The sequence below is a fragment of the Callospermophilus lateralis genome, unplaced genomic scaffold (genome assembly GCF_048772815.1).
Source record: "Callospermophilus lateralis isolate mCalLat2 unplaced genomic scaffold, mCalLat2.hap1 Scaffold_1661, whole genome shotgun sequence".
In the NCBI taxonomy this organism is placed as follows: Eukaryota; Metazoa; Chordata; class Mammalia; order Rodentia; family Sciuridae; genus Callospermophilus; species Callospermophilus lateralis.
The window spans coordinates 31,080-103,168 of record NW_027512745.1 but is presented as its reverse complement, the minus strand read 5'-3'; the positions used below and the strand labels follow the sequence as shown (position 1 = coordinate 103,168).

At 33.5% G+C, this 72,089-nt stretch overlaps 2 pseudogenes; one reads left to right on the top strand and one right to left on the bottom strand.

Annotated features, from left to right (window-relative positions):
• The first annotated feature begins 8,247 nt into the window (after positions 1-8,247).
• On the top strand, positions 8,248-8,397 carry LOC143640291 (U2 spliceosomal RNA; annotated as a pseudogene).
• Positions 8,398-46,667: 38,270 nt separating this feature from the next.
• On the bottom strand, positions 46,668-47,531 carry LOC143640288 (core-binding factor subunit beta pseudogene; annotated as a pseudogene).
• Positions 47,532-72,089: the final 24,558 nt, after the last annotated feature.

The window sequence follows — 72,089 nt, the reverse complement described above, 5'->3', positions numbered from 1 at the left end:
ACTTGATCTTTAAGGATATGATTGCATAGAATAGAACTCCTATCTAGTACTTGTTTTTTTTGGAACTGTGATGAACTTCTTCTTTAATTGCCTTTTCTACCTAGCACTTGCTGTCATTCCTACTCCCAGACCTCAACCAGAATAGCAATCTTATTTTCAAAATCTTTTGCTAGCTTTTTTTTTTGCATTTTTTTAGCACATACCATAAAACTCACTATTTTAACGTGTACAGTGAAGTGGTCTTTAATGTATTCACAACGTGTTATAACCATCACTATTGTAATTCCTAAAAATTTCTCCCACTCCAAGAAGAAACTTCATACCTGTTATCAGTCATTCTAAATTTCTCCATATCCTGGAAACCACTCATCTGCTTTCTTTCTCTATGAATTTACCTTTCCTGGACATTTCATGTAAATGGAATCATATAACATGACCATTTACATCTGACTTCTTTTTATATAGCATAATCTTTTGAAGTTCATTCATAACTGTAGCTAGCATATTATCTGAGTTTCATTCCTATTTATGACTGAATAATATTCTACTGAATATATGTACCACGTTTTGTTGATGGACATTTTGGTTTTATGACTTATTGATTATTACAAATAATGATGCTGTAAACATTTGTGTTCATGTGCTTTGTGTGAACATTTATTTTTAGTTCTTTTGGATATATCCATCTAGGAGTTTGATGGAGCATACAGTTCCTCTGTATTTAACTATATTAAACTTTTCCACAACGGCTGGCACCAATTTACATTCCTATCAGCAATGCTTGGGGGTTCCAGTTTTTTTTCGTACTCTCCCTACGCCTATTATTTTCTTCATCTCTTTAAATTATATCCATCTGCATGGGTGCTAAGTAATTATTTTATGATTCTGATATGCATTTCCCTGATGTCTAATGATACTAAATATCTTTTCATGTGTTTATTGACCATTTTTATAACTTGTTTAGAAACATGTCTAATCAAATACTGTGTCTAAAATTGGTCTTTTTTCCCTCTCTTTCTTCATAAGAGTAAGTCTTTGCCTTTTGCTGTCTCAGAAATAGCTTTGGATCTTCACCATTGAGCTTGGACTAGCATCATAAATTCATCCTGGAAAACTCACTCAAGGCCTACCTGCCATTTTTAGATATGATGATAACTGGGCAAGCAGTATTTTCTGTTTTTGATTGGTAGACGGCTTTTCTTTATTTTCCATTAAAAAATGTTTCAAAAGCATATTTTGATGGAGTTATTGTCATGGCTGTAATTTGGATTTGGGCAAATCTTATTGGGAAGTTAATAATGATAGAATGATAATGTATCTATGGTTGATACTATTATTGGTGCTCACTGGAAGTGTTAAAGTAGAATCTGGACAACTATTTGTTGGTTGTTTATAGAAGAAATTAGTGCATAGTAAAGAAAGTTGAATTATGTGCTTTTTGAGATTCTTTGCAGCTCTAAGATTCTGAAATTTGTCCCAGTGAAATGGTATAAAAAGTATCAATATGTAAATCAATTGTTGTGCAAATGATGTGATTCTGCAATCTGTATATGGGGTAAAAATGGGAGCGCATATCCCACTTGAATCAAAGTGTGAAATATGATATATCAAGAACTATGTAATGTTTTGAACAACCTACAATAAAAATTAATTAAAAAAAAGTATCTTATTTCATCATTATTTTGTACAAACTTTTTTTTTTGTAAAAAGTTTGATTCTCAGGGTAATGTAGATTCGCCTTGAAAATGTGGAATTATTTCAAAAACATAGCAAAGTATTATGCACTTTATTGTTTTTAAGAGACTTAATTTGTTTTACTTTGTTGCAGTTGAGATAGTTTGCTTTCAGTTCTAAAATAAAAGTTTTCTTCTTACAGATTAGCAAGACATCTAAAAAAAGAGGCCCAAGCTCAACACAACAATTCTGAATTCACAGAAGAGCAAAAGGTACCATCAAATAATATCTAAATATATTCAATTCCAAATGAAATTGCTCTTGAGTCCATTAAGCAGAAAAATAAACATGCATTCAGCATAATTTGGTCAACCTCATTCTTCTGTTCTTCCCCTTTCCCATCTCTCTACACTTCCCCTAAACGTCTCTTCTCTATTACAATGATATCCCTTCCATTTTCTGGTGTCCCCCCTTTTCTAAATTCTCTTGTTTTGCCATAACTTCTGCATATTAGAGAAAACATTAGACTTTTGACTTCTCAGAATACATTCTTAAAATATAAGTAGGATTTATCTCAGGTATCCAAGGCTGATTTGAAATTCAGCATATATAAATGTAAATCATTATATTCAAATTAAAGAAAGTATAATTATCTTAAGGAGAGCAAAAAAATATTTGATGCAATTGGACACTCGTATTTTTATGTTATATAATATTAGTTTTGTTTTATTTTTACAGCACTGGGGAAAATCCAGGGGTACTGTACCAGTAAACAACAGCCCTTTTTATTTTTATTTTTTAAAAACTTGAGGTGTGACTTGCTAAGTTGCCCAGGCTGGCCTCAAACTTGATCTTCTTGCCTCAGCCTGCAGAGTTCCTGGGATTAAAGGCACTTACCACCACCTGTGGTGACACTAGCATTTTTAAGTAGAAAGCAAACCATTTTAGTTCAACAGAATTACAGAGAAATTTTCTTATCTTAATGAGTGATATATGCATATACCAGCCTCACATCTAATGATGAATAAAAGTTTTCCCACTAACTGTTTATTTAGTTTGAAATAACTTAAATGCTTTTTCCTTCAGTTTTTCCCCTTTCCTTTAAATTATGTATGCATTGCATACCTGTATCACAACAGCCAAGGGGTTTTTTGTTTGTTTTTTAGAAAGAATCTCACTGTGTTGCCCACACAGGCCTTAAACTTTTAGGCTCCTGCCTTAGCCTTCCCAGTAGATGCAATATTAGAACTTTATAACTGTATCCTCCCAATTCTTCCCTCCAATCTGTTGTTCTATTTTTTATATATTTCACCATTACATGTATTGTAAACCCAAAACACAACACCTATTTTTGTTTTAAACAACCAATGATCTTTTAGAAGAATTAAAATAAGGGGAAAATTTCTTTTATGTTTCATTTCTTTGTGTGGATCCAGATTTTTGACACTGGTTCCTTCTTTTTGAAGAAATGTCAGATCTGGAGATAATGAATTATCTTTGTTTAATTTCGTCTGAAAGCCTTTATTTCTTCTTCATATAGTTCCATGAAATATAAAATTCTGGTCTGACAAAGTTTTTTTTTTCTTTCAGCACTTTAAATATTTCATTCTATTGTTTCTAGCTTGGATAATTTCTGATGAATAGTCTCATTTTTATTGTTGTATATAACATGTGTTTTTACAACTGGCAGTCTTTAAAACTATCCTTTTATCTTTAATTTTTAGTCATTTGAATAAGATGTATTTAGTCATTTATCCATTTTCCTTTAACCGCTTTGCTTGGCACATTGATCTGTATAATTAATTAAATTTGCCCAAAACTTGTATAATTTGCTTAATTTGAGGGGTAAAGCCCTATGCATGTACTTGCCAATGACAAGAATTTTTAAAACATTTTTTATTTGGTTTCTACATACTGAAAGATACCTCAGAATTTTATAATTCTCTCATATTTTAAACTAGTTGAAACTACAAGTCTTAATACTTTGTTGGAAAGAGGTTGAGAAGAAAATGACATATAGAAGGCCCTGGCCTCAAAAGAGAACTGTGTTAAACATGAGATTGTGGCAACTGGTACCAAAATAATGGTCTGTAGAATAATAAGACAAGTATAGTCAATTAACATATCTCAAGATAACTAGAGGAGAAAAGTTTGAAGGTTCTCAACACATAGATATGGTAATATTCAAGGAGATGGAAATGCTAACATACAGATTACAGAGATTACAGTTTACAGGTAGGTGCTGTTTTGAATACCACCAAGAGTAACAAATACGTACTCTCATGGGTTTATTTAAACCTAACTTTAAAATACACCCTTTTATTACCCATAGTTTTCTTCACATTCAGAACATTCTGAAGGAGCAGTTACGTAACAAAACAGAGATTAATGGGAACATAGAAAACACTTACTTTAAGTCTCTGTCCCTTCTGTCTTGCTTTGCTATTTAACTGCTTCATCTCGTGTTTTGTACCTGAGATCAAGAGGCATAAAATACTATTTCAAAATTTGTGTGTCCTTTCTATTTATTCCATTTGAACTCCTAGTAGCTACAAAAACTATACCTTATTCCCCTTCAAAAATAAAACATTAGCAAATAAACAATCTGGAGAAAATACCTATGCTATATTAAAGGTATCCTAAGCTTAATTACCTGTGAATACTGACAAATAAGGGACAATAAAAGCAATTTTTATTCATATGATTAGATTTTCCCACTTGTAAATAAATTTTATTTATCAAAATCAAATAATCTGATATTTGTTTAAATTACCATAACTAACTTGCCACAGTCTTAAAAAAAATGGAAGTTTAATTCAGGTATCCTCTTTCTGTGGGAGTAGTGAATCTAAATGATTTTATATCTTTCCCAGTCACCTAGTATGTGTGTGTGTGGGGGGCAACTTTCATTTTCCTACTTTGTGAAATTTTTCTGCTTTCTATTCCTTTATAATCTGGCTCCCATCATCCTAATCTAAGTTTAGTTCAACACAAATGGATTTATGTAATTAACCTTTCTGCATTGTCCTATAATTTGTCATTCTTTTATTTTGCATCCATGCTTCATTCATTCATTCCCTGAATAAAAGTCTATTTTTAATTAGCTACCTACTCCCTGAAGGATAGGCCAATTTCTTTTAGAGAAAGGCTACCAATCTCATAACATTGATGGACAGAATGAGTTGACTTACTCTATACTGAGGTTAGTCACTGGAGGCCTTTGTCTTTGAGTCCCTCTTATTGTACCTTTTCAGAAAGTTGTCTTTCTTTCCCCTCTATTCACCCAAATGTCCACTGTCTTATCTAGTAACTCTTTTCTGACAACTCAAAGTACTCTCTCCCCCGCCTCAAATACCAATGACATTATTTTGGTAATTCATTATTCGCTACATATAATAGCTCTTCCATTGCTGTCTTAGAAGAATTTAAGCTTTAAAGTGTAACTCCTTAGGTAAATATGACTTTTTTTCTAAGCATATTTCCTGAATTCCAAAATATGTATGTATTTCTTTACCTTTAATATTTCAAAAACTGAATACATTTAATAATCTCAGAATCTTAAAATTGGGGAAGCAAAAATTTCTTTAAAGCAGACACTTATTAATATCCTTATTTGTAAGGGAGATTCTCATACTACTGTGCTCCAATGGGAGATGAAAACATATTCCTTCTGCCCTAGAAATTCCGATGGCCTCTGCTGTCAAATGTAAATGAACTACTCAACTGGTCAATCCAAAATTCCAGCCAGTATAATCCTTCTGAGGTCAGAATGACCTCTGTATGTTTTATAGATAGCATATGAAGGAAGCCAAGGCTCTATTATCCCGTATCTAGCTCTCTATCTACAAACTATGGAGTGGCTCTTGGCAAAGCTCTTGCACATGATGAAAAGATATTGAATAACTGCTAAGAAAGGAAGGAGCACTAAGCAAAATTAAAGTTCCCTTTAGCCACATGTGGCAGAAATGTCCAGGAACTGCAAGACAAACAACATTCATCTCATCCAGATAACCTTACACACTTAATTTTAGTTTCCACAGAATCTGAAAACAAAAAATAAAAACTAAAGTAAGAATATAGTTTTCTTCATCCCAAGTTCCCAATGCATGGCTTTATATACAAAATTTAGAATACTGGATCAACTCCAAAGTCTTTCTAACCTCACATTTTCATTTTCTACCTGATCTGGTCTATCAGGTTGCCGTCCATGTGTGTTCCTGATAAATGTTCTGTGAAGCGAACGTGGCTGGTGCTGTCTAAATAAGCTGAACCCTGGCATCCTTTCATTGCTGAAGGTAGCAGAAGTCACAGCAAGTATTAAAATGAAAGGCCTCAAAATATATCTACTTATTTAAAATCCTTTTGTGCTGAGTCATATACATCAGCTAAATGAAGTATTTTAAAGCCAATTCATTACCATGTCACTGGCAATTTCTCCTTCTTCGCTAACAGGCATAAGTCCAGAATTGTAGTGAAATAATTAGTATCCATGATATTTCTATCAATGGATAGGCATGGGGTGGGGGTGGGGCATTTGGCTAAACAGAAATAACTTGGTCAGAGCCAAAAAGGGAAGAATTAGGAATACCAGAAATAGACATTGATTCTCCATCAATCAGCTGGGTCAATTTTAACGCTTAGTCTTTAAATTTTATTTTACCCCACAATACACTATACTTGTTAGGAAAATTTTTCTATCATATCATTCCCCATATCCTCTTTCACCAGCAGCAGATCCTCTTCTTTTTTTCACCTTTCTCCTCTCCCACTCCTTCAGAATATGGCAGAATATTTAGGCCAGTTCTTTGACTTGGGAGCTACTAAGGTAAAAAGATTAAAATACACTAGCATAATATTCAGTGTCTGACTTCTAAGTCAGAGGCTGTCATTAAATAGTCATACAGCTATCCAGATCTCATGTATTCTGTGGAACTAGCACAAATCTCAAACTCTCCAAGTCTTGGTTTCCTCATCTATGATATAAAGGGACTGAGTATAAACAGATAACTAACATCCTTTCATCTTTGAAAACTCTATAATACTGCAAAATGCACAGGGAAGAAAGAGCAAAAATATAAATGACTTTTAATCTGCAAACCTTATCACAAAAAGAAAATGAATGTCAATTCCTGATCCCTGATGGCACCTATAAATATAATCCCTGAGTACTTTACTACCAGCAAACTGAAGGTTACCTTTTAAATGAAGGAATGAAAAACTTGATATTTTAGAAAAGAATAACAACAGAAAACTCCTCTTTCTTTAGAGCTTGATCTAGATTAATGGTAACATTGCTAAGAGGGCAGAGAAACTAAGACAACACAGTCCCTTGAAATGTCCATTGACTTAAAAGATCAAACATATCAGGAAATATAGCCATAAAAATGTACATTAAATTATTAGATATTTGTTGATAACAGTGGTAATATTAATAATAAGCAGCTTCCATTTAGTATCAATAAGTGAAATATTTAATAGCTATTATTATATTTCACCTTCACTAAAACTGTACAAGATATGTGTAAAATTATCATAATTTTAGAGATAAAAAATTGAAACCCAGAGAGGTAAAGTAACTTCTCTAAGATCACATAAAAGTATTCATTACCTTTGATCTTAAATGAAATTCTTTTCTAAGTAGAATCACCATAGGGACAACAATGCATAAACTCGGACAAATGTCTTACTACCATCAATATTACTATCATCTACATCAAACTTCATCATCTTAAGTCAATTTTAAAGTTTTCCTTCCTTAATCTCCAAATCCAATTACCCTAGTAAATATAATCATTATTCCCCAATTTGATTATATTCAGCAAACACATATACAGCTCACATTATGTATAAAACATCATATCAGGCAGATACAAAAACTTTTATATCAAAGTTGAATAGCAAGAAGTTTTTGCTTCCCCCCCAAAAAGAAGTGAGCAATTGTATGGGAAGAAAAATTGATTTTATTTATGTCCTTTATAGATCTAAAGAAATTAAAGTATATTAAGTAAGACTAATTGAGCAAATAATTCTCAGTCATTACACTTAAAATATAGTATATCTGCAAATGTACTCATTTCATTTACATTTATGTAATTGTTACATATAGATCTAACAAATTTTGAGAAACAGTTTTAAAACCAACACTCACATAGCACTATGTACCAGACACTGATCTAAGCACTTTATGTATATTGTTTCATTTAATACTCAAAACAACCCTATGAAGTAGGTATCATTATGTCATTTCACAGATAAATATACTAAGGTACAGTGGACTTAAATAACTTGTCACAATCACCCTGGTATCAAGAGGGAGAAAAATCTGAATCTAGAATAAATCATCATTTCTTTGTAGTAAAAAAAAAGAAAGAAAGAAAGAAAGAAAGAAAGAAAGAAAAATTATGCTATATTTGGCTTTTATACCTGGTACAATAGCAAATATAGAAAGCATTTCTTTGCACTAAAGGAAAAGAAAGGGAGGGAACAAACTCATCAAATAAACTTCTTTTTGCCCTGTCTATACTACCTTAGACTTAAATCCTTTATTTTCTCTGATGCTTTACCTTGATCATGATTGCTTCTCGGCCTTTTGGCTAAGATCAAGTGTACCTTGGTCATGACTTTTATAAAATTTCTAAAAATTGAAAGTATCTTTCACATTATGATGCTTTTTTCTTCTTTTTATGTGTGTATTTTTATTCTGCACAAGTAAGCAGGCATTTAAAAGTACAGAAACCAAGACTCAAGGGTAGAAAGATCTAAGGGTAAAATGCAGTGCTCTTTTCCTCTGACTGCCTCAAACATGTCCTGTTTCAAATCCATATTTCCCAAGAAAGCTGAATATGTCTATTATTTCTTCTAAAAACACTTTATATTTCTTGTCTACCTCATAAAATCTCTTCACTAAATGGTTCTGTGTGGATATTTCTAATGGCCAGAAATTTAACTACCTCTACATCTACACTGTGAGGCTATTTCTGGTGCATTTGGTAAAAAGAGGGATAGCCACAGCTAACTGGAGAGCTGCTTAAGTGACTTTTCCATGCTCAGAGAAGGGATGTAAAACTAATATACTAAATAAAAATCTGTGCCTCTTCACTACTTGACTTTTCTGGAGCTCATGTGCACAAGTCTACTATTCTAGAAAAATACCTTAGAATCAGACTTAAATTTAGTATCTATATGGTAAATTTAGGACCCATGTATGGTGCACACAAAGATTTCCTTTGAAAAGTTGTTAAATAAATATTAAATTCAACCTACATGATTTTGTATAGCCCCTTCTATACAACTATGTATATGACATACAGTATTAATAGGGCTCAGGTGCCAAATACAGTTTTACATTACTGCAAAAAAAAATCATTCTTTTTCTCTTATAGCATTGAATTGGGCCAAAAAGGGGGGAAAACAGCAGCTTATATAGTTTAACCCATGTAAATCAAAAGCGAGTGTTTCATAACTCCATCCAAGTACTCTGTAGTTTTTTCAGTATTATTTTTGTATACCAGGCCCTTCAAATTTTATGAAAACTAAAATAACAAAATTTTCTATTTAGTGATGTTAATGAAAATCGAATCAATTTTGAACTTTCTGTAATGGAATGTACAGTCAATACAATATAATGAAATCTAAATTAATTTTTTCACATGATTTTTACAAAAGTATTTGTAATTTTGTTAAAGTTTACATTGAGTTAACTATTTTACTAGTAGCATATCAAAATTTGTTTTTAGCCAACATCTAATATTTATTTCTGAATTTAAAAACCCCAATGTACTAAAATATAAAACAGGAATTTAAAAACCTCAACATGATAAAATAGGCAGAAGAATGAATCACTTTGTACAAATTAGAGTTTTATTAACATGATTATAACCATTTATTCTTAAAATTATGAAAAACATGGTGAAGACAGTAAACAGTATCTAATGATGAAACACTAAAAGTTGATAATCTTCCTATAAAAATTAGTCCTGAGGGAAGCTTCAAAAGTAACCATGAGTATCTCTCTGAGGGAGAAGAGTTAAAGGGGAAAGAAAGTTTAAAATTGGATTCAGAAAACAAAAACAAGCAAACAAACAACGTGGCTTTTTCATTAGCTCACTAAATCACACATTCAGTTTTACTTCTATTTAAACCAATTCACTTCAAGGGCTAAGAACTGATAAATTTTATGCCTGTTTATCTTCTCTTGGTTAATTCTGAGAGAAATAAAACAAGCAAACAAACAACGTGGCTTTTTCTTTAGCTCACTAGATCATTTTAGGGTCAGACTATGACCACAATAAAAGAAGGGAAATTGGTGGAAAAGTGGATTTCAGTAGGAACAAAAATAAAGAAGGATAGCACTGGATCATCATCCTATTTGATCACTCAAATAAACAAGGTGAAATACAAATAAGGTTGTACAGTAGGCTGGGAATACCTAGAGACTAATCTTTTTTTTTTTATAGAAAACTACTTCACTATATAATCAATTCTAACATTGCACTGCAAATAACCTATACTCAAAAAAATAAAGTAGGAATATAAGACAGCATTACACATCTAACCTATAAATCAAATAGCAATAAGAAAGGCAGAGTTTTCTCTGGATCCCATCTCTGAAGCCAAACTTAATTCCAGGATCACAAGTTACATAAATGTTTAGATACATTATTATGTTCTTTTAAAATCCTATATAGTGCTCAGTAGGAAAACAAAAAACTTTGAGAAGGAAATGAATATCAAATACAAATGCACCATTTAAAGCACTCTAAGAAATAACCTATTATTACATAGTAACTCAAGCCTTTAAAAAAAACTATTCTAATATTAATAAATAGCATATTGTCAATTCCCCACCAAATAAAGCTGTTATTTCCAAAATCTAAATATAATAATATTATTCACAATAGTATTCAAAGTATCATAAACTTTTAAAGGTGGAAAGAAATGTGTATATCTATCTGGTTAACAATCCCCAATAATAATAATGTGTCCAAGATTAAATTTTGGTTAGTTAATAGTGATGTCAACAGTAAAATCCAAGTCTTCAGATAGGCAGCACAGGACTCTTTACACTGCAGTGTAGATTTCTCAGCCACTGATTCCCAAAGGAAAAACTTAAAATCCTATGTTTTGCGGTCTCTAAGATTCCACATAACTAATCCAGTTCTTCACAAAGTATTTAAATAAACATACTATGACCAAATACAACAGCAAAACCTCATTATTTTAAGAAGTACTTTAACAGAGCATTTTCAATGCAAAAGGCTATAATCCATTCTGAGACTATGAACTAAAATCACACATTCAGTTTTACTTCTATTTAACCAATTCACTTCAAGGGCTAAGAACTGATAAATTTTATGCCTGTTTATCTTCTCTTGGTTAATTCTGAGAGAAATAAGAAATAGTTCATTATTCATTTAAATATGGCCTTTTGGGAAATTATCTCTTAAACTCACCAGTTTACAAGTGAGTCTGGGAACATAGTGCATAATTTCATTGCAATTCTTTGATCTAATTTTTCATTTTCCTTTTTTTTGAGATTTCTGTTTGTTTCTGTAAAAAAGGTTCTAATCTTTGAACTTTCTGTATGTAGAACAGTATTAGCTTGGTCTTATTTTCTCTTAATTGTCAACCAAAAAATGTTGTCTCTGTTTTGATATCTTTCTAAGAAATGGGGCTGTATAGTTCCTCACAGAAATAGCTGGTGGCAAGTAGAATAAGACTAAAAGAGGAGAGGCTGAAAGCCTGTGCTCTGAAAGCTAATGTCATTTCTCAAATCAAATTAGCACAAAGAAACATGACTATATAAATATAATGAGGCACTCTGAGCTCCTCTAGATTTCATGAGGAGTACTGCAGGCAAGTTCAAATACAGAAATAACACAAAACACAATAAATCCACAAAGTATGACAGTTTTTAATAAGAATTAAGTCTATAGTGAAGTGACTGAGTAGCCTATCTTCATGAAAATAAATTATCTTCATTTATCTAAGAGTTCACATAGCAAAGAAATTAGTTATTCAAATTATATTTACCCTTCTATTCAAGAATTAATAAGAGCCAGCCTGGTAGTGCATGCCTGTAATCCCAGATAATAAGGAGGCTGAGGCAGGAGAACCACAAGATCAAGGTCATCCTCAGCAATTTACTGAAACCACGTCTCAAAATTAAAAAAACAAAAAACAAACAATCAAACAAACAAAAAAAACTAGGGATACAGTTCAGTGAACTAGTGCTTGCCTAAGCACCTACAAGCCTCTGGGTGTTCAAACCCCAGTAATGCCCCCAAAAAAGAGTCAATAAGAAAACTTACTCTAGATGAGTCATAGGAGGGGCTTGGTTGACCACCTGTTCCCCAAGATGTTGTACCTCCACGTTCATCCATACCTAAGGAAAGAAAAAAGTAAAATATATAAATAAAAAAAAATTTTGGTGGATGTTTTTTGTATGGTATAGCAGAGAATAATTCACATTCAGTAAGTATACTTGCATTTTTATGGAACTAGCTGAATATCAATTCTTGCCCTAGGAATCTGAAGAAGATGCTACTTCAGAGTTCCTTCATCACTATTCCAGTATTCTCTAAGCAACACCCTATGTAATTATGGAATTTCAGAACTAAAATATTTCTTTGGATATTTTAACATTCTAGACTTCTCCATTTCTGTTCCCATCCACTCATACTCCTATGAGTAGATTCTAAACTTCTCCTAGCTTAGTACTGCCTACATGAAAATATGAAACTTTATCTCCTAAACCACAAAATATGAACGAAGCAAGTCAAACAAATATCAATTTTATAAAATTGATTTCTATCAGATCAGTGATCAGATATTCCTTACTAGAGATATCAAATTAAGGCAAACTATATCAAACCATATCAAATCAACATTAGTTATATCAAAACTAATCAAAACATGACAACTTACCCTAGTAATTTTGTTGGTAACACTTTAATGTTCTCTAAAATTACACACAATCTAATTCCAAATAAGCAGAACCACTTTGTGAGAAAGGATCAGTGACCATCACTAAAAAAACAATTCTTTGTTTCTAAATGCACCTTCTGAAGCTTGGGTTCCATTATTTTACCTCCCCATCAGTCCCCAGATGAAGTTGGAGGAATTGAAGATCTCCTAACTTGACACTTCTGCCTTTTCTTTTTTGATAATTCTAGTCTTTCATATCCAGTCTTTCATATCTTTGATTTCTAGGAGGGTATATTCCCTAATCCCAAATTGAGCTTTTTACTAAGATAAATATAAAACACTGGCTTTGCTTCATTTGTGCATGTGAAAATCAAGATGTTACAATGACAATACTCTAGTAAATTTATTTAGGCCCTCTTTCTCTTTCAGAACATTCCTGGAAAGTCTCTGCAATTTAGGTGAAATTGTGGTGTATGGTAAATAAAATGCCACAATCTCTCTGGTAACTTGCCATGGTTCCCAAAGTTCTTTTATAGGACAGAATTATCAAATGAAGGGATGGGTAACAAAGTTGTGGCTCTGCGGTAGAGCGCACGCCTAACACATGTGAGGCGCTGGGTTCAATCCTCAGTACCACATAAAAATAAATAAATGAATAAATGAATGAATAGAAATAAAGATATTGCATCCAACTACAACATTAAAAAATGAAATAAAATAAAAATAACAGGGAAAGGGAGTGAGAGTTTCCAAAGAAGAGCATCCTAATTAATAAGAATTCAGTTCTTAGAATTCTATTTTTTTATGTCTATACTTCTTGTAGCAAGTGTTTAAAAAAAAAACAAGAACTGTTAAAACATGTTAAAGAGTTAAAGAGAAAACATAGTGTTGCATACAGTAGTTCTCTATGTCCAAGGTTTCACTTACCCTGGCAAACTACAATTTCAAAATAGTAAATGGAAAATTCTACAATAAACAATTAATTAACTTTTAATAACTTTTATTACAAGTACATCTATTATAATTGCTCTATTTTATTATTGGTTACTGTAATCTCTCACTGTGCTCAACTTAAAAATTCAACCCTCTCACAGGTTTTATGTATATGGAAAATAAGTGTGTACAGAATTTGGCCTTGGAATAATGTATCCTCTGTAGATAAAGGTGATTTGTGTATAGATAATATTCCTGGTACAATTTCAAGAGAACCAGTATAGTTGAAAACAGAAATTATGTATAAAAATTTAGAATGTTCTGTTCATTCTGGGAGAAACTTTCTTATTAAAGTTTCAAATTTTAAGAAAGCATCTACTAACTTGGAAAGTGTCCTGTAAAAAACACTTTGTGATCATCTTTCCAGTATCACCGATTACCTATGAACTATGTACCAAACATTTTCTGTGCAAACAACACTACAGAGTGGCAGACAGAATTCTTATAAGATCCAATCAAAAAACAAAAGCTTCTGTTTACCTACAAAACTATTCACCTACATTATAATGGTACATGAAACTGCAACTAATTTTATAAAATTTATATGCAAAAATACCACACTTTCATTGATTGTATAATGAAAACTTATTTTGATTAGTCCCATTCTAATGAAAACAATCAGACAAAACTGATTCTTTGTATGACTGAATTTTCTCATAGCATGATTAATATATGAGACTTCCACATTATGTTAAATACATTTTGTAAAAGAAAATACAGAAAAGATGGGTGCTAGCGACAGATAAATCTCAGGCAAATTTAAAAGATATGAAATTCTCTGAAAGCATATACTCTGTTTATTAAGTGGCGCTAATTCCTTCCACAGAGAAACATGAACATTAATTAAATAAAATAGTTATTAATTAGGTAATTGAGCCAACAGCTAAAGAACACTACATATCACTGCTCTTGGATGTGGCAAAGGGCTTAAAGGATGCTATAAAATAACAAAGATGTGGCTAGGTTTTAAAGTCAGAACTCTGTACTTTTATTGTTAACATTCAGACTCCAAGTAAATGGTCATGGCTGGCACTGACAAAGACGCGAGTCATCTTTTTGTATCAATGACTCTTTTTTTACTGAAGACAATAGATTTATAAAAACAGAAATATGACAGGAATAATAAAGCGTTGAAAGCTTTAGCCTAAGACCAAGGTAAGTAGAAGAAAGAAACTGAACATAGAAAATGAACTTCTTAGCACAGATATTATACAAATCAGTCAAAATCCAATAAACAAGTAAATACACCACAATTACAAAAGAGTGATGAGGAGGGGCAACATTTCTGTTAAGATATATCTGAAAATATATCATTCCCATGTATTTTATTTCATTGTCATGTCTAGTACAGACATGTAAATTAAATAATTTTGGAGAAGTTAGCTCCTTTACAGACTTAAATAACAGATTTAAGAGAAGGCTAAGGCTTAGAAATAACTGAGTGATAGACATAATTAGAGTATTGTTAGAACTTTCTGGTAAGTTAATCTGTCCTGTTTCTTTTCTAAAGGATAATCAAGAATTAATATACAAATTTAAATATTCCTTTCCTTTTAAAATCTTTTATATACAGAATCTCTTAGTACCTGCCTTTCTGAATAAAACCAATTTAAACAAAATCTAATATGTTTTATTTCACATGCTTCATTTTTAAAAAACCATGCTTACTTTTATTTTGTATTTTCCATAACAAACATGGGATTTGAGGCTTCATTTTTTAAAACAATGATTTCTGAATTTAATGAAAGCAATCTGCCTCCTTTAGTAATTAAAAGCAATCCAGAAACTATAAACATACCAATATTTCTCTCAGAGGTTGGGAGAAGGAACAAAAAGTTGAAACTGCATTTTCTAGATGTCAGAAAGTCGGCTAGAACTCTAGCTCAACAGTAGAGTGCTAGCCTATCATGTGTGAGGCACTGGATTCAATCTTCAGCACCACATATAAATAAATAAACAAATAAAGGTATTTGCCCACCTATAACTAAAAATATTAAAAAGATGTCAGAAAGTAATATTCTTTGAGGACCAGATAGTCTTTATGTAGCATTAAATTACTCTCTTTTCAATTAAAAAAACTCAGATACAGTCTACCTGCTTCTCTTTCACTGCCACCACCACCACTACCACCATTTGTTTTTGAATGAGGACTCTATCTACAGTCAATCATAAAATCATCTCTCAGCTTCAAAACCATTTTTCCCCCTCATGGTGCTAAAACAGAGTCCTTCCTAAAGGCTTTCCTAGGTTTACATCCATCACCAAAAACTGGAAACAGATTCCTTTTAAGGGAAATGATTTTTGTATGCCCTAAACAACTGCTTTTTCCCCAGAGGCCCTACAAACAAAGATTATCAACACTACAGAATTTAAAGCACTTCAGGGAGACATCACTCAAAATGCAAACAGGTTCAGACAAGACCCACCTAGAGGTAAAAAGGTTTGAAAAAAGGTGCAAAGCTGTTGACACAACAACCCATTTTCTTCTACTACTTTTCCCTAGAAAACCAAACACTAGGGTAAACAGAGAAGGAAGACTGGAATTGGGAGAGTTTACCAAGCTGATGAACAATGAAAGGAAGAAAGAGGGAGATAAAAAAAAAAGAAAGGAAAGTGGTACATCCCTACAGCAAAGGCAGTGAGAATAGCAAGCCAATATGGCCACAATGCTTAGGCACCATGCATTAGACTCCAGCCCCGTGGAAGAGATACATATGGAGTTGGAAGGAAGAGCATAGGGGTGCCTATACAACTCAATCCCCTCAAACACTGTCTTTTCCAGCAATAAAATTGAGTTTTTTTTACTCTAGCAAGTAAAACATATTTAAAAAATTGCAAACTCCAGCACTGTCAGAAATAAGTGAAAAGTAATATACGTTGCAGGATTATCATCTGCTATAGGGAGATTCAATAAATGTTTTGATGAAAGAAAACTGATTGGAGATAACTATCTGATAACCAAAGCTATGAAAGTGTCTGTCTTTGACAGATTCTTTATTCAATTGTTCACTTAGTAAGATATTCCTTTACATAAGATTTAAAGGTTGCAATCAACTTATGTAATATGCATTTAAAAACCTACCACCAACATTTTTCATTGTAGTTTTCAGATTTTAAATACACTTGAAATAATCTATCAATTTGTTCTTCCTGAATTTCACTGAAACACAGGATAAATTAGAATAGCAGGTTCTTTGTTATTATGCTACAATTATTAAAAAAAAACAAAAGGGGAAAAGGCTAGGGAAATATTAATGTCATAGAGGAATTTAAAGATATGCTGCCTCATCTAAGGTATAAAATGGGTTATAAAGTTTTTGTTTTTATTTACAAGAGATTATGTGCAATAGCCTGTCAAATAAAACAATCTAATTTAAAAACAAAACACATGTGAGAAATTAAGTCTGTAAAAAGATTAGAAGGAATCATCCTTTCAGGTCACCTTTTAAAATTCAAGCACATTTTTTGTTTGGCATTGTTGAAAACAAAGATTTACAAATACAGATTCATCGTAAAGTCTTTAGTAACAATATACAGTGGAATATCATACCAAATGTCTCATCAACATCATGGCCAAATTTGAAAATAATCTCCAAAGATATGCTATTGTTAATAACCACATTATTCTGACATAAAGGCCACATAAAGATTTAACTAAACATGAAAATCTAGTGATTTAATTAATAATAAAAAAAAGAGGTAAGATGCAGGGCAGTAAGGAAATGTTGAGTCTCTAAGAAAAAAATAGAAACCATCTGATGGACAACAATTGAAATTAACAAGTTCCTAGAAGACAACTTGAGGATTTTTTTAATATTTATTTTTTAGTTGTTTTTAGATGGACACAATATGTTTATTTTTACATCGATGTGGTGTTGAGGATCAAACCCAGTGCTTCATGCTTTGGGGAGCACTCTACCACTGAGTCACAACCCCATCCCCCAATTTGGGGATTTTTTAATGAAAACCATCTAGTGATCTGGTAGAGATTTGCTCCATCCAAAGAGACATAGAATTACTGAACTATCTCTGAATCTCTTCTTGAAATAGCAGTCGAGTTTCTGGTAAAAACAAAGGGCTTTCCCACTGCACCTGAGAAGCAAGTAGAACACTGGGTCAAATCCATTCATTCCTCATTTGTGATCCTTTGCTACTCCAGGAATGATATCCACACTCCAGAGCATGGTCTCAATATACCTTTTCAGCTTTAGTACTTATTATACCCCTTCACAAACTCAATGCTCCATCCTCAAGACATTAACCGAATATTCCCTAAACATGTGAAGACTGATCATATATTTATATTCTCCACTAATTCCTTGCACTAGAAAATCCACCCTAATCTTTCTCCTACCTATTGAATTTCTGTAATTCAAGCTAAAATTAAATACCCTTCCCCTAAAGCGTTCTATATTAATTAATTCTAAATCAGAAATTAATTTGCATTTATTTTGTCTTAAACACAAATGACTCTTTTCATGTATATCACATCAACAAAACTTTATAGCATGTAACATAGTTATTCATCTCTACATTCTTCTGGTACCTAGTAGAAATATGCTACTCTGCATTCAGATGACTACTGCATAATAAAGAAAATGTAAAATTAGTGCATTCACATGACAATCTGTCATAAAAATATAGAAACAAAAAAGGAAGCTTAAAAAAAAGAAATCAGCCAGGCACAGTGGCGCACACCTGTAATCCCAAAGGCTGGGGCAGCGAAGACAAAAGGATTGGGAGTTCAAAGCCAGCCTCAGCAACAGAAAGGCGCTAAGCAACTTAGTGAAACCCTGTCTTTAAATAAAATACAAAATCGGTCAGGGGATGTGGCTCAGTGGTGCCCCTAAATTCAATCCCTGTTACCCACCCCCCCAAAAATCTAAAATAAAACAATGATGTCAAGCAATCTAAGTAAATTTTTAAGAATGAGTGGAATAATAATTATTATTTTTAAAAGGAGTATTATCTTTAAGGGCAGACTACAAAGATGTAGGGGAAATCCTAAAAGTGACGAGAAGAACTCTGCTTTCAATATGGTACAGAAAGCTCCTACAAATAGCTTCAATAAATCCTGGAGGGCAGGGAGGGGGGAGAGGGAGGGAAGGAGCGAAGGAGGGAGGGAGGGAGGAACACAGTTAATCCTCAGTATATATGGGGTACCAGGATGAGTGAGTTGCTCTTTTTAATAGGTCTTAGAGACCAGAACAGGTGAGTTTCCCATTCCAAAAACTTTGTCCTGCATCCATAACCTCAAGCTATTACAACAGAAAACCCATTATCTTCCTGGCCTGAAGAAAAAGAGGACCCAGCCAGGACAGCCACAATCACCAAAAAGTCAGGACAGAATTCCAAAAGGAAAAAGCCAAAAAAAAAAAAGCCAAATTTCTGGTATATATTTTCCCCAGTCTTTAAGCCCACATTAAAGGACAGGCCCAAGCCAGTTTGCAGCTGAGGACAGACAAACAAACAGAGATCTGAGCAGCTGCTATCCTCAGCCAAGTTAGAATTTGTGTTTAACAAAATTAAAGGCTCACTAAAACAAAGAAATAAAAAAAAACTTGAAAAAAACCTTTGAAAGACACCAAAATTTCCACAAATAACATTGATAATATTTAAAATTCCTTGGTAAAAAATGTGATTCAATCTCAAGGGAAAAGATGGTCAACAGAGGGTAAGTTCAAAATGATAGGTTAAGATTTTTAAACAAGGACATAAAAACAGATACTATAAATGTGCTCAATGAGGAAAGGACACATGAAGGTAATGAATGAAAAGAACAGTATTATAGAGTTTTCAAAGATGAAAGGATGTTAGTTATCTGTTTATACTCAGTCCCTTTATATCATAGATGAGGAAACCAAGACTTGGAGAGTTTGAGATTTGTGCTAGTTCCACAGAATTGCTGACAACCAAAATTAAAGAGAAAACCTCAAAAATTACTAGGAAGGGATATATTTCATAGAGAGGAACAATTCAAATTACTGTAGACTTGTCTTCAGAAACTGTGGATACTAACAGATGTGGCAAAACCATCCTTAAAGTGCTTGGAGATCGAGTTGGGCATGGACAGAAGAACAGGGAGAGCAAAAGTATCCTTCAGGAATAAAGGTGAAATAATGACAATTTCAAGTAAAAGAATATTTAAGAATTCATTCCCAACTAACTTCAGTACAAAAAACACTAAAAGAAGTTCTTCAGGCTGAAGAAAATGTTATTGGAGGGAAACCTGGATCTTGAGTAAGGAAAAAAAAAAGCATCAATATTATAAGTAAAAAGACTTTCTCCTTTTAATGTCTTTAAAACACAGCTGTTTAAAGGGAAAATAACATTATCTCATAAGAGTCACAATGCTTTTAAATATAATACACAAGGCAATAACAGCATAGAGATGAACAACTGGACCCATAAGGTAAACAGACACATAGGTCAAAAGATTTCTGCATTTTATGTGAAGTTGTACAATATTAACTCTCAATAGTCTATGAAAAGTTAATGATGTATTTTAAAATCTAGAGAAGCTAACCAAAACAAAAGACAGAGGCATTGTTAGAAAGTCAGTAAAAAACCTAAAATGGAGTCCAAAGAAAATCCAAATGTCAGAAAAAGGATGGAAATATAGTCAAACAAAATACACTTACATGAAACAAACAAAAAACAAATAAATTAGAAAGACCTAAATCCAGTCACACAAATAAAATATTCCATTTTTATCTAGAAGGAAGACAGAAAAGCAATCAAACATATTCCTCCTTTCAGTAAGAGTTCACCTCATTGCTCTGTAAGCTCATAAAGTTCTTGCTGCTGCTCTTCTTGAACAAGGCAATTATATTTGGGTTTGGTGGTTAGAAAAAAAGGTGAAAATATTACAATTGCACTTACACATTAAACAAAAAAAGATACAATGCTATACCAGTGTGAAAACTGCATACAAAGGGTTTTTATTTGTTTGTTTGTTTTTATAATACCCATTACGACCATAAGTCAGTACCAATAAAGCAGTTTCTGTATAACTATCAAGTACATTTTAGTGAATTTTTGCTGATTACCTAACACAATTTGCTATTTAAAAACAGCTGTGTGAGCAATTACTATTCTTAACTTAATTCCACAAACAATTCTATTCATTTCCTGTAATGAGGCCCATGTACTCCCTGTGTTCCAGTCTTAGACCATTAATTCCTATAATGGCAACATACTCTGCCTCTCCAGAGGAACTCTTTAAAAATATTCCTTTCATATTTTTCCTGTATTTAAAAAATTTCTTCCTTATATACACTTTGAATTACTAATCATTTATTTCTGGATTCATAAAATAAAGTTCTACATTCACCATTTCCATTTTTGACCATTTACATACTGGTTAATTAATTTCCTGCTACCCAGCCTCTTCCTAGATTATACCAGCAAAAGCCAGTGTCAGACACAAAGCAGGTTCTCAGTGGATATTTGTCCATAGGATAAAACTGAAATATTTCCGGTTACCAAAAGCATTATATATATATATATATATATATATATATATATATATATATATATATATATATATATAAAGGCTATACTCTTGTTCTTCATTTCTTACGTTTCTATAGCAGAGGTCAGCAAACTTTTGCTGTAAAGGACCAGACAGCAAATATTTTAGGCATTCAGAATCCAATTGCTCTCCATATCAACTCCTCAATTCTACTACTATACCACAAAAGCAGCCATAGACAATATGTAAACAAGTAGGAGTGGCAGTGTTCAATAAGTTTTACTTATGAAAATAGACAATGAACCATGGGCTATATTTCCCCCATCCCTGCACTAAGGCATCAAACCTTATGAATCACTTGGCCTCACTCAGATTTAAACTTTGGGTCTCTTTTATATACTTTCACTTCTGTTTCCAAAAAAACCCTAAAAACTGAAAGCACCTGCCTTTTATTATGTGCTCTGATTTTATGTTGTAACCCCTGAATGGCTCATTTAGTTTTGTGATTTTTGTCCTCTATGGATAATAAATTTCCAAAATGCACATTCCCGGTTTTAAATTCAGTTCTGCATTTTGGATCCTGAGCCTCCAAATTTCTACTGAAAGCATTCATTTTTAGTAATTTGCCATCACTTAAAATCCACAATATCTAAAGCCAAATTCATCAAATAACTTTCATTTATTCCTCCTATGCCTATGGACAATATCAATCCTTATTAATATTTCTAACACCACAAGTAGTACTATAATCATCCAAGTCAACCAGATTTGTAAACTAGCAGCATCTTTGATTCCCCATTACTTCTTTCTCCACCATCCTTATAATTATTTTTTTTTCTTATATCTCCCGAGTTACTTTTTACGTTGGGCTTTTGTGACATATCTATTTAACTCCTGAGCAAGAGTCACTCTTAATCATCCTAAAACACAATTTCATAATACATCACCTGCTTATAATGTAATCTTCCTAAAATACTTCTCCAAAAACCCATTACTCCCAGATTTAAGAGGCAAATGAGCATTTTCAGTACTTCACTGTCAACAGACTCTCAAATTCTTCAATCTGAAAAGGAATGTTTATTCTAATCTGTTCCACAAGTGTTTATTGTAAACAGTGTTTCTAACCCTAAAAAAATATATTAATTTTCTTACAATGGCACATGTTAGTGTCATCATCTAGCGAGGATTATAGGCACTAGGGTCAGAGATGCACAAGAATCGCAGACCTTGCATTCAAGGAGTGAACTCTGGTGCCTTACCATTCAAACACTCTTGGTTACATCCAACTGTAATCACAAGGCAGATTAATACTCCTACATGGTTTCAGTCATAAATATTTTATGGTTCTTTAGTGTTTCTATCTTTTGTCCATTTAATCAAATCTCACTAATACAATGCTCACCTTCAATTCCATATTTTTTGTACAACTTGCTCAGCTTCCCTAACCTTACTAACTTCACCTTAATACTAGTATCGTATTTATAAATCTGTGTCATACGGAATGGAATTTACATTGTTTCTTAAATCAACACCAAATAATATGTCGCCTCAAATTAAGAATAAAGACCACACTTTCAGCTCTTAAACTGTTATCACCTATAATACTGAATGCATAAAAGCAGCAATAAAAAAGTTTTGATGTACACAATGACACTGCTACTCAATATAAAAACTTGTTTCCTAGTAGCAGATTTAAACTTTTACTTAACCTACTTACATTCATTCCAGTCCTGATAAACAGCATGATTTTGCAAGGCAGCCTTTATAAAGGAAACAACTGATGACCAAGAATCAGAACAAAAGTAAAGAAACCAAAAGGCACTCAGCTGAACCCCTGACATTAGCACAGTGTTCTATGGAATAAATTAAAGCACTCATGCATATGTGTTACTGTAACTTGTAAGCAAAAATTGCTGCTGTGAACAGATTTCTAAATTTTGAACTTAGTCTAAACCTTAAAAAAAAGTAAAGTATTTTAAGAATGTTCACAGTTTAGAAGTCTATAATTTATCAATAAGCTATCCCAAAATTCATTTTATTTTAGAATAAGTTAAAATTAGTTGGAAAATTTGGCCATTATCTATGTAAATAAAGCCTCAATAATAAATTTAGTTTCTGCTTTGATTAATAGTTTGGTAAACTCCACAGAAATTAACAGAAAGCAAAACTTTACAACAGATTTTCTACATTTACAACATGAAATTAAAAATTACTAGATACATGGAGAAAAAAAAATATAACTATTAGGAATAAAGCATGCCATACAAACATACAGAGCAAACATACAGAGATGACACCAATGTTGACATAAGAAGAAAAGAATTTTAAAAGAGTTATAAATATTCAAACACTATAAGCAAAATATGGTTAAAAAATAAATGAACAGAAACTCACTGAACAGCAAACTATTTAAAAATGGGATTCTAGAATAAAAAAATACAATACTTGAAAATTTCACTGAGTAAGCTTAACAATGGACTAGAACAGAAAGTATGATAAGTGAAACTGAACACAGATCAATAAAAAGTTTTCAGTAGGAAAGTAGAAAACACTGTAAAACATGAATAGACCATCAGCTAAAAGGTCCAAAACATGGAGTATCAGAAGTAGATGGGAGTGAATAAACTGGCAAAACTTTCTCCAAAATCAGTGAAAAACATCAACTTGCAGATCTAATTTGCTGAGCAATCTCTAAGCGGAACCATAAAGCAAATCTCACCAATTTGCACAATTGTCAAAATGCTAAACTACTTGTGTAAAGAAAGAAATCCTAAATTTCATCAGAAAGAAAAAAGACATTTTACAGTAAGGAGAAAATGATACCAAGAAACACTACTTATCATCAGAAATAACGAAGGCTAGAAGGTAATAGAATGACAGACACCCTTAAAGGGAGAGGAGGAAAAACAAAAGTCATCTCAGAATCACAGACCATAAATGTAAACTGCAAAATATACCAACTGAAGATTTTAGACTGAAGGAAAATGATATGAGATGAAATTTGGATTCACACAAAGAAAAGAAAAATACACACAGCAAATATGTGAGTAAGGATAAAAGACTATTTCCTTTCATCTTTAAAATGCATGTGATTGTTTAAATTGAAAATCATAAAATCCTTTTGAAACCTTTATGGTATTTTTAGGACAAAGAACGTAAAAGAGTTAATGGAACAATATCTGTTTAGATTCTTAATTTTATAATAATGACATAATATAAACACCGAGTACACTGTGATAAGAGTATATATTATAATCCCTATCAAAATCCCTGAAAATAAAGAAAGTATAGCTAAAAATCCATTAGAAGGATTAGAACTGAATACAAAAACTATTTGATTAATCAAAAAGAACAGAGGTACCAAAATATTACTATGATGGAACTAAATATAACACACCAATGAGTACAAAATGTTAGACTGTAGAGCAACTAGAACTCTCATATATTTGGAAAATTCTTTGGCACTTTTTCAGGAAGTTAAACATACTTCTACAATATGACCTAGAAATTCTACTCACAGTATTTACCCAGAAGAAATGAACACAAACAGAATTACACAGAACTATTTATAGAGCTTTATTCAAAATAGTCAAATCCATAAAATAATCTTAATGCCTAGACACACCTAAATGGATAAATAAATGGTTTATCAGCACAATGCAATACTACCATTTAGCTACAAAAAGAAAAAACTACTAACAAACACAACTTAGTGGGTCTTTTCAATAAAAGAAACCAGACACAAAAGATATCCTGTATCATTCTTCTTTTATAACATTGTAGAAGTGGCAAAACCAATCTAAATATGATTTAGATAGCAAAAACATCAAATCAGTGGTTGCTTGGGATGGGTAGGAACTGGCTGGAAAGGGACATGAAAGATTTTTCTTTTTTAATATTTTTCAGTTGTTGATAGACCTATATTTATTTATATGTGATGCTCAGAATCAAACCGAGGGCCTCATACATGCTAGGCAAGGGCTCTACTACTGAGCTGCAAACCCAGCCCAAAAGATTTTTCTAGAGTGCTGCAATTTGGATCTCCTGTGAAGTAGATTTTGAGGTGGATACCAATGAGAAAGAATTCCATTGGAAAATGCTGTTATTGAATACCTCTGATGAGCTAAAGGAAGTACAAAGAGATAGAGAGAAAAGTTGAATTGTGATACAATATCAACAAATGCCTCAGCTTCCTAACAGGGGAGTTTTGGGGCTGAGAGCCTTTGGAAATTACCATAAATTGCAGCAAGCAGACCAAGAACTTTGAATCTCTCATCTTAGAAATACACACATATACCCCAAAGATTATACGTTACCCCCAGAATGTAGACAAGACCATGATCGAGATGACTCTCTTCAGCAGAAGATAATTCTTGAAGAACAACACTGGGGGGAGTTATCTACCACACTCCCAGCAGCTTGAGAAATAAGTGCTCAAGGCTGGAGAAGCATTGCACTGAAGCCACCACATGTCATGAGTGAACAGCTTTATATCTTTTTTTTTTTGTTTGTTTAAGGTGGTGCTGAAAATCAAACCCAGTGCCTAACACATAATAGGCAAGCACTGAGCCACAATCCTAGCCCATCAACTTTATATCTTAATTGGAGTATTGGTTATGGGTGCATACCTGTATGAAGTTTAATGAATTATACACTAAAGATTCATCTATCTCACTGTATGTAAATTTTACTTCATATTCTGTTTCATCCACATTAAGTTCTCAGAGAAGAAGAAATGCACATTTAAGCCAATAGCAACAAATCATTCTTACTACCAATGTAAACTGATATATTTTGAAAAAAAAACTAAATAGTGGACAATATATGCTTTTTTTTCAAGATAGAAAAGACAACTCAGTCTTCCACTATGGTTAAAAAACTGCAGTGGAGAAACATAAGCACTGGCTTAAGGTTACTAAGTCCATCCAATTATAACTAGAAGATTAACTGAATTTAAAAAGAGATAAATGCAATGTTATTTTTGAAACCATAATGCAAGTAAAAAGTATAAAATTCATGTTGAAACATTGTGATTTACACTCACTATTCAAGATGGAAAAAAGGTTTTTTTTCAGCTGAAGCTACTATTTTGTTAATAAAATCTTCAGAAATACCTGTTTTCCTCACAATCCAAGAATTACTTTCTGATATTTTTGAGATATTGCAATACCACTCTACTGTCTAATATCTACAAGTTGGCCTTTAACTACTGCTCAAGATTGAGATCTTCAGTCAACCAATTTCTTGCTCATTTACCTGCATTATAGTCTCTTATATAAGAATCTTTATTAAATTACTTAAATTACATGAGTAGATTTAAGTACATAAAATCATTATCTTGTACTCTCTCTGAAATGAAGATAGTAACCAAGACAAAACAGAAGAAAGTCTACTTACTAGAACTGTTTATAGACCTACTTCTTTGTTAACCCTCAAATACATGAAAAGGGCTAGAATCTCACAATTTTATTCTCTAAACACAATGATAAAATGACCTGTTTGTATTTCTGAGTATCATTTTAAATTTTTCTAAGTATCACACAGAATACTTTTCAAGTTTTTAAAAATCCTTTGGAAAAAGAAATGGTTATGACAAAATGCTGGCAATTTACGTTTAGCTAACATATTATCACAAGTAGAACCCATTCATTTTAAGTTTGTTCCATAGCCTTTGGCTGAGCTGGCCATGATCCTCTCCATAAAATCTTCAACCCAAAGAACTTGTATAGATTAAAGACATGGTTTACAAGTATTTCTGCTTAAGATCAAGGATCTTGATGTGGCTTACAGATTTCCTCAAATTTATGTCAATCCTAAGACTAGGAAAAAGATAGTGATACATAAAGTTAACAAGCCGTTCAGAGTTCCTTTGGGAGGAAGAAGGGAAACTCGATGATGTTCCTTTATGCCATAGTAACAGAAAAGTATGCATCTTTCACCAACTCAGCAAGTGAATACACACTTGTATTCTAAGTGTACATCTCCATTTAAAGAGGTACTGCTTCCCACCTCCCACTCCTTGTTAGAATCAATATGGAATGGCTTCAGTCATTAGTTTATCCAATTCTATACGTGCAGGCAGTAACAAATACCTTAGTCATTTGGATCCCTTTCCACCTGCCCTCTATATGTGAACCCCTGGTCTACATTTTCTTCCAGACTTTCTTCAAAATAGCATTCCTCTCTTTCATCAGATAGACTTTCAGATTTCTTGGTGTCCCAGAAAATCCTCTCCATATCTCCTTTGGTGTACTTGTAGTTAGAGAAAGATACTTATCTGTTGATATTTGAAGAAAATTTGACACATTCTGACGTTCAATATATTTAGTACAATAAAGACTACCAGAAAAATGGATCTGAATGATTTTCTTCCATACCAAGAATATGACTTTCACACCAAAGTTTCTGATTTCTTCCTTGTCAACACAGCAAGCAAAATATAATAAACTCTATAATTACCAACATTTGGAAGGAGGACTCAGGAAAATAAGTTTTACAGTCCATTTATGCCTGGTGTTGACATTTACTAGCTATGTGATGACTATCCTAAGTGTATTTCTTTGTCTACAAAATGGGGTTTCATAATAGTACACAATTTACAGAGTGAGTTGAGAATTGAATTTGTAAGGCACTTAGTACGTGCCAGTAAGTGTAAACTACCTGAAACTGTATGGAGGGCCTTTTCAATCCCATGGTTACAGAACTTTTCGGAAAATTGTGCCACTGGAGAAATTTGTGGGAGGTGGCCATCTGTTGCTTAATGAAGTGGCCAAGTGTAAGTTGGATTTTCGATTTGTGGTACTGACTCTTCAAATTATTGTTCTTCTCTAACTATATTTATTAGTAGCCTGCTGTTTTCATTGATTGGTACCCTCTGTGTTTCAAATTCCCCAATAATGATAACTTGTTTATTTATTTGTAACAAATGCTACATAAAATGACGTACCTCGATGTCTGACCATAGAGCTTAACACTGACACAATCCTGGACCCATGTTCTTCAAAGGAACCCATAATCTACAAAGACACACATATTTTTCCCAAACCAACCTTCCCACCACCCCTGCTTTTATGAGAATAAAAAGCTAGAATATGAAAAAGAAATGGTATTCATAACATGAGAAATAAAAAAAGCTGAGGTAGCAATCCATAGTTCAAGTTGTGTGTCTTGAATGTCACATCTTTTGTGCCTCAGTTTCCTCATCTGAGAGAACCAGATAACAACATATAATGTGACTGGAAAGCATCTTGCAAGTAGTAGTTTCTAAATACTTACGATCATCTATCCTGGCAAAACTATTTCACTGCACTATTTCACTGAGTCATTTTAAAAGATTAAGGTAACACATGATAGAAAATAATATTATGTCACTGTTTTGCACAATGATCTAATTAAATCTGTTTTCTATAATTTAACAATTTCTATTCAATAAGTATCTAGCAAACACCTATTGAGACAAAATAATTTGTCATTTACTCCTCCACCAAATTTCTCTTTTGTAAATCTCTTTTGTATAGTATTCATCAGCAGCACAAATGGTTAAGCAAGTTAAAGTCAATAAAACAAACCAAGTTTTATCCCAATATTCCCACTTCCATATTTTGTCCAACCTCAAGATATATACAGGTTAAGCATTCCTAATTTGAACATACAAAATCTGACACTTTAAGAATATGAGCATATTTTAGATATTCAGGTGAGGGATGCTCAACCAGTTCAGTCTGTGCAGATATTCCACAATTTAAAAAAAAATCCATTATATCAAACACTCCAGTTCCCAAACATATCAATTTCAAAAACTTTTTGAAAATACTGAATTGTTTCCAAGATGATGATGTCATCCTAAAATAGTCCTCTAATAAACTAACCTAAAAATCACACTGACTAGAAGTCAGAAGTTTCAGTTCAAAGGACAAATGCAAAGAATTTAAATCAGAAAAAAATGTATAAAAGACTGAAAAAATACAATAATTACTAGCAAAGAAAAAATATTAAGATGAATCAGTCACAAATGTGAAACACTCTCAGAGCATGATGACTCATCCAACAATACAGTTAATGCCCTGGAAGATGTTCTAATGAACAAAAACTGCATTTTAATAATAACTAAACAATAGTGTGGAATTTTAAATTTCATTTAAAAAATCCACAAGTAAATTCTTAAACAATAGAACAACAGTAGAGTGGATAGTAGAATCATGTGCATATTGTGATATAGATTTAAGTTGTACTAATTCATTTCCATGTTTCCAAGATCATATAAATCAACTATGCATAGCATCCATCATCCCTGTTTTTTTTTCATTTTCAATTAAATTCCAAATGCTTTTCTCTTTGTTTCCAATTAAAAAGTATTCAATCTGAATATAGAAACTCTTTCTACCTTTTCTCCTCTTTTATCTATAAAGCTTCTTTAAATAAAAACTTTCCTTCCATCATATTGTTAAATAAAACAGCAAGATATTAAATAGATGCTTAGAATGAAAACTGTTTTTTTTAAATGTATGAGGCAAAACAGTTATGAGAACTACAAAAACTAGTTTTAGTTTTAATGCAAAGTTCTATCTTTATCTTTTTCATAATTCCTGAAATAAATTTATATTACTTGCTATAATTTCTTAAAAGCTGGATTTTTCTTCCTTTTAAATCAACAACCGGACACAATGGTACACATCTAGAGTCACCTTGGGAGACTGAGGTGGGAAGAACACTTAAGCCCAGAAGTATGAGACTACCCTGGGCAACACATGAGACCCTGCCACCCCCCACCACCAAAAAAAATTACTTATAAAAAAAGCTATTATTGGACAAATGTAGGATTAATGCTAGCTTAAGACTTCATACACTATATCGTCTAAATATTTATGTATGATTCAAATGCATCAGAAAATTTTCAAGAAATTCAGTCTTTTTCTGCACTACTATTTCACTGATTTAGATTACTACTTTAAATGAACTAAGAACATCTAATTTCTCCAAAGAAAGCATACAAATGGCCAACAAGCTTATGAAAAGATGTCAAACATCAATAATAACCAGTGAAATGAAAATCAAAACCACAATGAAGTATAATCTTGACCTGTTGGGAAGGCTAGTATCAAAACACCAGAAAACAGCACATGTTAGCAAATTGTAAAGAAACCGGAAGTAAAAATGGTACAGCCTTTATGGAAAACAGCACAGAAGTTTCTTGAACAATTAAAAATAGAACTACCATATAATTCCACAATCTCACTTCTGGACATCTGCCCAAAACAGCTGAAGTCAGGATATCACAGATGTGTCTGCACTCCCTTGTTCACTGCAGCATCCTCACAATATTTTTGTGGAAATAGACAAAGAAAATGTGATATATACATATAATGAAATATTATTTAGGGGGAAAAAAGAAAGGAAATCCTGTCATCTACAAGAACATGGATGAACCTGACAGACAAAATACTAACTGAAATAAGCCAATTGAAGGACAAATACTGCATGACTCTATTTTTTCACACAGGCAGAAAATATAATGGCATTTGCCAGGGCAAATGGGGGAGAATAAAATGGGGAACAAGATGACAGACTTTTAGAGTTCTGCTATATAATACCACACATATAGTTAAGAATCCTATTTTATCTTTTTTTTTTTGCACTAGTGCTGTTTTAATTCCCTTTTTTCCAAGGAGTATGTCTATTTTTGTTTCCTTTCACCTACAGTCACCTGATGAGCCACAAATAAGCCAGACCCAGAAGTACCTAAGGAGTTACTTTATCTTATTATTTCCCTTAAAATAAAGCAAAAGATTATTTTTCTAATTATATCAAGTAAATGGCCACACAAGCAAGAACTGGAAAATAGCAATTTATATTCACAATATAAAATAAGCTGCAAACATACCAAGAAAAGATTCTAACTATGGGCCCCAATCCAAAGGTTGGGGGAAAAAATGTGTTCAGTAAGCTTTTGGTATAATGGTCATGTCTTCTTCTATGTCACCCAAAATAACTTTTATGAATATGAAGAAAGACAGTACACTAGTAATGGGATTAAGTAAACAATAAATGGGTTTTAGCAAAAGTAAAAGGCAGCATTCTTCATACAAACTAAATGACTACCATAAATTTCCAAAGACCATTTTTTTAAAACCACCATCATCATCCCAACCACCCACCACCCACCCACTCCCCCCCAAAAAAACAACCTTCAATTACTTTTGCTTTTGTATAAGTGATTTCTTTAGTATTTTTAACTCTCAGAGTTGCCAAAATAAGCCCATTTACATGTGATGCCTGTCAACTAGCAAATTTACATTTGGATTTTGCTGGCTTTGGACCCTGCATTCTGTTCTCTTCTTGGTGCCATTGTTGTTTTTAGGTTTGGCAATAGCTCTAGATCTTTGTTTAACTTAGTTCCTTTGTCTAACTTCTGCAGTATATACACATTATAAAATTAGCATGAAACAACACTTTTAGCTTTCATCACCACAATTAATTTCCACTATGGCAACAGCTTATAAATATGCTTAGGTGGATCCAAAAGGAAAAACAAAGAGAAATACCATCATCTAATTTTTTCACCTGAAGATGACATAAAAAACAAGTAAGGGGGAAAAAAAACTATTTGATTTTTTATATATACAAAAGATTCATCATGAAGATTATATCTGATTTTATTGCATTAAAAACTGAGTAGAAAACCGAGACTTCAGCAAAGTTAAATGTGTTTGGCTGCCAAAGTGCCCATCCTTCTTTTATTCTGTATTGTACTTTTCTATTTCATCTTCCAATGTACTGTATCTGTTTTCCAGTGTTATTTTGGTTTTAATCTAATATAGTAGTACATGATTTCAGATACGCCGCTGTCCTGGCTCAAGTTCTTCATATAATTGTGAAAATGATAAATTTACAAAAGTTAATGTCAGAGACTCATTACAGATTCACATAAATAGATCATATAGTTGTATCAATAATGACAAAGAGATTTATATAATAAATTGGATCTTTAGCATTCTATAGTGAAATGTTAAAATGTATATGAATAGCATAAACAGAGATGTTGACTGTAAGAACCTTCCCAACACCAAGTTATAATCAGGAATAGACACAGCTGCTTTAATATTCATACTATAAGTTAATTACCCTAAATTCATTTTTAGCCCAATCAAGGCAGCAATATCATCAAGAAAATTCAAAAGAACTGTTCATATTGGCTAAGAACTATTTTTTATATTGATATCTGATCATGAGATATTCTTAATGTTCTGAGACTCATGGCTCTTCAAAAAGAAAGAAATCATAGGGTTAAGATCTTACTTGAAAGAGCTTTTATCCTCTATTGAATATCAGCCTAAAAACAGCTATTTCTTCATTTGAAGGCTAAGCTCTTCCTCAGATCACTTTCAGGGAAGAGAAAAGGCAGTAGAGCTATTTTTGGAAAGTCAAACTCCTGTTCAGCCAATTCTTAGGGAACTCCTTTCCATCTGTTCTCTGACATTTTAGTCAGGTATGCACTTGCCAAAGAGCTTTCACTGGATTCTGAATCCACTGGTGAAGACAAATGGAATAAAATCAATTTACTTTTTTTTTTAAACCAAACATCATTAAAGTATAAAAAGACACCATGCATTATGTCAAAATAGGTTGCACAATCAAATCTACAGCCTACATTATAAACAAAAAATCAGTAATCCAGACTGAATAAAAAATTACTGGTTCAGAATTCCTTTCTAAGAGGTAGCATTAGAAATTCATTCTATGATAGAAGATAAATAAGAATCCACAGTCACTTTCACAGACAGAAGACAGTTTTCCTTAGAAGAAATAAGAATCCTGAAAAAGGCATTTGAAATCGTTTTCCAAGTAACTTAAATAATAATAAATGTTCTCATTGAGAGAAGAAAGATAAAAGACATAATGTGGATTCTGAGCTTCAGCATTTACTGGAAAAACTAATCAAGAGTGGTTTGAAATAAATTTTGAAGCATATGTTTAAAATATTAGATCAAAAAGTAATAAAGTATTATTGATAGAACCAGGTCAGAAAGCTAGCCAACTATGACTTCTGAAAAATCTCAAAGATCCCTGGCACCTGAGTGATTAGTAGTTACTGTGTCAGAGGGCAAAAAGATCAGTAACTATTTGTCCTTGAGAAGGTACAGAGGAAACCCTAAACTTACAGATCCACTTGTCTCATGATACCCGAAAATCTGGCCTGGAACAAGGAGAAAGTTCCACTGATTCAGTAAGCAAGCATAACCTCTGAGAATGTAGTCAATTTGAAAGAGAAAGTCATGAAAGGAGAGCAAAAACTGGTCTCCATTAGAATTCCATGAGAGGGTATGTAAAGATAATGTCAAAGAGTAACCCAAAGGCATAATTTATTTTCTTTTTAAAGACATAAAAAATATTCTACAATATGGACTATTCAAAGCAACAACAAATGGAAAAGCTAAGTTATGATGGAATTAAGGACCATTTTAGTCATGGGTAAAGGTATGATGAGGACAGGAAAATATTACTGAAGTAAATGAAATGCAAACATATCCACAACTAATCAGAAAATATCAGAAAACCAAGTTAAGTAGCTGGGTATACAAATGACAATGAAGTAACTGGCTAACAGAATGCTTAAAATACTGTTGGAATATTTCACAGGGCCTTGGAGATGGGGTAAAGTATCAAATGAGTTTCAATATGGTCAAATATAAAACAAAAAAGTTATCCAAGCTCAGTTTACAAGATATTAGCAAATAATGAGCCATGATTAAATAATCAATTATACAAAGAGATGTGAATATGGATGTGTTTGTTCAAACCTAATGCTCTACAAGAAGAGTCTTCAATATAACTTTAACAAATTAAAACCAAAAAATACGCAAGTACAAGAAAATTTTTAAGTATACTTTTGTGAACGAATGGTACAGAATGAAGATAAGAGCATGTCAGGAAGAACTGCCCCAACACTGAAGCTGGGTCTGTGTGTCAGAAATGTAGGATACTAAGAGAGGGGATCATTTGAAAATTAAGAGTTAGGCAAGGCACCCCACTATAAAAATCAAAGCATCTCAAGTACCTTTTCCCTTTCCCTCTTTCACTCAAGGAAAAACACACTAGAAAGGCTTAATTGCTATTAGCCAACTATAATACACATGACATGAACATACTTGCAAATACCTTGGAAACCACTATACTTTAACACAACTCTGTTTTACCTTTATCTCTACCTTTATTTCTTTACAGTAAAAAAGAGCTAAAGAAAAATACAGATCTCCTTAACCTTCCTTGTCTCTGTTCACAAAGTAGAAGTTTACCAGTAAAGATAACTAAAATATTTCTGAAAGAACAACAAAATAATTTATGTAAAGTCTATGGCTTCTTTGTATCTTTTTCCTTTCTTGTATACCAGTTATATTTCATTGTCCTCTCTGAATTAAATGTAGGACATGCTTTGGCAAGAATGTTCAGATGAATATAGCAGACTTTAAGGTGATTCATCTCTAAAAATCTGAAGCAGAAGATCCTAAAAACTCAATCTGTGACAATAAAAAAACGTACCCAAATTATTTCTTTTATTGATGATGACTTCCATTGCACCAGCTTCTTAATCAGATGTTGTGAGTCTGTAGTTATGAACCCTTTCTAAATAAAGTTACAACAGAACAATTTTCACTTTAGTTTTTCCTTAAATTCTTAATATATCAGTTTATTTTAAAGACTATTTCATTTTGTACTTAAAACTCCTTTCTTCTAGAAACCCATCAAGCGGTTTTAAACATTATTTATTTCACCTTATAGTGATGACTCTCAATAGACCACATGATTTAGTTCAATACACACATTTAGCACGAGAGATAAAATTCTTCTTTGATAAAAAATACTGGTTATTCGGGTTGGGGCTATAGTTCAGTGGTGAGCGCCCCCTCACACATGTGAGGCACTGGTTGGATCCTTAGCACCACATAAAAATAAAGACATTGTGTCCATCTACAACTAAATTAAATAAATATTTTAAAAAGAGAATACTGGTTTCTACTATGTCTAAATCAAGTGTGTGTATGGGGTGGGGGGGGGAAGGAGGTGGGAGAGAGGGAGAGATCAACTACATATTCATAAGAATGTCAACTATATATTCATAAGAATAGAGCAAGAAAACAAATTTCAGTAATAAAATGGATACTACCTTTCAACTAATTTGCCCATTGAAAGACAAGGGCAACTTTTTACAGCATCATAGAATAAAAATGGAGCATATGTACATAAGAAATGGAACAATTTTCCAAGGCTACCAAAATTGTTAACAAGACCCAAAATGACCGTAAGGAAATGACAGCCTGGACTTGCCTATCTATCTCTGCCTCTACACATTTGCACTGGGTCTCAATTTTCCCATTACCTCCCACATCATGCTACAGTTAGGCAGCGTATACTCCTTTTTAAATCTGTACAGGAAATCATCTCCCAAATTACTCTGGGTTTATTACTTTACATTTTATCACCTTGCAACCATTAATTTAAGAAAATGATCAGTTTGTTGTTGTCGTTGTTGTTTTTAACTTCTTTGTCCAGGGAAAAACTGATCTCTCCCCTTATTTGAACTAACCACATAATTCCAAAATGCTAGTTATGTGCAACTGACCTAAACCTATGACACACTATAAGGAAAACCTCAAAAAATTCTTCTACACAAAAGGAAACAACATAGAAACTATTTCTCTCTTTCCTTAGCTCCATTTAGAAATCTGAGATATGACACCAAAAACAACCAATAAAAAATAAAATGGACTTTAAGTTAAAGAAGCCGGGCATGGTGGCACATCACAAGTTCCAGGCCAGCCTCAGCAATTTAACTATTCTGTCAGTCTCTCTCCTATCCATGGTTTTGCCTGTGACTAGAACTGTTTTCTCATGACTCATTCGTGAACATCATGAAATAACTCAAGTTTTGCATTTTCTATTTTACTTTACTTCAGTTTATACTATACTGTCTCCAGAGAGCAATCAATAAAGATTTTGATCCAACACTGAGTAGATTCACCTAACTCTTGCTCCCCTGTGCAATCTCTCTGTGGAGCCTTATGATTATGAATATTTATATAGTAAGGATTTTGATACAAAACTGATTTAAGGGATTCTAAGGAACTTCAGAAATTTTTTAAATGAACTTTTATTAATCAACACTGGTTGAAGAAAAAATTGTTGAGAAAAAAATAGTTCATGTGAGAGTTATCACATATACCATAAAGTTTAAAAAAAATAAAACATAATAAAATATATCAAAAAGAATATTTCAACTATATCATTTTCTCTAACTTTTCAGAAAATATTTCTCAGTTTCTCAGTAGCTGGGATATATTATGTTAGGAAGTTAGCATTACACATTAAACTACAAGATTTAGTATCGAAGATATATCTCAGTGGTACCACACTTGTCTATCATATATGAAACCTTGGATTCAATCCCCAGCAACACACACACACACACACACACACACACACACACACAGCCAAACTATTTTAAAGCTAGAAAAGAACTTAGGAATGATCTAATACTGCTTCCTCATCTTTCAAGGAAAAAACTTAGGCCCAGAAAGTTAAAGTGACATGTTTGATATTAATCGTTAATGGCAGAGCAAGGGATCTTAATAAAGAAAGCATTCTTTTATAACAAAGTGAAGACTGTTGAATGCACTTTAGAAAATTCTAGCAAACAAATCCCTCATTTCATCTTTCACACTGATTATTTCCTTCATATGAACAGAAGATGACAGGAAACCAGTAACTCACATCAATTGAAACATACACCTTTTTCTTGAGACAACACAGATTATGTTTGCTAGGAATGGCTTCCTAAACATAATGGTGGAGAAAGAAAATATTAACCTATGCTTAGCTTTCTGAGCAGATTATAAAATAGCCCATTAACCTACAGGTTGTATTGTTTTTGCAAGAAAAAAAAATTAATTATACATTAGGATACTAAATTTTCTTTAGAAATTCAGATGGTGATGTTATATACTTATATAACTACTGATACCTTGTAGAAAATAGAGAGGCTAAAAAAAATAAAATCTTTTAAACACTTCATTAACCTTATAAGAATACAACCACTATGCATTAATTACTAAATTTTTTTACCTGAAAAAATTTTAATGACCACAATGCCACATATGCTTTAACTAACTTGTGAATTTCCATATCTCTTTTTGTTTCTTCTTTTTAAAAGGAAAGACATTTTAAACTAACAGCAATCTTAAAACAATTCTAGCATTGACAAAGTCATAATTTCTGGCACAAAATGAGTACATTCTGTGACAATGAAAACCTTATATGGGGCTGGGGATGTGGCTCAAGCGGTAGCGCACTCGCCTGGTATGCGTGTGGTCTGGGTTCGATCCTCAGCACCACATACAAACAAATATGTTGTGTCTGCCGAAAACTAAAAAATAAATATTAAAATTCTCTCCCTCCCCCCCCTCTCTCTTTTTCAAAAAAAAAGACCTTATATGATTTCATTATAAAATTCCAAACATCTAACATATCACTGGTTCCTTGTACTTTTTGAGGAAATAATAGAATTGAAATGAAAAGTAAAGGTTTTGTGTTTATTTACTAAATATTATCTAAGCATACAGTGCTACACTGCTCTATGACAGACACAACAGGCAGAAAATATAAAGACATCTTTTGCCATAATTGGCCTGACAGCCTAATAAGGGTGCTATCTACATATGTCCAATAAAATGCATTTGGTAATCCAACAAAGGGCAGTCTATCTGGGAAGAAAAACTTAGTGCCAATTTAGTAAAATACTCAGTGAACTACTGTAGAGAAGAAAAATACTCATTTATTTCAGCAGTAGAAATGAGATCTAAAGGAAGGAACTGCAGAGAGGCTACTAAAAACCAGCATCTCCCCAGGTTTATTCCATAGAGCATGTAATTCCTCAAGTGCTTCAAAGAATTCCACATTCATATAAATCCAAGAAACAAACAGTGCTTATTTAGTATATCTGACACTAGAATTTCTCTGGAAGATTAAAAAAGGTAAATGACATTAAGGTCCTATACTAAGGAAACCTCTTTAAACTTTGTTTAATCAGGTGTTCTCCAAATATTTCACCACTAGTTTTTATGGTTGCTATACTACTTTGTTTATTTAATTAATACTCAAAAATAGCTAGAAATACTGTGAAGTATCAATAATGTTTTTCTAATGATGATGCACTGAACATACATCTCAGAAAAAAGACTTCGGGCTGGGGATGTGGCTCAAGTGGTAGCGTGCTCGCCTGGCATGCGTGCAGCCTGGGTTTGATACTCAGCACCACATACAAACAAAGACGTTGTGTCCGCGGAAAACTAAAAAAAAAAAAATATTAAAAAAAATTCTCTCTCACTCTCTCTCTCTCACTCACTCTCTCTTTAAAAAAAAAAGAAAGAAAGAAAGACTTCCCGAAAATACATACAACAGTAGATGATTTAGTTGAGATTTCATTCCTAGGTACAAATTACTGATTGTAAAATTAATAGTATAGATATCACTTTAAGGATCACAATGAATTTCTAAATTTTCCTAAGTTAGAGAACTTAGGGTAAACTCATGAAATGAAGTAAAAAGAAAGAAAAAATGTTAAGTCCTCTATTTAGATTAGTTGGATTCTTAATTACCAATATTCTGACAGGAAGAGAGAAAATTATCTAGCTATATTAACTGTTCATAGGAAAAATGTAAGAAGTTTAACTTATTACTACTTGAAGTAAAAGTCATGAATTGCATCACTTAGGAAAAATCAAAATAATCCATCTATACTTCAAAATGAAGGGAGACTGAGGCATTACCCTGAGAACCTTGAGCCAATAAATCTTTACCAAATAGAGCTTCAGCAAAATGCTCCATCTGGTTCCAAGTATGCCCTTGGACCTACCAAGTAGAAAAGAGAGGAAGAAGTGAAAAGCACAAAAGAGAAATAAAAGGACTATATAAATTCTGTCCTCAGTCTGTACAGGTACCCAAGGAATTAATGGGTTCTCATTATTCATTGATTCCACACTTGCAAATCTGTCTTTGAAAATTTTTATGTACTAAAATTTATTTGCACAGTCACTGGGCTTTCAGTCATTTGTCGACATGTGCAATACAGCAAAAATTTGAGTCACCAACCAGGCATGTTCTCAGCCAAGATGGAACAAGGCCTTCTTGTTTCAGTGCTGGTATTATAAACAAGTGTCCTCTTTTGCAGTGTATTTAGTGCCACACTATTTAATTTTTTGTGTTTTTGTTTAGTAATTCTGCTGTTTAAAAATGGCCCCCAAGCCATCTTAAACACTGTCTAGTGTTCCTGAGCTCGAAAAAATAAAATGCATTATAGACAAAACATGTTAGATAAGCTTTATTCAGGCATCAGATATTGTGTTGCTGGCTGTGGACTTTTTATTATTAATGAATCAATAAGATTTATTAAATAAGGTATCTTTAAACAAAACCATACATAAATATACATAAAGCAAGGTTGTATATTGAATGGCTGCAGGAAGGGATTTAATCTTGTATTTCCCTTCAGAGCAGTAGTTCAGTATGTGCCAATTAAGTTCATGATGACTTTATTGAACATAACTAGTGAGAAAGAGATCCATTTTAGTTAACCAGTGCCCTATACAACATCGCCTACGGGTTCCTTCAACCCACAGAAAACAGGGATTTGCTGAAAAAGTTTTCAGAAATGAATAAAGGTTAGTCAATAGTTCTCTGATAAGAGGCTTTAGGAAATAATTACATTCCTCATGTAGAAGAACGACTTATTCTACATTTGCTATTAATGAAGTAGCAAAGCACTCTGGAAACACAATTCTAATGGTGAACTCTCTCATCTCACCCACAAATTGAATTCATTGCTTTTTTAACTTTTCTTAGATGCAGAATTCATGTAATCTGCTGGTTTTCTAGGTATGAATATGGCAAAGGATTAACTTGAACTAATTATTACTCACAAAGTGCTACAATATTATACAAAAGTAGTATAATATGAGAAGCACCACAGACCATTTCTGCTTTATTTTACCCATTTAAACTTCAAGCTTTACACAGATATAATGGAAACAGGTTGTAAATCAAAAGGAACACTTTTAGCAACTTTTTTAAAATCAGTTTTCTTTGTGGGTTGGGTATATCTATGTATGACTCTCTAGAAATGTCATGCTTAACTGGCAATTATCTTCTGCTGATGGAGTACTCTACCCAAAAATACATGAAAAAGTCATTTAACTATAATCAATCAACATGTATAGAGGTCTCTACACAGGAAGAAATCTCGGGTTTTTGGTTTATGAATATGAGAATGTTAGGGGATCATGCTTCTGTCTTAAGGGATATCACAAGTTAAATAATCCAAACTTCAACTGTAACTGAATATGATTTAAAGGCGGTTATCGAGGGGAGAAAAAAAAGATAATGATGTTATTTCTTTGAAGAGCCACAACCCCAGACCATACTTCTCCTTTCACTCTTTAGAAAATAGAACAAAAAGAACTAGGGATGTAGCTCAGTTTTAGAGCAGGCCCTGGGTTCTATCCCTAGCACAATAGCAACAACAAAAGTTTGTTTTTTAAAATAAATAAATAAATAAATAAAACAAAAACAACTGTTCCTGTAGCCCATGCTTGAGCCTAGGCTGTTGCCCAGGTTAGCCTTGGAAAACTTTGATCACTGCTCTTTGCCTGCAGAGCCAGCTCCAAATCTCTCTCTAGAGCAATTAAGTGCAGATCATCTGTGCTCCTGGAATGACTTCTAAACATGGACAATAAAAACTCTGCACAGAAGAACTAAGGAAATAAAAATGCACAACTTCAAAATACCCATAATCCCAAATGGAGACACAGGTTTTGTCTTCCTAAAAAGTTTAGTATCTCCTTCAATCCAAACAGTTTTGCTAGGGTTGTTAAAACTACCAAACCTGGACTCACTCTTTTACTCCTAAGTCTTTCTAGGGACAGTGGGCAATTCTTCTACTGTTCCTCTACCTTGAACTCTCACCAAAAAAAAAAAAAAAAAAAAAAAAAAAAAACCTTCAGGAGCCAAAGGTTAAAATAAGAACCAGTCCTTCAATAGCATGTCCCTCCAGATACAAGCATCAATTACAAAGTTTTACCAACCAAAAAATAATAATAATTTAGCATATCAGAGACACTGAAATAAATGACACTTCAAATTCAAAATGTGAGACAGTTGTAGTAGACAGGTGCTCTGCTTTAGTTAAAATGTCAATTGTAAAGGTAACTATTTCAAATTTTAAAAAACTAAAAATGCAATAGATATTTCTTAATCCATTGAAGATTTGGAGGACAATTCAAAAAATGTAAACAAATAATGTTACTTTTCCTTGACACTGGAAGATGAGTTTCAGTGGGAAAATTCTTTTTGGTGGAAATGCTTACTGAAATATTGCACACTGATACTCTAAACTATAAAACCAATAAAACCCAATAGAAGATATGCTAATTCTGAACAATAAAATATAAATAAAAGCAGTAGAAAAATAAAGTAAAATTTGTGGCTAAAAGAAAATATATGGCTGTAGAGACATAACAAACTAAAGCACTGAGGTAGAATTTAGTGGTAAAAGACTATAATGGAGAAATAAAAGCCAAGCCCTAGTCATGTTAGGTATGATTAGACAATAGCTCAGGGGAGAATAACAGGGCATGGCATACAGAACTTTGTTCGTTAATAGACACAGATAATAAAAACAAAACTAGACTCTGAAAATGACATTTGAAAAGCATCTTCTCTTATCTTTCAAAAGATCCCACTTTTGGTTTCACAGATTTTCCTTATTGATTTCTTATTTTTAATTTCATTCATTTCTGCTCTTTGTGTTTTCTCTTTTGCTTATTTTAGATTTAAGTTGCATTTCTTTTTCTAATCTAAAGTAGCAGCTTACAATAATGATTTTGGATTTTTCTTCTTTTTTTTTTTTCATCACCATAGTTTTTAATGAAGGAACTTGTTTAAAACTGTAAAGGAAAAAACGGGGATGGGACGGCAAAATCTTAGCAGCAAAGTGGTTAAACAAATTGAAATATTAATGCACAAACATTAAAATATTAAAGCATATATGTTGCATATAAAATACAGTACAGAACCAGGAGTTGCACTGTACTGATTAGTGCTTAACAGAAGAAATGATTAAATTTGTTCTTCCCAGAAGTATATACACAGTTCATTTCCACAGCATTTTCCTATATAGCCAGCAAGTTATTTTCTTCAGTCATTCACACCTCGCTCAAACCTGAATTAAAAACTCAGTACTTACAAATATGAAAATTCATTCAAAAAGAGAACCATTATTTCCATTTCATCCATAAAAAGGAATTTTGAAAGTTAACAGTCTATTCTAGGAAACCAAGTTTAGCTGAAAACTTCAGGGATGAAGATCACCAGGTGTAGCAGCATTCAAATATATAAACAGTAAAAATAAGACTTAAAACTGCTGCTACAATGTCATGTTTTGGATTTAGTTCATCCAATTGATTTTTAGTACAAAACTAGAAATAACCTCTTCTTCATAACATCTACAGTTAACAATATAATTTTCTTCTTTTCAATGTGAAATAATACTTCAAGATGATCTATGTACACAATGTTGTCAGTTCAAGCTGTCATATAAATATAAATGCTTTCTTTTTATTAAAAAAAGTATTTTACAGACAAGATAGTGTTATATACATTGTTCAGTTTGATAGGGGGCAAAAGAAGAATGCTAACACTACCTTTCCACATAAATTCTGATGTCTAATTCCCTGTGTCTACAAAATATACTGCTAGAGTTGCAAATGGAATTCTTCAAAAATCTGTAAATCAAATTGGGAAATACTGACAGTTTAAAATTTTTTTTAATCTTCCAATCCCTAGACACAGTGTGCTTCTACATTTATTTAGGTCTTTCTTAATTTGCTTCATCATTGTTTAGTATATTATATGTATAAAGTATATTATTCCCTTGGATCTACTGTGAACTGGGTTTGTTACTTTTTTTAATTGTACATTGCTAGTAAGCTATCTCACAATTCAGAGCAATTTGGTTCCAGAACCACCCACAGATAACAAATCCATAGTTGCCCTAGTCCCTCATACAAAATGGCATAGTGTTTATATATAACCGATATACAACCTCCCATATACTTTAAAAAAAATAAAATAAAATAAAGAGAGAGTGAGAGAGGGAAAGAGAGAGAGAGAATTTTAATATTTATTTTTTAGTTATCGGCGGGCACAACATCTTTGCTTTGTATGTGATGCTGAGGATCGAACCCGGGCAGCACGCATGCCAGGCGAGCGTGCTACCGCGTGAGCCACATCCCCAGCCCCCATATACTTTAAATCATCACTGAATTACTCATAATACCTAATACAATATAAATGCTACATAATCAGTTGTTATACTATATTGTTTAGAGAACAGTAACAAGAAAAAAGACTCTATGTGTTTAGTGCAGACACAATTTTTTTTTCAAATACTTTCCATCCACAGATGGTTAAACCTGTAGAGGCAGAACCTGCAAACACAGAGGGGCAACAGTACATAGAAATAGAACTGCAGGGGGTGCTGGGTTTGTGGCTGAGTAGTACAGCGCTCGCCTAGCACATGGAAGGCCCTGGGTTAGATACTCAGCACCACATAAAAATAAATAAATAAAATAAAGATATTGTGTCCAGTTACAACCAAAAAATAAATATTAAAAAAAGTTAAAAAAAAACTGCAGGGAAGGGTAAATGCAATGCATTCTGGAACCTTGTTAAACTTCAGGTTTTTTGAGGGATTCTCTACATTGCCTCTTATCTGTATGCCTTTATGTCTTCTGTTACCATATTAACACTGATCAGGATGTCTAGAAAAATATTTAATAAAATCCTTGTCTTATTCTCATTCATGGAGGAAAATAATCTTCATGCTTTCATCGTTAACTATGGCATTAACTATAGATTTTGTGGGTAATGGTATATTATTCTGTTTTTGAATAGTAGGATCCACTTTCCTTTTTTTTTTTAATTTACACAACTATACTTATGAGGTATTCTAGTCCACAATTTTTTTTCCTTCTTTCCTCCTTCTTCCTTTGTTGTTTACTGTCTTTGTCTGGTTTTGGTATCAGTTAATTCTGCTTCATATAAAGTTGGGAAGTGTTTCCACTTCTCATGTTCTGGAAAACATCGTCAGTGAAACAATATTATTTTTTCATTAAATATTTCATAGGCTTGACCATTTTAACTATTCAGGGTTTGAATATTTTTGGAAGGTTTTAACTATTAATTCAACTATTTTTTCTTTAAATCAGGGATTGAACCCAGGGGTACTTAACCTCTGAGCCACATCTTCAATCCTTTTTATTTTGAGACAGGACCTCTCTAAGTTTCTTGGGGTCCCATTATGTTGTTGAGGCTGGCCTCAAACTTGAGATCCTCCTGCCTCAGCCTCCTGGGTGGCTGGGATTACAAGTATGCACCACCAAGGCCAGCTGAATTCAACTTCTTTAATAAGGAATTAATTAAGCTTATTTGTTTCATCTTAGGTAAAGTTTGGAAGTTTGCTGGAAGGAACTGGTCCGTTTCACCTAAAATGTTAAATTTATGTCCAGAGAGGCTTTCTACATTTCCTCATTGTCCTCTGGATTCCAGTAGACTAACTACATTCCTTCTTTCACTGATAACACTGGTTCTTCCTGTCTTATCTTTTCTATCATAATGTTAAAGATAATCAATTTCTACTGATCTATGAAAAAGAAACCCAGCTTTTTTTTTTCACTACACATAAGTTTATTGTGAAAGTAAAACATGTAACACACAATATGGCTAATGGTGGCATAAGCAATCTGGTAGCTTAAGGCAAGTTTTGATGGAGATGAATTTAGAAAAGCTGATACAATGATGTAAGTTTGCTTAAATATGGATTATGAAAACATATCAAATTGCATCAATAACTTAAAAAAAGTAGTTTTCAAGGCCTGAACTACTGGAGAAAAAGGGCTTATAATCTTAATGCCAGCATTAAGACAGACAGAAGCAACACAGTACTAAACGACACGGGGAAATCCAGTATTTACAGAAGAATGGCAACAGGAACATTTATTTATTAACATTTGATCTTATACTGGTGGACTAAAAGCCCTTAGCTGGAAGCAATAGAGAAAAATGTACCATCATCATGTTATTAAAAAAATACGAAGTGCAGAAGTCAAAAACCAAGGAGCTCTGTGATAAAGTAACCTTAAAACACCACTGTAAGGATCACTTAAAAGGCGATTCCCTCAGGGGAAATTAGGGCACTGAGTGTGTAAACATGTGAGCTGCACAACACCAAATACCAACCAAATTCATTCATAGTACTTAGTTACACAAGATCAGCATGGTTTTTTATGATGTATTATTGTTTATAACAATTTAAACACACTCCTTACCATGCATGACTTCAAATATATAACAAATATTTTTTATTCTGATACAGGATATCTTTTTATGAATTAAAAGACCTACATACATCGAAAATCACACCTCCTTCATCAATCAAGTATATTTATATGCTTTTTAAATGCAATGACCTTATTCAGATTTCATTTTCTGAATTGTGTGTCAGTTTTTCTACTCTTCAAAATAATGCCATTTTGTTATGATAAAATACATTTTTGCAAAAATTCAGAAATGTATTAACATTTAATGAACATGACCATGAAAAGTATTCGTAAGTTTGTGCCAAATGACTCAGCACTTTCTTCAGTCTTGTATTTAAAAAAAAAAAAAAGTTGCACCCAATTTGACAGTAAGCCTATTTAAAAAATATTCTTAACTATTCATCTCAAAAGGTGCTAATAATAGTCCTTTTGCAAAATACCATATATAATTGTGAATGTTTTCCCCCAGAATAAAGAAAATGTATCCTCTGCACAGATGAACATTTTCTAAGACTAATCTTTCATTACCCAGTATTGTTTTTACAAAAGCATGCACTATAAAACACATAAAAGCAGCTATCTTAAACATGATTTTAATACAATATTACCTTTGTAGCTGATTCATCACTGTCTCCAGTTTAATATGTTGTTACATACATAAAGAAGCTCCAGTATCCCTTTTGATTGATTAAAAAAAAATCCCTGAATAAAACAGAAGCCAGCCTGTGACTTCTTTAGGCATTTCAGTAGAATGTTATCATCTAAGGAGAATATCTCCACCCAAACTCATGATTACAAAGCAGAATCTAAAACACACCTGGGGCAGATTACAGAGTTAATAAAATTTAAATTTTTTATGTTTAAAAAGGAAAGAAAGGGTGCTCATTATTAGCATTTAAAAGGATACTGCAACTTTAACAACTGTAAACTTTGTGGCAGAAGGTTGTGGCAGACAGTTCTATGCTACTAGGTTTTTAGCTTGTAAATAATGCAAACGTATCAACAGTTTTTAAATGCAATAGACAATAAAAACAAAAGGAAATGAAGGAAAAAAAATCAAGACTGCCTATTTAAAAAGAAACTGTAACCAACACATCTAAAAGTATAAAAAAAAAAGCAACTGATCAAAGAAAGCCCTTTGGATTAAAAACTTAAATTTGTTTTAAAATGACATGAACTTTAAATTAGAATGGAGGAAAAAAGAGCTTTACAAATTGATAGTTTCAACTGAAATAATGCCAACAAGGTAAGCTTGCATAGAAAAAAATTTCAAAGTATTACTGGCTATATGCTTTAAAAATTAGAAATGTAGGTATTATAATCATAGTGCAAAACCATGGCAGTTTGTGATGTTTTTTACTGCCTTAGGTTTGAGAAATAGACCGTAGTACCTCCAGTTATCACAGTTTCTGGTCTTATAATGAATTATTTCTGCCAACTAGAAGCAATGTGTATGTAAAGATGGGCAGCACATTTGCTGTGCTACTATTAACGAAGTTTGAGATCATCACCACCACCTAAATTGGAACCAGGACTAGGGTCTTGTTGTCTTCTTGCCTCCATTTCCTCCCGATGTGACCTGTCTCTATCTTCAAATTCACGTGTCCTTCTCCGAGCCTCTTCAAAGGCCTGTTGTGCTAATGCTGGGCTCGCTCCTCATCAAACTCCAGGCACCCCATACCATCCAGTCTCTGAAGATCAATCCAGCCTTTCCAGATAACACAGACTCCATTCAGAATCATGGGAGCCTTCAAATACACCTTGCCTACTTCTCTTTCTAAGTCGACATACTCCCGGCTAGGTGTTTGTCGCTGTTCTCCCTGCCAGCTGGCCAGAAAAAACTGGAGAGACAGATTGGTTCCTGTGGCCACAAAAGCGATCTCCGAGCGCCCGTCGCGGCAGGCGTTCTGGAAGCGCGCCTGGCGCTCCTCGTGGGGCCGGTCCCTGAAGCCGGTGTACTTAATCTCACACTCGCGGCTCAGCTTTCTGAAGAATTCTTCATTCTCGAACTTGCTTCTCTGGTCGGGCACCACGCGAGGCATCTTCCCGCCCTGAGGCCTTGCCGGCCGGCCGGGCTACGGGGAAGCGAGGGCACCCGCTGGCCGGCTCCGCGCTGACCGAATGACCGCCCACCCGTGGCACCCCGACTCCCGCTCCCCTTTGTTTCAGGCGCCCGCCCGTGTGGGCTCCCGCTCAGGGGAGTCTGAAGTGCCACCGCCCGCTGGAACCCAACCCACGCCGCCGTCGCCTCAGCGGTTGCCTGCCGCCCCCGGCCGCCGGAAACCCAGCTTTTAATTTCACTGACTTTGGTTGTTACTCTTTTCTTTTGAATTTGTTAATTTCTCATTTTGGTTTCATTTTTATCTTCTAGTGTTGAGACGGAACCACGGATTATTGATCTGAGGTCTTTTTGTTTTTCTAGAACTGCTTTTGTTTTTCTAAGAACTGCTTAGGCTGAATAAATTGACATTATATTTTCATTTACTGTCAGTTGAAAATGATTTTTAATTTTCCATGACCCCTTCCTCTTTTACCCAACTAAAACATTACTTAGACATCCCCTATCAATTATTTAAATACTCGGAAATTTTCCTGTTCCTTATTTCTTGTAGATTTCCATTATAATCTGAGAAAAATATTTTGTATGCATTCAATTGTCTTAAATTCGTTAAGATTTGTATTAAGAGTAATATGTGGTGTATTTTGGTGACTATTCCAGGTATAGTTGTAAAAAAATGAATATTCTGTTCTTGTTGGATAAAATATCCTACAAATGTCAATTACATCTAGCTGGTTGGTTGGCAGTGTCATCCAAATATTCTATATTCTTGGTAATTTCTGTCTACTAGTTCTATCTATTCCTAAGGAAAGAATGTTAAAATCTTCAACTATAAACACTGCATTCTCTATTTCTCCCTAAGGATCTGTAAAGTTTTGCTTCATGTACTTTTGATTTTATTGTTATGTAATCACACACTTATGATTAGTAAACTAATCCTTTTATCAATTCTTTTATACTCTGAATGCTGGGTATTTTAAGTTTATTTTGTCATTAATATAGCAAATATTTTTCCTTTCATTACTGTTTGCAGGTTATATCTATTTTCATCTTTTCCTTTTCAATTTACTTACACTACTGCATTTGATGTGAGACAACATAAAGTGGGGTCATTTTTTACTGTACTCTGACAAAGTCTTAATTACTGTGTTTATAGCATTTAAAATTTTTATGTAATTATTGATGTGTAAGAACTACATCTATGATTCTATTACTTGTTTTATGCTTGTTTCCTGTTTCCCCTTTCCTTCCCTTTTTTAGGTTACTGGAGCACTTTTTTAACATTCCATCTTAATTTATCCATTGTGATTCTAACATCTATTTTATAAGTACAAGCTCTAGGCATTATAAAACATGTTTAACTTTTCAGAATCCACGTAAAATCAGCATATTACTATTTCAAATCGATTGTAGATTTTATATATATTACTACCTCCATTAAAAAACCACATCAGTTCATGTCATAATTTTTGCTTTCAACTACAAAATTGCTGAATAAATTGACATTATGTTTTCAATAGCCCATTTATTTTTTTAGGACTGACATGGAGAGAACAGTTTCTATGATAGCTAGCATTTCCATTTATCATCTTTCATTCCTAATATCCATATTCCATTCTGGTACCATTTCCCTCTGTCTTAAGAACGGCCTTTGGAATTCTTTCAGTTCAGGCCTGCTGGAAACAAATGCTGTCAGGTTTTCCTTCCCCTGGAAATACCCTTATGTCACCTTTGTTTGTAAAGGGTATTTTTGCTGTTTATAAACAATGCTTATCTTTCAGTATTTTATGAAATATTTTGCCTTTTTCTTCTCATTTACATAATTTCTGATGAGGAATTCAGTTATCAAAAATAACATATGGTTTTTCTCTGCTTGCTTTTGACCGTTTTTCTTTCTTTTTACTTTCCTGATTCATTATGACATTTCTGTGGATCGGCTTCTTTGGGTTTATTCCATGTTAGATTTTTTGAATTTGTGTTTAGGCTTTCACAAAATCTGTGAGGTTTTCAAGTCACTTATTTCTGTATTTCCTTAGCACCGATTCTTTCTCAAAATGCCTAATGTTTTTTTTTTTTCACACTTCACTGAGATTCTATTCAATCTTAAAACTGTCGTTCAGATAAATTTTTTTCTACTTTATCTTCAAATACATTGATATTTTCCCTGTGTCATCACACTCTACTAGTCAGCCATCCAGTGGAGTTTTTTCCACCTACTGTATTTTTTAGTTCTAACATTTACATGTCTTCTTTTTATCTTCTGTCTGCCAAGACTTTTCTCTTCATTTCTAGAGCATTCACAATTACCACTTTCCAATCTCAAGGGGCACCCTTTCTCATTTCTCCTACCAGAATGCTAGAGTTTTCAGCATCCTGCTTAGTCACACACTTCTGATACTGTATCTGCTTTGAGACCAAGCTGTAGAAAGTCAGAGAAAAGAAGGTGGAAGCAATAGGATTTGTCAATTGGACAGTAACTTTCCTATCCCTCAGAGTTGCAGCTGCAGGCTTCCACTACAGCTTCTGATGACATTATCACAGAGTTACAGAGAGAAAGGAGAAGGGGAAAAGGGGAAAGGATTTTAATCCTGAGTCACAGCTATCAGGCTTCTTTTGCAGATTATCTCCATCTTTACCCCTCTCTCTTTCTCTCTCTCTCTCTCTCTCTCTCTCTCTCTCTCTCTCTCCACTATCTAGGTTTCAGACTGTTGAATTCAGGTCCTAGGGTCACTGGAAGAAAAAAACTGTAAAGTAACAGCCATTTTGATGATACTCTGAATTCTACTCTTCTTTTTCAATCCACCTGGTATTATTTATTCTGCAGAGTCCTCAAATAGCTCTTCCATCCATTTTATCCTGGTTTTATAGATGCATTTTCAGAGGACGAGACTAGGTGTATGTGTTTTTTAATACATTATACACAGATATGGAACTAGCTTCTAACTTCTCAGTCAACTCTCACTAACTACTCAAAATTCTTATCAAAAGATATTAATAATCTCAAATAAGAAATGTCTAATGAGTTCTTCCATTCACCATGAGTCCTAGTTTGCACAAAAACTAAGTCATGGAAAGACAGCCATCACACTGCCAGAAAAATCCAATCATGTTTTAAGTAAAGAGTTTTTATGATTTCAGGTTGCAACAGCAAGGTTCTCAGAATTGTATAGTGCACTATCAGAAAAAATTATGCTTCCTCACTCCTTAGACTCTATGAAAATTGCAATGACATAATGATGGCACAGCAATGGGAATCTATGTGGATGATCCTTTTATAGGTAACTAGGTAAGAATTCTTATTCAACACAATACTAAAATGATTTTCAGTTGTGGACCCAAATTAAAATCATTAAGAACATCTTTTGTTTCCAAAGAGTGATCCCTAATCTCTTTCAAACTCTAGCTCCCGGGCTGGGGATGTGGCTCAAGCGGTAGCACGCTCACCTGGCATGCATGCAGCCCGGGTTCCATCCTCAGCACCACATACAAACAAAGATGTTGTGTCCGCCAAAAACTAAAAAATAAATATTAAAATTCTCTCTCTCTCTCACTAAAAAAAAAAAAAAAAAAAAAAAAAAAAAAACCTCTAGCTCCTATCTGGGAAATAATAATTTTTCAAAATTTAGATTAAACAAACAAACAAAAAAACAGAAAGAGTATGGCAACAAATATCTTGGAATAAGAAAACTTGATTTTGGGCAAACCTTTAAATTTTGGGTCAGTTTTTAAGGAAATTTAGGAAAACATACAGAAGCATTTGTCTCTACAAACTAAAAACATTACTAATGTGGTTTAATCAATACTTTTTCTACATTCTGATTACTAAAAGACAGTTTGCAATACATTGTACAACTGGTCAAAGACAAATGTTTCCCTATGTTAAAAAAAAAAGTACTATACTGTAGTTGTTTATTGGAGATTTAATCTTGTAGTTCCAACAAAAAAGCAACAAATACTCAAAAATGAGTAACTGGTTTTCATTTCTTTTGTTGTTGTTGTTGTTGTTGTTGTTGTTGTTGTTGTTGTACTGGGCATGGAACCCAGGGAATCATGCATGCTAGGCAAGCGCCAACTACTGAGCTACATCCTAAGCCCTGATTGTCATTTCTTCAAAAAATTTTAAATGCTTTGCCATAAAAAAGTATTAACTCTAAAAACCTTTTAAATCTTTAGACCATCTTCATTCAGGCAGTGGGCATATCTGTACAACCACACAATGAAAAAAACAACCCGCATTTTCTGTAGTGAATACTGATGAGATCTTATTTCCTTCAAATTTTTATTTAATAAGTCCATACTTGTTAACCAGTTAAATGTCTGAATTGAATAAATCAATTAAGACATTATAACATAATATAATAATAAAACATCACAAGTTCAAACCTTTCTTCTATGCCTGTAGATTTGGTTGACCATTTTTTCTTGTTAAATGTGGCACACTGGCATTGGATGGAAAATGAGGGTTGGTGACAGAAAAAAATGCGAATAAAATCAGCAAAGAATGTAAACATACAACAGTGCAAATCCTTCACCATCAGTGGAAAACAACACAGTAAGTGAAGTAGTAAGTCAGGAAAATCATCTTTCAATCTAAAACATAGTCCTATATAAGGGAATTGTGAAATTAAAGCAAACATCTGAGAATAAGTTAACAAACTGAAGGGCTGGGGATGTGGCTCAAGAGGAAGCGCGCTCTCCCGGCATGAGCGTGGCCCGGGTTCGATCCTCAACACCACATACAAACAAAGATGTTGTGTCCGCCGAAAACTAAAAAAAAAAAAAAAAGTTAACAAACTGAAGAGCTTTATTAAAAGGAAATTTTGAGTTAGATGTTATGGTCAAAATTATTAAGAAGTTTTTAAAAGTTCAGCAACATGTCAGAACCAAACCATAAGAACAAAACATTAGCCATTAAAACACATATTATCCTCTGTTCCAAGTTCTGCAGGAAAGAACCTACAGGCCAACAGACATGCAGAGTAGTGTTAACAGCAAATCTGTTCAAGTTAGAAACTTATTGTCACTCCTTATCTAAATAAGTATTTCTGGTACTAAAGGCAACACCAAGCTATGAAATGCAATCCTAGTTTACCATTCACACCTATTTTTTAACTGCTTACTAGTTTTTTTAACTGCTCACTAGAAGGGCAAAGAATAATACAAACGACTGTGTTCCTCTTCATGTTCCTATGAAATAAACATGCCAAGAAGGAAAGCCATCTTAAAATAGAACTTTTTTGGAACAAAGATTCAGTATAAATTTGTGCTATAACTACAAATCTGTAAGCTTGTAAATTGTCCCCCAAAAGGGAGTTAAACCATGTAATTTTTGTACATATTATTAAGATAACAGCTTAAAGTAACATCATGTAATTTTATTTACTAATATTGTTCCAAATACATTTTCTTTAATTCATTTTGTTCCATAATTCCAGACGTGGAACACCTATAAAAACATAAATATAGTACACAATATATAATTTATAATAATAGATTATAATATTAATTATGGTAATATATATAAGCTCCAGATTAAAATTTCCAACCTACTTTAATGTACCTGGTAATTTTACTGAAGTACTTGCAGAATTGAAAACTTGAGACTCATTGGGTTAAAGGTTAATTAGAAAAGCTTTGCACACATAAGTTAAAAATGAGAGTTATAGTATTTACATATAGACCTCTCAAAAAAAGAAAATAAAAACTATTTTTAAAAATAAACAGTAGCCGGGCTGGGACTGTGGCTCCATGGCAGAGCACTTGCCTTGCACATATGAGGCATTGGGTTCAATCCACAGCACCACATAAAAATAAATAAATAAAATTAAGGTATTATGTCCATGTACAACTAAAAAAACATATTTAAAAACAGTACCATGGCAATACCAAAATTACAGCAGTTGTTCCCAATTGAATACACTGTAGGACACACTTCATATCCCAAGAAAAAGACACTTTTTTAAAGCTAACTTATTGCTCTCATTTTAGGCTTTACTCTTTTACATTAACATATAAAATTATTTATTAATAGTTTAAGATCATCTCTAAAGTAAAAAAAAGACACTAAAATAACAAGAGGTCAAGAAAAACTAGATTTGGGAAAGAAGCCCATGATATTTCAAGGCCAAATTCAGCTAGGTCTAATATCTTCTATACAGTATCCTCATTTCCTAGCATTAGACCCAAGTATATCTGTTTCCTGTTTCCCATAAAGGCTAAATCAAGTTCACTTCTAAGTTCAGCAAGTACATCTACTTGGGAGACTATAAGCAGCAGAATTCACTAAGTCACGATCAGCCCCCTCTCTCCAGGAGCCAGCAAACTGATTCTGGCAACGATAAGACTGGGATTGCGAACAAGCTCTTCGGTTTTCTTGGTTTTTGTTTTTGTTTTTAAACACTTACTTTTTAGTTGTAGTTGGAAACAATAGCTGTATTTTATTTATTTTTATTTTATGAGGATTAAACCCAGCACTTTGCACATGCTAGGCAAGCACTCTATCACTGAGCCACAGCCCAAACTCCCTAGTTTTTAAAAACACACAGCCTAGCTTAGTGCCTTTGAGTCCTATCAAGAAGTGTTAAAAGATTTAGATGGATAGTCAGACAGATGTGCATGCACACATACACACAGAGTGAAATACAAATAAGATATAAACAAATAATCTTCCAAAGCAGAGGTTAGTAAACTAAAGCCATGGGTCATACCCAACCAGCTGCTTTTTTTTTTTTTTTTGGAGGGGGGGGCGCATAAGCTGATAATGTTTTTCACATTTTAAGTGGTTATAAAACCCTATATTATATCTTCATTTTGACTCTTGGACTGCAAAGGCTCAAATATTTTACTGTCTGGCCTTTTCAAACAATTTGTTGAATTCTTCTCAAAAGCAAAAACTATGTTCCTACAAATTGTAACATCTGAATGTGATCATATAAACAATCAATTTTTTATGTTAAAATCTAATGCTATTACAGCAACAGGATGATCCCAATTTAAACACTGGTATAAACATGCATGTGTAATATGTAGAATATACAGAGAGAAAAAAAAGGAAGGAAATCAACACCAAAATGTTCCTAAGTACTTATACCTCTTAGCAAATGCTATTATCACTTTTTATTTTTTCTGTACTTTCCAAATCTTAAAGTGAGCAACCACTGTTAAAATCAGTAAACAAACTATAGGGTACTTATATAGATCAAAAATACCAATGTCTTGAATTTAGTTCCATGGTTACTTTACATAGCTTCAGTTACATTTTGTATTCACCATTACCTCAAAATGAAACTGTTTTGTACATCATTTGCCATTCATAAAAAAGAGAAGGCCCTCTATTTTGAAAACCTTTACTCAGAGTTGTTGATCTAACTTTTCAGGGTTACCTCCTTGAAATTAACAGTTTAGACATATCTTAAGATACTTAATACAATTTGAAGTTCATTTCCAATATTGTTTACTATATTCACATTAGCTTCAATGTTTCTTTCAAAATACGCTATGAACAAAATAATAAATACATCCTATGTATATTTCATGTACTCTTTATAACTACTATACCAATTAACATTTAAAGTTATACTGAACAAAAAATTTCTTGTTGACAGTCACTAAACAACTCAAACAAAAACATCTTTACAGATAGAAAAGATTACTATTTTAGCCCAGCATAACTGGGTTGAGCCTGTAGTCCAGTTCCTGCTACACAGGAGGACAAGGCAGGAAGATCACTTGAACTCAACTGTTTGAGGCCAGCCTGGACAACATAGCAAGACACATCTCAAAAATAATAATAACTGGGGCTGGGGAAGTGGCTCAAGTGGTAGCAGGCTCACCTGGCATGCGTGCGGTCCGGGTTAGATCCTCAGTACCACATACAAACAAAGATGTTGTGTCTGCTGAGAACTAAAAAATAAATATTAAAAAATTCTCTCTCTCTTTCTCTTTAAAAATAATAATAATAACTTATTTTTTAAAATGCATTCCAATAAACTAAAGTACAATTAAACAATTTTGATTGTTCTCATGAATAGTAATTTTTCTTATTTAATAATCTTTAACTATAAAATTTAGCTATTATTTTGAGAACATTAAATTTCAAAGTATAAGACAACATACTAATATAAATGATATATAAAATACTATATGACAAATTGAACTCTAACTTGACAAATGAAAGGTGTATTATAAACATTAGAAAGCATTTTTAAAGTCCCATCTTTACTGTATCTGAACAAAAAAAAGAAAGTCTTTGCTTTATGGTTTATTTCCTTAGTTTATCTTGAAATGGCATAAAAGTTTTACTTCTAAATGATATTAAAATCTTAATTTAATTCTCCCAAATCACTAATTTAAATTTGAACGCCACATCAGACTACAAATGACAGTTTTTCTTTCCAAGTGCCACTCAAGTTTCTGTCTCCTTTATAGTATAATATTAACCTGTAAACAATTAAATCTCATTAAACATAAAAATAATTTTGAAGTAAAAATTACTGATCATGGCATGTATCAAAACTACTGCAAAGTAATAACTTAGCAACTTAACACTGACTAGTCTTAAATTTTTTATAAAATAGCAGATATAAGGATGTTTCCTTCCCTTCCTCTTCCAGGTACTGATAGAAACTGAATCATTTATTCAGAAAACACAAGTCACACTCCTCAGAACTTGTAACATTTAAAGACAAAAACTTAATCTCACTTTATACTGAATTACTACTACACTTTTGCAAGCAGACATATTCACAATTCAGTATTGACCTTACTGGCAAAAACTTAGTCAAATATCCTCAATATATCCAGGGATGAGTTACTTATTTAACAGAAAAGATATCTGGACTTTTTATTACATCCAAAATAAGTCTACCCTGACAAGTATTACATATAAACAAGTTTTGTCAGTTATGCTTAATTATCCTATTTTATAGTTTAACAATATATTTTACAGTTCCACTAACAGACAATTTGGGCACTAATTCTAGGCTAAGGTTTCCTTTAAAATAACACCACCACCACCACTAGATATGCATTTAGTAAATCACATTTTAAAAGACCTTTTGTATAAGAACACATAATGTGACTTAGTTCTATAGCTAATAGCCTTTCTTAAAACTTTATGAAAAACTAATTTACTCTAAAAGATATGCAGGAACTCAAAAGATTATAAAACTGGTGGATTTCTATTTCTGGTTTCTGCCATAATGAATAGTAGGGGTTTAAGCCGAGCTGCTTTTTTGACTTAAAAGATTTTCATACAGTCAGCAACTTACAACAGGACATACTGTAATACCAAAATGGAAACTACTTAATCAACATTTCCTTGTGGAAACACAGATCATATATAACAGTCTATAGGAGTAAAGTTTTATTTTTAAAAGCTGCTTTTTTTTAAGCAACACAAGCTTTTTAATTTTTTTCCTGGTCTGTCAACACACTCAGTTCATTTTAGTTAATATTGATAATTTATCAAAAGAAAACAGAAATGTAAGCAGCAATATAAAGTCTATTTATTTATAGTGCTGAACAAAACCATATTTTCATCTTTGGAATACAGACTGCTGGTTTTACAATCCTGCAGAATAAATATGATCTTATTTTCATGTTATATATTTTTTAACCTGTTTCTAAAAAGGATTGAAGATATTTAGAAAATCCAACAAGATGTGAATTATCTAATAATACACAAATCTCCCATATTATAAATTTGAAGTTATAGCCATCTATACCATTAATAAAGAAAAGACAGAAAACCAAAAACTATTGGGCATGATTTAAAAATCTTCCTCTTCCCTTTCTGTCCACTCCCCAAAACACAGTTTAAATTAATAAAATAAAAACCTCATAATTGAAATTCCGTCAGTCTCACAGCTGTTCCTGTTGGCTTTACCACATGTAATTTCCAAATTCTAGCATGGAATAAAAACTGCAGGAAATGTTTTTTTCCATCATTGAGCTCTTCATTTAAATAGAAAAAAAAAACAATTATTCAGAATTAAACAGGTTATTATAACATAACAGAATAAGTGTTAGTGTCCTAAAGGGAATCTTTAAAAATATATTTCATCAAGTATGCATCATGTGGTAAATAAAGATTTATGTAAAAGCTGCTTTAGCTTCACTAAATGTCTTCTGTTTTATAATCTTTTATTGCATGGCTCAAGTTTATTAGTACATGGTTATGGGACAAGAACTGTGGTTACAGGCATACTTATTAAGCTTTTTGGTCTGAAAGAAAATTTGATAATTTTCTTTGTATTCACCATTTTGTACTCACTTGCTACCATCTATATATGTGGATAAATGAACCAAGTAAAATAAACCATGATATATATATGAAGACTGGTAACCTGGGAAATTAATATTAATACAGCTCATGACTCACACTTTTAAATAATCCTTCCAATATTCCTCATTCAATTGCCTCATTCTTTGTGCTTCCTCTTCACAATGTCTAAGCTCACTTCCTGAGTTTTCTTCTTGCAGGAATCAGCATTAACTGATCTAACAAAGTACGTACACTTGCTGTTGTCAGCAAAGAACAGAAGGCTGGAGAAAAAGCATTGTAAAAGCAATGTAAGGGAATGAAAACATTTCTTGTGCATTTGGTGGTAAAACCTCACTTGAATTGAAATAAGGGTGATCATAATCCTACTTTAATGTTTATATGGATCTGGAACATTAAATTAAATTGTAAAAATATTTAATATTTAAAAAGAAATACATACATGCATTCCAACCCATGAACTCATTTCATTTGATCCAGGGCCTGACCTTTAGTTGCTATAATTGAGTAAAAATAATGGTAATTTCTATTGACATGTATTGGCACTTAAATAGTTAATACTAGAGTCCAAGTATTCTTCATAGTATCTTAGCACAATCTTACAAAAGTTCTGAATAAACAAAAGTGCAACCCTCTTGAGGATCCTGTGTGACTTTTCATAATGGTTGGGGTGTTAATCCCCTGTGTCCAGGCCTTTTTCCAATTTGAATCATTAGATTCTGCTTACCTAAATCCTACTATCTATTCAACTGGTTCACTTATTCTTTATTTCTTTGTCTTAAAGCTCAAGGCTTGTACTAGCTATTAAAGAGGCAAATTGAAATAGCTTCTGGGTACCTACGTACTGCACTAAACACTTCCAATTCCTTAAGATTAATAAAGCAGTATTTCAAATCATTCTGTTGTGACTGTTTCAATTTTTTTTACCATTGTTTTGTGTGGCATATGGAATATTCTGCTTACTGGTGATTTTACATAGTCCTGGAATGTCTAGGTTTTATTTCTGTCAAGAAAATCTGTTAGTGATCAGCTTAAGTGCTAACACAGCTGTGAAACTAAAATCAAGGTTTTATTTCACACATTAGTAACCAAACCTGACCTACTAGCACAAGGAGGAAACAGTGTTAATGACCCAGTTCACCACTTCTCTCCCTACAATCCATTTACTCCCGACTATCTCACTATCTCTCTCCCACTCACAAATAAAACATGCACAAAGTTTTCCTAAATTTGTATATAGATATATATACATCTGTCTGTATAGATGCATAATGTAAAACTGTGTTCATATACATACACATTACTTCACCAGAAACATGTATTTCATAAAAATCAAAACAGAGCAGTGTATCTTCTTTCCTTCACAAGAGTAGCCTGTACAGACACTCAAGAGTAAAACAGAAAGAGGTCCATAACTCCTTAACTAAAATTCAAAAAGTTCTTAAAAAACAAAGTTTTAAATAAGTTATTTGGTGGTAAAACCTCACTTGAATGGAAGTAAGAGTGATCATACTCCTATTTTATTCTGCTCTGTGTATATTTTGGTGTTTCAATTCAGAAATATTGATGTATTTGGTTATAGGATCCTGCTATAGAGTTATCTAGGGAATGTTACATAATATGTAGTACATAATATTAATTCAGGTTTTTAAAATTAAAAGAAAATTGTGAATTCTAAAACAAATACATTATCAAGGTTTTGAATCAAGGAACTATGGAGTAATATCTTCATTGTTTTCATTTTCTTAATGTATATGTAATTTCTTTCCCTCTACAACTTTCCTTCATTGTAACCTTCTATCAGTTCTAATCTCAAAGACAAAGTAGTCAGAATAAGATCCATATGTCTTAATTCCTCTCTTTAATGTTTATTAATCTCTTTTGCCAAGAAAGACTTAACCTGGATGATATTCTTTATTTCTTTATTTGACTATAAGAGAGACAACAGGACATGGCTAAAGCATAGCAAGATTCACAGAAAAGATTCAAGCCAGGAATCTTTAATCTTAAGAATTCCTTGTATTTTAAAGACTACTACTATTTTCTAATAACAACATTTATATAACAATGTTTTATTTCTTCCAAGCTACCATATAGTCATGTGACTTTTCTACACCCTACCATTTGCAGAATTGTTGCACTTTTTAAGCCCACACTAACACATACCACATACAACTATTTCAACAGCTACCTCAAAAGTAATTCACATACATATCTACTTTTCAATTAGCATTTATTTTTTAAATTCGATGAGCAACTATTTTCACTGAAGATATAAAATTTGTTTTGAATTAAACCAATTTAAATCATCACTAGTCAAGAAGATTCCATTTAATCTATCTTCTACAGAGAATACAATCTTCTTTAAAACATTATAAAGCATGCTCTATACAATCACCTGCAGATATAGCTCTTTTCTTTAAAAAAAATATATAACTTTAGGGGCTGGGGATGTGGCTCAAGTGGTAGCACACTCACCTGTTATGTGTGACACACTGGGTTCAATTCTCAGCACCACATAAAAATAAAAATAAAGATATTGTGTCCACCTAAAACCCAAAAAAAGCTAACAGAAAAAATCACTAACAGATTTTGACAGAAATGAAATCTCTCTCTCTCTCTCTCTCTCTCTCTCTCTCTCTCTCTCTCCATATATATTAAAACTTTAAATCAGTACTATAGTTAATACTTACTGAAGTTAATTTTGCAAATTTGTCTGACAATTGAATAATCTAGCTATTGAATTTACAATGGTAAATGAAACAGATAATTATTAAGTCATTGCATGGTGAATCAGCTCCAATCCAATAAGCTAATTAGATTTTTTTTTAAAGGAGAGAGGGGGGGGGGAGAGAGAGAATATCTTTTTTTTTTGTAGATGGACACAACACAATGCCTTTATTATTTTTTTTTATGTGGTGCTGAGAATGGAACCGGGTCCCGCCCATGCTAGGCGAGTGCTCTACTGCTGAGCCACAATCCCAGCCCCAGGCTAATTGGATTTTATGAAAAACTTCAGTATTACATGTAATACCATCAAAACCAAGAGAATTTTGAATTTATTACTTTTAAAAAGTAAACTAAGCACGGTGGTAGATGCCTGTAATTCCATCTGCTCAGAAGGTTGACACAGGAGGATAGCAAGTTTTTTTCTTTTTTTAATTTTTTTTATAGTTGTTGATAGACCTTTATTTATACATGGTGCTGAGAATCAAACCCAGTGATTCACACATGCCAGGCAAGTGCGGTACCACTGAGCCACAGCCCCAGCCCAGGAGGATAACAAGTCTAAGTCGAACTTAGCAATTCAGTGAGGCCCTAAACACCTTAGTGAGACCTTGTCTCGAAACTTTGAAAAAAAAAAAAGGCTGGGATGTGGCTCAAGGATTAAGCACCCCTGGGTTCATCCCCAGTATCCCCCCCCAAAAAAAAAGAGCACATGGATTCTAAAACTTGTTTTTAACATTATTAAACTATATTAATTAGATATAAAATAGGATTGTCTAAAATTAATTCAATTATATCAACTGAATAGACCTGAAACTCAGCGTATTCATTTGTTGCCTTTTTTAAGACCTTGTTAGATATCTTGCTCACCAATATACCACCAAAGTCCACCCCAGTCCCTGGAGTTTAGCAGATATTCAATAAATACTTATTAAATGAATTTATTAATAAATCACATCTAAATTTAGAATCAGTAAAAATATATAAAGTGCTATGATTTGAATGTTTTTCCCCCCTCCAAAACTCATCTTGAAACTTAATTCCCAATACAACAGTGTTAGGAGGTGAGACCTACCTTCATGAATGAATTGAAGTTGCTATGAAAAGGGCTTAGAGTGGATAGGTTCACTCTTATTCTTATGTCACATGAGGTTATAACCATTCCTCCTTGTCTCAGCAAGGCAACATCTTGGAACCAGCAAACAACAGTTGGGAGAATAAATTTCTGTTCTTTATAATTTTCAAGACTCAGGTAATTCTGTTATAGCAGCATAAAATGGACTACTGAAACATAATTTTTCTGTTAAGTCTCCCTTATTTCAATAAACTGTTTTAACAAGCAACTTTTATAAATTCATGTTCTAAGTCACCATCGGTGCTGAATTTATTACTGAAAATACAGAAAGTTAAGGATTTATAGCCTAAGATCTAATCTTTGAAAATGAAAGACCTAATTTTCCACAAATGTGAAAAAAAAACTCTACTCCTTAGTATGGGAATTTAAGTAACTTATTTATCTACAATCTATCTACTATGTGCTTAGCATTATGCCAGATATTCCAAATAAATATATAAACAATATAAACATAAATGTAAGAGGAAAGCCAGATGAGTAAATAATCAAACATGACTGGCAGAGTTAACAAATCTTACAGAAAATAACTGAAAGTGGTTCACAGATGAGGTGGCAACTTATCTGACTGCCACAGTAATGAGCGCAATATGTGAAAACTGAGGGAATGCTCAATCCAAGGTATCAAAAAAAGATATTAAGAACAGCATACCAGCATAAAAAAGTGTCTCATTCTATCCTGTGCTGCTCTAACAGAATACTGTACACTAGGTCACTTCTAAAACTATTAATTTATTAACTCACAGTTCTGGAGGCTGGGAAGTATGAGGTCAAGAAGACACAGGTTTGGTGACTAGTGAAACCATTCAATTCTTCCAAGATAGCATTTTACAGACTGTTGTCTGGATCCTCATGTACCAGAAAACAGAAGGCAATGGGCCAAAGGAGGCCAAACTTACCCATTTATAATGACATTAATCCCTTCTGTGGCTAAATTATCTCTTAAAAGTCTCATATTAATCTTGTTAAAATGGAAATTAAATTTCAACATGAATTTTGAAGGGGACAAACATTAAACAATACCACAAAGGTAGAAAAGTAAAGAATACACACACACACACACAGACACACACACACACACACACAGAAAAGTAAAGAATACACACACAAACACAGTGTTTTGGTTTTGCTGATGCTGGGGATTGAACCCATGGCTTTCACAATGCTATGGAAGCACCCTGCCTGTAAGATACATCCCCAGGAAAAAAAAGAAATAAAAACCTGTATTTTAAAAGTAAACCATTTCAGTTTAATTAAAATTAAAACATTTTTGAGATGGATCTCATTTTCATAAAGCATTCTTTTCTTACAACACCCTTCAACAAAATAATCTAAATCAAATGTTATTCTCTTAGGAATCTAAAATTATAGGATAAAATTTATAAATAGTCCTAGAAAAATAACAACCTGTTGTTATCTTTAATAAGTAGAACAAATTTTATATCATTTTCTTTTACGTCTAAAATCACATTAGTGATGGCTTCAAATCCTTACTTTTCATTTTCAGCACTTTTATGACCTTCACATCAGTCACTCTAAACTCCTGGATTTTAATTTTTTCATAGCTATTAATCTTATGTATCCAAAGTGAAACATAATTTCCTTTAGGACAAAAATCATACCTTAAAGAGTGTCTGAGGGTTCCCCTACATAGATCTAGAAATACAGTAGTCAACTGAATACTTACTATCTACTGAGATGAAGGCACTTACTTTTTTATAACACAGAGTACTTTAAAATATGTCAAAGAGGTAGACAGCCTTGTAGCTTTTCTTTATAGCTGATCACACTTGATAAGAAAACTAAGAAATAGGTAGGAATTATTCTCTTAAAAATTTTTAGTTTGCACCTTGCCATCATACCCCGAATTGAGTTTGACTACAACCTCTGAGCTTCGGAGAAAGTTCTATCAGTCATACAGCTATTTATCTTTCTGTGACTGGTTTATTTCACTTAAATCCTCAAGCCAACATTAAGAATTGAAAGGGGGCGGGGGATGTGGCTCAAGCAGTAGCGCGCTCGCCTGACATGGGTGCGGCCCGGGTTCGATCCTCAGCACCACATACAAACAAAGATGTTGTGTCCACCGATAACTAAAAAATAAATATTAAAATTCTCTCTCTCTCTCTCTCTCTCTCTCTCTCTCTCTCTCTCTCTCTCTTAAAAAAAAGAACTGAAAGGAAGGAAAGTTTTCTCTAAGATAATCTTGTATTTCTTAATACTACATATTCCCATCCTACTTATTATGTATATACGCTACATGATATAAAAGAAAAATGCTTTAGAAAATGCCCCCACCCAGACCAGAGTAATCTGCCATGAGGAGTATGAAATAAGAAATAAGCATGAAATTTAAATCCAGTTCCATCATTCACAAGTCATGTGACCCCAGGTAAAAAAAAAACACAGCTAGTTTTAGCCTCAGTTTTTCATCTCTAAAATGGACATGATAGGAGGGCCATGTGTTTAAAGCTACATCCAGTGTTGCTGTGGGTAGTAGCAGATTAGAATTTCAGTTCTTTTGCCCCCCACGAGATGCCTCTGCCTGAATCTGGAACAAGTTCATATACTGTTTATCAGTTAATGGAGAAAGACCATCATCCAAGCCCTTCAATTTTGCAGGTAGTATTTCTTGAGATAGGAGGCAATATTCAGGGAACTGTGTCCATATAAGGAAGATTGACAGGCCCCCAACATGACTGTTTTCATTTCAAAGAGGCAGCCACACCACCAGGAAGAGGAGTGGAATATATTATTAGACAAACGAGAAGCCAGGGTTCCCTTTTGTCGCCACCCCCCATTTCTTCTTGCCATGCAAATCTGTTTCTGCACTTTCTTTCTCCTTGTTCTCTCTTCCCCTTTGTTCTCCCCTCTAGACTTTCTTCACCATTTTCTAGTGGCTCACTGTTCAAATGCCCCCTCCCCTCTCATTCTTCTCTTTAAGCAGGCATTTGCTAAGTGACACCACAATTCACAGTGACAAGCCATAGGACATTAGGAGTTCTGGCTGACCCCAGCATCATTAGTTAATTCTCAGAGATCTTTGTATTAGAATTATGACTTGCGGTAGCACCTTTGCCTTGTGAAATGATTGAGTGGCTGGTTCTTCTTTTCATATTACTTCCATTATAATACTTCACAAAGCACCTTTCTGCTTAAGCATAATGTTCTAGATAGAGGAGATCTTTACTTTCCTTATGGAAATCTAACAAAGAGCTTACGTTAGCATTCAGGTATCTTTATAATAATAATAATTTTAAGGACAAGAATTCTGAGACATAGATAAGTGGAATAATTTTTTTTCTCTTTTGAGTGTGTACCCAAACCCAAGGTTATATGAAGACTAGAACTTATCTCCCCTGTCCAAAGGTCCAACACTTTATGAATAAACTACATTTACTCATTGTGTAGTCCATTTTCTGCAAATGTGATTATCCATTCTAATTATGGTATTGTAATGGATCTGCTCCTTGACTTTAAATAACCCATTTCCAAATTTAGCAGGTCACCTAAACTCAGCTATAATCACTATGAATGAAAGTATCTGCTAAAACTCAGGTTCCTTGACATATATTATTTCTCATAAACCTCTGAACCATGGATTAATATACTCAGCAGCCAAGGAACCTGAGAGGGAGAAATGATGATGGTAATGTGCCTGGAATTTAGAAAGCATCTTAAAAATAATGTTTATTAAATACATGGTCCCAAATCCACAGCTATGTAAAGGGAAAGTCAGGACATGAACTCTGGTCTTTTTATGGTTCTGTCTGTGTTTCTCCTGCCATGTTTATTTCTGATCACACCTCCAGGAATGCTCTGTGTCTCTATGGGAAGTCCTCCACTCAGCTCATCTCTGCATTCCTCCAGTGATACTCTAATCCCCCTGCAGTCTGCTCAGCCTTCTTCACCCATTATTTTCTGCATAGCCACACATTATGCTCAAAGTTTTGTTGGAACATTTAATAAACATTTTGTAGCATTAGAATTATTTGCTAGCTATTCTGTTTTTCCAGGGACATTTATTCAATCTGGGATTCGTTCATTTATAGGACAGATATTGGGGCCTAGTATGATCAGGACACTGGTGAGGACAGGGGTGAACAAGTTATACAGGATTTCTGCTCTTATGGAGTTCATATTCCAGTGGAGGTAGATGAGAGGGACAGACATTTAATAAGTCAATCACTAACCAAATTAATCATTAATATAACCAATAATCATTGCCTTAAAAAAAATCATCAGGGTAATGTGGTAGAGGATACATGGGGAAGGTCATGTGAGAAAATTAACAGCTCACTTGTAGGGAGTGCCATTTGATTTGAGAACCAAAAAGGAGGACAGAGAGACTACAAAAATACCATGAAAAGGTGCCTTTCAGACAAAGGCCTGCAGGAGTCCCAGACTGTGGAAGGTCAGAATGACTAGTGAGGTCAGGGGGGTAGTGGCAAGGCCCAAGTCCAGAGGGGGGACTGGACAGACAAATGTTTAATCTCCTAAATGTAGCAACTGGCCAAGTGCTAGGATGGGGAGCCTGTGTTTGGGAGTCAGGCTCAACTGGGACAAAAGCTGCCTTTGGACAACTTTCTACATTCTTTCTGATTCTAGATATTCTTATAGGAAACAAAAATGGAGATAAAGAGAGAAGTCAATATGAGTGTAAAGTGGAAAGTGTGTTGCAATAGGTGTGAGTTGGGAACTAGCAGAACAACCAGGTCCACAAAAGAGTTGTGGTGTCCATTAAACGAGGTAAAGAGAATCTCCTAAAATGAGACCTGCGCAAACAGATTTTTTTACAGTTAGTGATATGTCACCCAGAGATGAAAAGGTGGAAGAGGACAGGTCTGTGCCATCTTAAAGACCACCTCTAAAATGGGGGCAGCTCTATATTCCACAAAGACAGTGTCAAGTTTTGCGATCACGCTGGTGCCCCTCCTCAGAAGGGAAGGCCTGGTTTTGGTGATCTCACTGCACAGCACATTGACATATGAGCACAACACTCTCAGATGCTGACTCTTGCTTTTTTTTTATTCTAAAAGTAGAACACACTGAACCATAGGTTTTATTCTTCTCTAAACCCAATTTACCATTCTCCCCACACCCATTAAAGATGGTATTTCAGAACTCTCAATCACTGAAATAAAGAAATACATTAGGTCAAAGGAAGGCAGATGGAGAATTTTCCCAGACTTCAATATAGACCCAGGGAAGAGATGGCCAGGTAGCCAGGGTTTCTGCTCAGCACTGAGCATCAAGGGAAAGCTCTCCTTGGAAGGTATTTTGATGTAATAGGACTTCTTTCTGCAAAGGAAACGTATAAAGTGTTTTTGCAAAACTTTTGGAAGTTGGAATCAGTCCTTCTTGCTCAAAAAAGAAAAAAAAAGAAAGAGAGAAACCATAAGCAGTCAACAATAATTAACTGGTAATAAAAACAGAAAGGAAAGCATCTTATTGCGAGAAGCAAATTCAGAAATTTAGGAACAATGTTAAATGCTAAAGAAATCTGCTAGCCATTGTGGTCCTATAAAGAAATGTAAACCTAATTGTTTTTGACTAAATAACCACATTCAAAAAATCATATACAATGTTTTTCTTCATAATTGAAAAATGGTCCATCGATTTAATCTTTGGTTTAGTGGTCTAATACAAACCTACTTTCACATAAAGCAAAAAATTATCTCTTCACTGTTTTTTTTAAGTTTGCTCACTAAATTTTTTTTTCAGGATACAATAAATTGTCTGTTCTCTGTCTTTTCATTATGTATTTTTATGCCTTTAGGTCTCTGCCTGCTGGCTCAGGGTGTAGAAGAAGAAATAACATTCTCAACAGTTTTTCCCAGATAAATATCCTATTAATTGCAAGTAATATTTCCAATATTCAATGGGGAGTCAATATATCACATGCTCTCAAGTCTGGGTTTTGCCTGGTGGTGTTTGCTGATACTAGTTATTATATGGATGCACACATATCCATACTCCCCACCAGAGAGTGCCTGAATTAACTTGTCCAGGATTTGGAATCACGACAGTGTGTGAAGTCAACAGGATCATTAAACCCAATCATATTTTCAGCCTAACCTGATATTTCACTAGAGCCATTCAAATCAATTTACCCAACAGAGACATTTGTCCCTGGCCTGTCACCACAGCCCATACCAAGCATCCTACATTTCTTTATCTTTTGGCAGGGCCATAAGTGAGCGACACAGAGGGTGATGTATGAGAACTCAAATAAGTCATAAATCCCACAGCCCTTCATCTCCCGTCAGGCGGACTGAATTTACACCCCCTGGCCTTGGCAATGGCTCTGAGCTCAGCTCCGAGAAAGTCAACTTAAAATGACACACTCTTTTAGGAGTGAATCTCCCCCTCAGTGTGGCACTAGGGAGCCAGAGAACACCAAAGAGAAAGGAGGGAGGAGAGACGTCAGGACACTTTAGTCTCTAACACAGGTAGAAGCCATAAGCTCTTTTACCTTCAGAGCTAAGGTACCTTGTGGGACAAGGGCATTCTTCCTTCATTCCAATTCTAAGTGACCAGAAGACATTCATTCTATTTTTATTTTATTTCTAGCTGGTATGAACGTGTAGATTTAAAAGGTAGCAACTGATGCTCAGAAGACACCAGATGTGACGTTCATGTATCACAATTACGAAGACTTGCCTAAAGTACTCCAAGGAATTGTACACCTGAGTCCTCTGTCACTGGCAGAAATGCTTGTCATAGGTTTGAGAGCTTCCTGCAGGTATACATTTGTGCATGCATGTGTTCAAGGGGTACCTTTGTCATGCTCAAAGTTCCCAGTCTTTCCGTGAAGTTTCCACAGTAGCTTTTGAGATCTCCTGGGACCAGGGTTTGCCCAAAAGCTCAGTCTGTTTTGGGATAAGGAACCTGAGGTAATACTTTCCACTTGGCTCATCTCAAAAAAAAAAAAAAAAGATATTTTTAACTCAAATTATAAGCTAATGTGACATCACCTAAAAAATATTGGGAATTTGGATTAAATCAAAAGGTACTGGAAGTTAGGAAAAAGGGTTGAAAGAGTGGCCAGCAATTGTTGGAGATGCTTTAAGATGTTCTTATCCAAGAAAAGTGGAAATTTTGTCATTCATACAGAGTGTAACATTCACCCACAGAACTTAGTCGGGTCCCCTCTTGCCTTCCATTCATTTTGATAGTCAAACAACACCACAAAACAGTAACCAGAACTTTCACCAGATATCTTATTATCGGTCCTTCTTAGTATACTTCTTGAGTAATGTAATTTATTTCAATGTCAGCAAGGAAGCCAAATCCCTTTGGGGCCATCACTATCATAAACCACAATCTGCTGTCAATGTATTTGTCCTTAGCTGCTCCTTGTTGTAACTTCTTAAAACTGGGGGGGGGGGGCGAGGGGGAAGGGAGTGAACTAAAAAACAACACAAAGTAATAAGAATGTATTTCAGTCCTGACTTCCTTCCAAATTCTATGACCTCCATTTTCACATTTGCTTTGTTTGTTTGTCATTATATTTGCCTATAATTTACCCCAGGGTTCAGAGATAGGGACAAACAGAGAGCAGAGCACAGGGTACCAAGCTCTCTCTCACAGGCAACACTGTCATTGTGAGGCAAGTGTCTGGCACACCCTCCTTTTGCTGTTAGAAATTGTTTTTCTTGTTTTCAGAAAACCATCAGAACAAGATCATATTAAATTTGAAAAGTCAGGCATGACGTTGCTTTAAACAAGGGAGACCATTTGGTATCTTGGAATGTTGCTATAAGAAGCTAGAAGTGGGAAAAGTATTTGCTGAATATGAACAACCCACTGATTTCTAATTTCAGTAATTTTATAATAATGTTTCTTATGCATGTCTTAAAGCACCTAACAGTGTGGAATAAAATACTTTTTTTTTTTTTTAACACAGAAAGTCTACCAGCAAAACGTCAATACATTTCAGATTTCAAAAAGGAAATGATTATATCAAGCAGAACAAAATCATGGGTGACTGATAATATTTTTCCTTCCTGGAAAGATTTAAATTCAGATGGATGAAATTATGACCAAGTTACTAATATTCCACTATCACAGTAACACGCACACACACACACACACACACACACACACACACACACACACATGCATGCACAGGTACATATAGTTCATAGTGAACAGCAGAGGAACAATTAGCTCCATACATCCACTCTTTATTTTTTTTTTATTTTTTTATTTTTTTGGTACTGTGGATTGAACTCAAGGGCACTTGACCACTGAGCTACAACCCCAGCTCTTTTATGTATTTTATTTAGAGACAGGGTCTCACTGAGTTGCTTAACATCTCATTTTTGCTAAGGATCCTCCTGCCTTGGCCTCCCAAACCACTGGGATTATATGAGTACACCACTTCGTTCAGCTATCCACTCTTAAAAAAATAAATAAATGGGGCTGGGGATGTGGCTCTAGCGGTAGCGCGCTCGCCTGGCATGCGTGCGGCCTGGGTTCGATCCTCAGCACCACATACCAACAAAGATGTTGTGTCCGCCAAATACTGAAGAATAAATATTAAAATTCTCTCTCTCTATCCCTCTCTCTCACTCTCTCTTTAAAAAAATAAAAATAAAAATAAATAAATAAATAAATAAATAAATAACTAGAAAAATAAAGTTTATTTTACAAATAAAGGTAATAATACTTAGACATATAACTGGAGACAAAAAGAGAAACAGAAAGTCTCTGAGAAGAATTTGGAGTGAATGTACCCCAGGCTAGTGATTTTATTTCACATGTACCTGTAACCCTTTGTAGAAGTGGAAATTGTATAACTTAGATTGCATTATATTGGGGATATAGGGCTCTCAACCATATGTGTCACTTGACAGAGAAAAACAGGATTGATAACAGTTATTGATCTGAATGCTTTGGTTTTCTGGGATTAGGATGCTCTATAAGCATAAAGTACATTTTACTAGGGGGGGAAATCATGATTTCTATGAATATGTAGGCGATGGACAGAAATAGGACCTGTTCTTTTCACATGAATGGTTGTCAAAGGAGACTATCAGATACGTTTTCATAAAAAGGCCAAATACGGCATGTTTTATATAATGAAAAGAATACATTAAGAACCTCGTGAAAATGAAAAATGAGACAGAGTCAGGGAGTGAAGCCTATAAAAGGACAGTCCTCTCTTAAAATAATTTATCTCAGTATCTTCATTCTTAGCCACTATACATGGATATAACTTCAACTTTACCTATTATATGTCAAATTTATCTTGTCTGCTGGCTTTCTTCCATTTTCCTTTCATAGAGTGAACTTAGAAAATTTACTTCCACTTAAAAAAAATGGTTAATATCAATAAGAGATAAGGGTCCTTTTCTTAAAAGTGTAAAGCAGCTAAAGTTAATAAATTTTATTATGGCTTGTGAATTTCACTCATTTAATTTTAATAATTAATTAATTAATTTTACACTTCTGGGAATCAAACCCAGCCCTTGCCTGCTAAGCAAGGGCTCTACCACTGAGCTACAGCCCAGCCCCACCCATTTATTTTAAGGTGCTCTGTATATCTGAGGAACAATTTTTAGACATGAGATGACTTGATAATTTTCCCCCACATGACTTTACGAAAAGGATTAGTTTCATAAATGAGTCTCTTATTCATTTTCCAGAGTATTCACTTAGAATGCGGAATCATTTAGAATAGTTTAGAATAATGATTCCTAATAGTTAGCTTTTGTCAGATTCTAAGTGAATGCTCTCTAAAATTCAGTTCTACACAATCCCAAAGGTTTCCCCTACCTCTAACAATCATGTTCAATTTTTAATAAATCTGAAATTATTTTGTGTTCTAAAGTCTCAGTCATCAAAATGTACTCTGAAAACTTATAGAGCAATAAACCAAAGTAGGTTACTTAGAAAAATGCTATTATGTATAACAAGACAATAGCATCACCAAATTAATATATAAGCATCATCCCAATACCTTGTTATTCACAGTACCTGATACTTCACACCTGCTTTTCTGTCCTTCTTATTTGACTCTCCCACTCCCAAACGCAGAGGAAGGGCAGACGCCATGATTCTTATCTCACAGATGGTATGGCAAGGCTCAGACAGTTAAGCAACTTGCCTAATAATTGTTTTTGCAAAATAAAACATCTCAGTCTTTAAACTTTTAAATGTCTTCTCTTAACATTCTTATTTGATATACAGTGTGTTTATATGTGTACCTATATGAAGAAAGGGCCATGCTGATAGTAATAGTTCTACATGTGATGGTTTATGCCTTCATAGAAATAACTTTGTACTATGTTTTTAGGATGATTGTCTCCCAAAGGTCCAAGTCTTAAAGGCTTGGTTCCCAGTGTGAAACCATTGTGAGGTGGTGAAACACAGTTGGGGCCTAATGGAAGGTT